General features: G+C 45.5%; 2 protein-coding genes across 2 annotated transcripts; both read left to right on the top strand.

The window, feature by feature from the left end:
* The first annotated feature begins 43,367 nt into the window (after positions 1 to 43,367).
* Positions 43,368 to 54,259, top strand: GDF10 (growth differentiation factor 10). Its single transcript, XM_024561113.3, has 3 exons — positions 43,368 to 43,901; positions 50,408 to 51,333; positions 53,302 to 54,259. Exons 1-3 carry the CDS (start codon positions 43,586 to 43,588, stop codon positions 53,491 to 53,493), a joined length of 1,434 nt encoding a protein of 477 aa, XP_024416881.1. The 5' UTR covers positions 43,368 to 43,585; the 3' UTR covers positions 53,494 to 54,259.
* Positions 54,260 to 64,334: 10,075 nt separating this feature from the next.
* Positions 64,335 to 70,785, top strand: GDF2 (growth differentiation factor 2). Its single transcript, XM_024561080.3, has 2 exons — positions 64,335 to 64,811; positions 68,155 to 70,785. The coding sequence occupies exons 1-2, from the start codon at positions 64,466 to 64,468 to the stop codon at positions 69,099 to 69,101; spliced, it is 1,293 nt and encodes a 430-aa protein (XP_024416848.1). The 5' UTR covers positions 64,335 to 64,465; the 3' UTR covers positions 69,102 to 70,785.
* Positions 70,786 to 71,925: the final 1,140 nt, after the last annotated feature.

Raw genomic sequence — 71,925 nt, 5'->3', positions numbered from 1 at the left:
CAACTTACGCCATACACAAAAATAAACTCAAGGTGGATAAAAGACTTAAATATAAGTCGTAACACCATAAAAGTCCTTGAGGAAAAGATTGGCAGGAAAATCTCAGACATTCCACACACCAACATCTGCACAGACATGTCCCCTAAAGCAAGGGACATAAAGGAAAGAATAAACAAATGGGACCTCATCAGAATAAAAAGCTTCTGCATCCTAAAGAAAACAGCATTAAAATAAAAAGAGAACCAAATTCATGGGAAAACACATTTGCTAATGATACCTCAGAAAATGGGCCTGATCTCCAAAATATATAAAGAGCACACATGACTCCACTCCAGGAAGACAAACAACCCAATTAAAAAATGGGCAAAGGACTTCAACAGAGACTTCTCCAAGGAAGACATACAGAGGGCCCAGGGAAATATAAAAAGATGCTCAGCATCACTAGCCATCAGAGAGATGCAAATTAAAACCACAATGAGGTATCATCTCACACCAGTCAGTTTCTTCAACATAAACAAATCCCAAAGAAATGTTGGAGAAGATGCGGAGAAAAGGGAACCCTAGTTCAATGTTGGTGGGAATGGAGACTGGTGAGGCCACTGTGCAAAACAGTATGGAATTTCCTCAGAAAACTAAAAATAGAACTCCTCTTTGACCCAGCAATTGTGCTGCTTTAATTATACCCTAAGAACCCTGAAACACCAATCCATAAGAACCTGTGCACCCCAGTGTTCATAGTAGCACAATTTACAATAGCCAAGTGTTGAAAGCAACCTAAGTGCCCATCAGCAAATGAGTGGATCTAAAAACTATAGTATATATTTTTTAATGTTGAATTAATCTTTTTTAATATATTTATTGATTATGCTATTACAGTTGTCCCATTTCCCACCCCCCTCACTCCACTCCATCCTGCCCACCTCCTCCCTCCCATATTCCCCCCCTATAGTTCATGTCCATGGATCATACTTATAAGTTCTTTGGCTTCTACATTTCCTACACTATTCTTACCCTCCCCCTGTCTATTTTCAACCTATCATCTATGCTACTTATTCTCTGTGCCTTTCCTCCCCTCTCCCCCTTCCACTCCCCTATTGACAACCCTGCATGTGATCTCCATCTCTATGGTTCTGTTCCTGTTCTAGTTGTTTGCCTAGTTTGCTCTTGTTTTTGTTTTAGGTGTGGTCGTTAATAACTGTGAGTTTGCTGTCATTTTTACTGTTCCTATTTTTTATCTCCTTTTTCTTAGGTAACTCCCTTTAACATTTCATATAATAAGGGCTTGGTGATAATGAACTCCTTTAACATGACCTTATCTGAGAAGCACTTTATCTTCCCTTCCATTCTAAGTGATAGCTTTGCTGGATACAGTAATCTTGGATGTAGGTCCTTGCCTTTCATGACTTGGAATACTTCTTGCCAGCCCCTTCTTGCCTGTAAGGTCCCTTTGGAGAAATCAGCTGACAGTCTTATGGGAACCCCTTTGTAGGTAACTGTCTCCTTTTCTCTTGCTGCTTCTAAGATTCTCTCCTGTTTACTCTTAGGTAATGTAATTATGTTGTGCCTTGGTGTGTTCCTCCTTGGGTCCAGCTTCTTTGGGACTCTCTGAGCTTCCTCGACTTCCTGGAAGCCTATTTCCTTTGCCAGACTGGGGAAGTTCTCCTTCATTATTTGTTCAAATAAGTTTTCAATTGTTTGTTCTTCCTCTTCTCCTTCTGGCACCCCTATAATTCGGATGTTGGAACGTTTCAAGATGTCCTGGAGGCTCCTATGCCTCTCCTCATTTTCCGAATTCTTGTTTCTTCATTCTTTTCTGGTTGGATGTTTCTTTCTTCCTTGTGGTCCACACCATTGATTTGAGTCCCAGTTTCCTTCGCCTCACTATTGGTTCCCTGTACATTTTCCTTTGTTTCTCTTAGCATAGGCTTCATTTTTTCATCTGGTTTTCTAATACATTCAACCAATTCTGTGAGCGTCTTGATAACCAGTGTTTTGAACTGTGCATCTGATAGGTTGGCTATCTCTTCCTCACTTATCTGTATTTTTTCTGGAGCTTTGAAGTGTTCTGTCATTTAGGCCTTTTTTTTTTGGTCCTGTCGTGTCTGTTACTTAAAGGGGCAGAGCCTTAGGTGTTCACAGGGGCGGGGTAACACTGGTCATGGTGCTGTGATGCTGTACGTGGGGGAGGGGCCGAGATGGAGCAATGGCGCCCGCTCCACTCTCCACCGGACCTCAATCTTTCACTCTGCTACCCACAATCAAACTGGTCCCCCTACCCAGTGCTGGTTCCCGAGTGGGTGGGCTTGTGCAAGCTCCAGGCCCCTGTGGGTCTCTCCAATGACCTCTCCTGTGAGGCCTGGAGTCTCTCCTGCTGCCGCCCCAACCCCTACGTGCGTTTTCAATCAGAGGTTTGAGGCTTTATTTTCCCAGCGCTGGAGCCCTGGGTTGTGTGGTCTGCTTTCTCCCCGCCCTTTATCCGGTTTATCTGTGCGCGAATATGGGGCCACCAGGTGCTACCTGCTGCTCTGCCTGCCCCGTTCTCTGCCACTCTGAGTCTGGCCGTCTCGGCCTATCTGCGTGAATGTCGGGCCGCAGGGTCTGCCAGTGGTCAGACTGCCTGCCCTGTTTGTCCCACACTCCTCCAGTCTCTGACCCACCAAGGCAACGCGAGTGCTCTCCACCCCAGATGACTGTCTCCGCCCCTCCTACTGATCTGGATGAATGTTTATTTTTTATTTCCTTGGTGTCGCACTTCCTTGCCATTCAATTTTCTGTCAGTTCTGGTTGTGCATGGAGGCGCAGTGTGTCTACCTATGCCGCCATCTTGGTTGTCCTCAAAACTATGGTATATTTACACAATGGAATTCTAAGCAGCAGAGAGAAAGAAGGAGCTTATACTATTTGCAACAGCATGGATGGAACTGGAGAGCATTATGTTAAGTGAAATAAGCCAGACAGTGAGGGACAATTGCCATGTGATCTCACCTTTAACTGGAACATAATAAATAGAAGAAAAAAGGAAACAAACTATAACCAGAGACACTGAAGTAAACAACAATCTAACAATGGTCAGGGGAGAGTGGGGAGGGGACAGTGAGGAGAGGGGATTACAGGACCTACTATAAACGACACATGGACCAAATCAAGGAGGAGGGTGGAAGTGTGGGAGGGAGGGGGGTTCAGCTGGGGTGGGGTGGAGGGATGGGGAGAAAGGCACACAACTGTAATTGAATAACAAAAAAAAATTTTTTAAACAGAAAAAAAGTTCTAATTAAAAAAAAAGATAAGTGAACTAATGATCCATGGGTACAATTTGGATAAACCTCATAAACATTATTCTAAGTGAAAGAAACCAGACATAAAATGTCACAAATTGTATGTTTCTGTTTATATGGTATATCCAGAATAGGCAAATCCTTAGGGACAGAAAACAGATTAGAGTTTACCAGGGGCTGGGAAGGGGAGAGAATAGAGTGATCACTTAGTGAGTATGGGAGGTTTCATGAGGTGATAAAAGTATTTTGAGGCCAGAGAAAGCTGATGGTAGCATAGCACTGTAAATACATGAAACACCACTGAATTGTACACTTTAAAATAGTTAATAGCATATTATGTGAAGTTCACCTTTCAGTGGTATGATGAGGACTACATGGAGATAGAAAGCATGAGCCAAGCCTGACAGGGACATCAAAGCTCACATCTCCCAACTGTTCCCTTCTTTGCAGGTAGACTCAGGCTGCAGGTAAGAAAGGTCACGGAAGGACCTGGTCACTTCTCTGGGGTAAGGTGGTGAACGAAATCTCAAATCTGTGCCATGGCACCCTCTACCCATCAACTGCTACCCAATCACCATGGTGACCAAATTCAGCTCTGACTGTGCTGTAGCCCCAGGTCAAGAGGTGTGCGGAAGAGTATCAAGAAAAAGAGAGCAAGGGAATACACAGAAGAAAGAGCAAGGCTGCATTTCTTACACTTCCTTCAGTTAAAACATTTGTTGCCTCCTTTCCCAAGATTAAACATATTCTCCTAATTAACATTGTTCATTCCACTAAAAATCATCTTATATACCCCTGACATTGGAGAAGCAAAAGTCCTTCTAAGCTCATCTCATTCCAACAATGAGGGAAGTGAGGGCCCAAAAGGAGAAATAAGTTAGTAACAAAAACAAGATTAGAACTATGTATTTTGTCATCCAGGCCATTTCATAGTTATTGGCATACAGGTCATTGCTTCAAAGCCAGGAGAAAAAAAGAATGCTGGAGGAAGGGACAAGCTTTTAGGATGGTGCAGTGACAGAGAGGAACCACGTCAGGAAAATTTTTACACTAGCAGGAAAAAGAAATTATGATATACGTATTTCTGCTTATCTTATCCATATACTGAATCAGGCCTTTGAGGGGAAGCAGGGAGGGTAAGTGCATAATTAAGCAATCAGGGCACTTGAGTGCAAGCTCTAAGTCTCTAAGTTACCACCAGTGTTATCTCAGATAAGCTGCTCTACTCATTTCAGCCTCTGATTCTCCTCAATCACCTAGGAAGAAGTAGGCCAGCAGCACAGGCCACATTAGGGTTAGAGAGTGACCTGGAAGGCTTTGCAGGCCTTACCCTAATTATCACTGAGGCTGGGAGCAAGTTAATAGGATGGAGGAAGAGGCAAAGGAGCCATCGCTGTGGCCATTTTCTGGTCCCCTCCATCCTGGTCCCACTGGGATCACAGTGTGGCTGACTCCTCTCCACGCCATGGCATGATGCATAGAATCAACCACCCTGCATACACCCATACCTCCCAGGTCTGACTGGGAGCAGCCAGCTGGCCAAAGGCATGTTTCCCCTGGCCCGGTGGTGACTCACAATTGGCAGGCCTCTGGCCCCTGAGTTATTGTGAAATCCGGCTCTGTGATGGGCTGATGTGACAGCTTTGTTCTCTCAGGCCCCTTTGATTTGTGAATCTGCCTTTGTGCTGGTGGGAGATGCTCAAGCCCTGCTGTTTCTGGGCTCCAGCATTCCCTTGGCTGGACAGGCTGGCTGCAGCAGGGGTGGCAGACAGAAGGCGGGAGTAGCAGAACCAAGGGCTGAGCAGCCTGTGGCTTGGGGTAGCCCAGACTTCACTTCCAGGCAGCATGGAGCTGACTGGGTGGTCGTGGAAGAATGATAAGTGCCTGCTGAGAGCCAGTTATGAATGGACAGATCACAAACTGCATGACTGGACCAGGGCTGTCCTGCTGTGCTTGGACCTGGGCCCAGAGCTCTCTATAGTGTCTGTGAGGCTCAGGGTAAACCCAAGAGAAACTGCCCAGGATTCAGGGCAGCCAGCCCTTGGGAAAGATTATTTGGGGCCTAGGAGGACTCCTCTAGCCAGAAAAGACTCCAGGCCACTCAGGCAGGTGTGTGGGACCCGGTTTATGGCATAACTTCAAGGCAGGCACTGTCTTTGAGCCAAGGACAGCTGGTTTCAAATCTCATCTTGGCTCCTGGCTAATCCTAAGACCCTGGGACAGTTATTTAATCTTTAACCTCTAATCTCTGAGTTGTGAAAAGTTTAACAGGACTCTAACACATATAGATGTTCACTGCACTGTATTTGCTTGGAAAATGTAGTCACACACACACATACACACCATCCATGACCATCACTTTCTGCTTCTTTCTTTGATCCATGGGGTAGAGATGGCTAGTTCTCAGTTGTTACCTGGCCAGGTGTCTCCTCCATCCTCACAGTTCCATGAAGGCTTCCTGAGATTGATGGCCAGGTCAATGAGTGCCAGTTTCCACTGGAGTGGAGGCAGCTGAATTTAGTACACACATTGTCATTGCTGACTCCCAACACTGATTGAGCAGACACTTACATCAACAAGGCCTTGTTTAGCTGCTGAAAATTTCACGAGCACAGGTGTTTCTTCTAGCTAGGCAGTCAGCTACCACTGGGCAAAGCCTCCCACACAGGAGGGAAATGCAGCCCCCCGTGCAAGGCTTGCTGAATGAAAAGAAGAGAAGGTGGAACCTGAGGAGCTCCACAGATCCAACAAGATGTGGCTTGCCCTGGACTTCTGGGTCTCAGCTCCAAGGGCTCTGCCCCCTGAAGGGGATGGCAGGAGAGTCTCTTCTTATGATGCAAAAGTCTGGGTTTGAAGAAGTCTTATGTGTCACCCTGCTCAAGCCCCATGAGGTGATGGGCATCCACAGTGGTAGCTGGATAGCTGCTCACTTCCCTTTGGGCTGCTGAATTATCAACAAGACCTCTAAATACTAATTCTGCCCCCTGTAGCTTATAGCAATTAAACCTTATTCCATTGCCTAGGGCCATAAAACACAGATCCTCAAGACAAGCTGATGATATTCAAAAGCTTCCATTAATCTCCTCCTCCTCAGAACAATAAGCCATTGACCCATTTTTCTTTGCAGAAAATGATTCCAAGGATCCCATTTTTTTTTTCCTGCTGTCCCTGACAAAGAACAAATGCATCAGCTTTATCCTGGACTAAGAGGGTTCTGAGGATGCTTCCAGGAACAAGTGCTGATAATCCTTCTCTGGGCCCTCTCTTCTTGAGGACCTCTCTAAAGGAGAGAGTCACCTCCTGTTGGGGGTGGGTGCCCTCTTTGGTTCTGCACAGGGCTGGGGACTGGCCTTATCTTCACCCCCAACTGTGGCAATTTTGATCCTGTAACTCTCTGCTTTTCCATCAGAATTCAGAGAGCAATAATAGTAACTGCTTGTAAAGTGCTTGGAGCTCAGAGGAGAAAAGGTGTCAGACAAGTGTGAAATGTTATTACTGGCACAGGCCAGAGAATGGAATGGAAAATCACCAGCAGAAAGTGGGAACTCAGAGGAAGCCAATTGTCAGCTCTTCTGGACAAATGGATACAGGAAAAGGGGTCTCCCTTCCTGCTCTTACCCCGCAGACAGACATACCTCAGGTCACCTTGAGTGGCCTGAAGAGAGGCAGGTGAACACAAAGTGTCTGTTTTGTTTTCTGACATCAACAGTACAAAACTCTGTAGTAGCCATGGCTCTTCACCACATACCCAAGGGGAGGCTGCCAGCAGCCCAAGGTACCCAGAGTCCCCACACAGCCATTTCAATTAGAGAAGCTTTTCAGAGAAAAGGGCCACATACCTACCATCTGGAAGAACCAACCCAGTTCCCAAAAAAGAATGCACTAGGCTGCTCAAGCAAGTCAGCATGTGCAACACGGACTGAAAGGGCAGACAATAGAATAGACTCCTATGGATATACAGACAACCCAATGAACAAAAGGATATTTAAAAACTCTAATTAGTACTCTCAGAAATTCAGAAGATTGTACATTCATAAAATATATTCTCCTTAGACATTACAAATATTATTCACCATTCTTTGTTCCCAAAATAATCATCAGTAAATAAACTCAAAGAGAAAGTCAGGGAAATCTACCAGAACATAGAGAAATACAATGAAAGGAACTCAAGATTAAAATCACCCTATTATGATAAATTTAAAAAATGCCATTTAACATATAAGATACAAAGGATAAAGAGAAAATTTTAAACACAGAGAGAAAAACGGGTCACCTGTCAAAGAATAAGAATCAGACTTACTTTTTAGTAATAAAAATTGTAGGAAATAGGATATTTTAACACATACCATATTTCAAGATGGGAAGACTTAATTTTATAGGGATATCAAATCTTCCCAAATTAACCCCAAATTCAGAGTATTTTCCCTGACTCCTGACAGCTAACACTTGTGAATGGACAATAAGAAATTCTCACTGCAGACTGAATCTTCAAGTACAAAGGATCAGGGAAGAGTTCTGAATTCTCTCCAGTGGTGGTGATAAAGATGATGGTGGTTGGTGGGAGCAGCCAGTACCCAGGGTCTAGTGCAGACAACGGCAGTAAAGTAAAGAAAACAGCCTCTTGGCAGCAGGCATCCAGGGGCAATGGCACCAGACTGTCCCCATGGTATGGTTTTGTTGTGCTCTTTGTTCTCTGGCCTCACTCTAACCTCACTTTTTTTCCAAAATTTGTTTCCAAACACCCCATCCTTTCACTAAGATATCCAGTATTCTTCCAACAAATCGCTTTTCTGCCTAAGTTAAATAAAGATGGTTTCTACTGCTTGCAGCTAAGAACACAGATTGAGACAAAGTGTTTTCTAATCTTGAGTAAAGGACAGGATTTTGTGAGCAAAACATGAAGCCAGAAATATTATTTAAAAAATAAAGACTGACTAATTGAACCAAAAACGTTAAACAATCCAACAGAAAAAGAGTAAAGTCCAAGTTAGTAGGTAGCACAGCATATCAGGAAAAAGAGGAAAGGCTGATAAACATATGAAAAGATGCTCAATTTCCCTAGTAATTAAGTAACTGCAGGATAAAACAACAAAATACCTCTTTTGCCCTTCAGGTTAGCAACAAATATAAAGGATACATAATACTCAATGTGTAACAAGGAGAAAAGGGGGCTGTTTTGTAAAGAATTATGGAAAACAAGTATGATTTTGACTGGAAAGTATTATCTCCCAATATACAAAGTGGGAATTTCTCCTACTCAGAAAGGTTATTTGTAACTATTTATCCTTTAAAAATACTCACACAGAACACAAAGATATTAATATCTTGGTCATTTAGAAGAATCAAAAGTTGTAGACAACCTAAACACCACCAATAGGGGATTGATTAAACAAGATATGGAAAACACAGAAGGAATTTAAAATGAGCTAAGTTTATCTCTGCTGACCTAAAAGACTCCTTGGTTTATTGTTTAGTGAAAAGAAAAGGCAATTGTAAAACACTGTATGGTATGATTCAATTTCTCTTTAAATTATTTTAATTGTAAGGAGGTGGCTATGATCATGTTCATATTAAACACTTCTGTAACAAGTAATATTGTACTTACTGGGTCAAATAAATATTGTCATTTCTGTACATGTACATGCAGCACATTCTGGTGGAATATTACTACGGTGCTGCTTCTATCTTGCCATTTTTAAGCAAAACTTAAAGTAGAATGGAATTGGAGATGGCAGGAATTTCCTTTTAGGAATAAATCACCATTGTTGTGTGTTACAGTAAACCCATTGGGGGTACTAGGCTGGGTGTGAGCTGGACCTGCAGCTGTGTCCTGGTCAGTACAGAAGGCCTAGAGGAGGCTGAAGGGTGCTGGTTTTATCCTACAGTCTCAGAAAATTCTTTTGGAGCCTAGGTCAATCTCATGAGGGAAACATTAAACATGGTAATAGTTGCCTTGCTTAAGAACTTCACAGTTCCTAAATGTTCCATCAGAGGAAAGATATTAACTGGAAGGAAAGCTCCCATGCAATAAATGAATGTGGACAAATGAAAGATGTTTATTTGACCCGGTAAGTACAATATACTGTGCCCACAACATATCCTGATAGAATATTACTGGGGGGCTGCCTGTACTTTGTGGCCTGACTTCTCTTTGTTTTATGGAGCCAAAGTAAATGACAGGCAGGGCCAATAAAAATTCTTAGCAATTCAGCTTTATTTTCCATTCCATTCTGTAGAGAAGGTGAAAAGACGGGCACACTTACAGTAGAACTGAGTGAAACTCGTGAACCACAAACAGGGCATTTGTGTGTCTGTGCCAGGGGGATTTCTGTGATCAGAAGAGGACTTCAGAGCTCCATTGGGGTGGCCTGAACTAGATGAACATTTAAATTTTTGGAGGACACAATTCAACCCATACTTGTTATGTTATATGATGGGGGACCCCCCCAAAAAAACATGGAATTATCTTCTGGAGAGCGGCCTCTTCTAATACAGGCTAGAGTGTTCCTAGAACACTCACCTTATCTGTATCAGTGCACCAGCTGGCACTGATAAGAGTCTGTGTTGTAAGAGTCTGAATTTGATTTCAGTGATTTTTTTTGAAGACTCTTTCAATGCATTTGCCCATTTCAAGATGGGTGATTTATGAGTGCACCTGCCCACACTGCGCTGAGTGTTCAGCAGTTTTTGACCCAAACCAGCATGACCCCCATGTCCCACCCTCTCTATTCACCTGATCTCACCTCAAGTGACATTTTTTTGTTTACCCGATGAAAAACTCAAAGGGAAATGTTTTGCTGCTATGAAAGAGGTGAAAGAAAAAACAGCGGAAACACTAAAAGACATCAAAAGCAATGAGTTCAAAAACTGTTTTGAGCAGTGGAAAAAAAAAGTCTTGCATCAAATGGAGAGCACTTTGAAGGTGACTGAGGTTTAAACATGTAAGAATAAATACACAATGTTTTATAGATAAGTTTTGTTTTTTTGAGGGGTCCCCACCCATATGTGAAATTACTCTCAGTTCATAGTTCTTTAATAAATAGAATTTTTATTGTCTCTAAAGACCCTCTTGCTAGCATCTAGGTTTAAAGAAGCAGTTAAGATGGACAAAAACCTCACTTGCCCGAGGCAGCAGTTCCAGATCTTCAGATGCCAACCCCACTCTGCTCTTGCCCTACCCACATCCCTTTCAATGAGGCCATCTTGGTGTTCTGCCTCCTTGGCTGGTGCAGCATCTTCCCTCAGCACCAGGGACACCTGTCTGCTGTTATGTGCTGACAAACCAATGCCTTGCTAACACATGTTCTGATTCAGGAGCAGGTCTACCTCTCCTCTCGTCCTGTCACCATGCTGTGATTGCTGAGAGCAAGATTCTGCAACCTGGTAGCTGTGGACCTCCAACCTAGCCAGGGTCTGCCAGGGAGAAGTCTGGAGTGAGAGTCTGAAAGATTCAAGAATGAAGGACTAGCAGTTTCAATAACAAGGAAAAACCTGTTCAAATGTCTACTCCCCTGGCATCCCTCACTAGAAGCTCAATTATCACATGCAAAGTGATCTTGTCCATCTGGGCATATAGAAGCCCATGGACCAAGCCCACCAAGCACTTGGCACAGATGATGGTCTGAAACCTGTTGAAGTTTCTCTCTCTCTCTCTTTTCCTGTTCAAAAAAACCCACAAAGATAAGAGTATGAAGAACAGGGACCATGCTAACTTTGATTTCCCTGGGAAATAGCAATATATCATCAGCTACTCTTCACAAAGCAGAACATAGGAGAGAGCCCTGGGTTCAGAAGGCTGAGTTTAAGCCCTGGCTCCTGCTCTATCTACCCATATGACTGCCAACCTGTCAATAAACCTCAGAGTTTCAGGTCTGAATCTAAAACATTGGGTTAAGGATACCTGCTGAAGCTATAAGGACTAAGGAAAATAAAGATGATAGTGATTTGTAAAGATCTGGGTTTGAATCAAAAGTCTTTCCTTTTGGGGGGCATTTTTGCAACATGCAGGATTCATAATATATACCCAGAGAAATTTCCAAGTTGTCCTCAAAGGTAACCCCAAGGACACATTTCATCACTGAACACTGAGACATTTTTTCACCTGCCTTTTATTCAGTGATGTTACGAACTGAATATGTCTTTCAAAATCTATATGTTGAAGCCCTGACTCTCCAGTATGATGGTATTTGGGGATGGGATAGTGCCTTTGAGAAATAATTAGGGTTAGGTGAGGTTATGAGGGTGGGACCCTCATGGTGGGATTAGTCCCCTGATAAGAAGAGACTGTGAAGAGTTCACTATTTCTGCTATATGAGGACACAGAGAGAAGGTAACTATCAGCCAGGAAGAAGGCTCTCATGGGAACCTGACCATTCTGGCACCTTAATCTCAGATTTCTAGCCTCCAGAACTGTGAGAAAATAAACGTTTAAGCCACCCACTCTATAGTATCTTGTTATGGCAGGTTAAATTGATTAATACAAGTTAGAAATGGTCTCAGTTCACCTTGTTAGGAATTTACTGACTCTTTTTTTTTTAAATAACATTCAAATGTATTTCAAAGCATTAAGGAAAATGTAATTCTCTTTAAAGAATGGCTAAGAGAAAAAACAGCTATTTTTATATGTAATAGCTGAGCTGCCTACTATGATGTCACTAGCCACATAAGGTTATTGAGCACTTGAATGTGGCTAGTCCAAATGGAAATGTGTTAAGTGTAAATCACACAATGGATTTCAAAGACTTACTACAAAAAGGAATGTAAAAGTAATAAGTCTGATATTGATTACATGTTGAAATAATAATAATTTGAATTCATTGAATTAAATAAAACATATTACTGGGATTAATGTCACTTGCCTTTCCCTTGTTTAATGTGGCTATGAGAAAATATAAAATTACATATTTGCTTTGTATTTGTGGCTCACATTCTATTTTTATTGGACAACGCTGATCTAGAGTCTGGAGCATAGACAAAGCATGGGCTTTTGAGTCAACAGCTCTCCACTCTGATCCATATTCTGTCATTACCAGCTTTATAAACATGGGCAAATGATTGAACCTCTGTCATCCTTGGTCACCCTACATTGAAATGGAGATAAGACTGTATCTCACAGTGTTGTGGTGAAGACTTGCTGGAAGAAGCTAAATGAATGCCTAGCATGAGTTTACCTAGTAGAAACCCTATAAGTGTTCGTTTCCAACCCCTAATTAGTAGGAAGAGAAAACCATGCTGTCAATGCCCAATCAGAACCAGCTGCAGGGCTGGTGGCTTTGCAAAGATAGGCTTCTGAGCGAGCACGAGTAAGCTAGAGTATACTTACACAGAAAACATCCTCAGTGTTACAGTGTGTGGAAAGTTTAAAGGTGTGTTTTCTGGGGGTAGTGGGGTCTTTATTTGAATTTATCTACTTGTATTTCTTTAAAACTTGTACACATAATGGAATTTGTTTTTGTAAGTAGAGAACTGATGGATCAATATCGATGCTGTGTGTTAAAACAAAGTCACCACTACACAGAGCATCCTGCCCCTGCCCTCCCATCCTACGCACACCTCTGAAGCTCTGTGGAGGTCCTCTGTCTCCCTGTTCGTAGCCATCACTGCACAGCAGCAGCTCCAGGAACTACACAGCATGACACAAAGAGAGTTGTTGGAGAGAAGCAGTCTCGTAGAACCAGTCTTTTCAATACAATTGAGATGAAATGCAATTGAGAGAAACTGGGTATCTGTTATGGAAAGAAAGGTCTTATCTTGGTTTAGTTTCTCAGACATTCATAATAAAGGCCTTGGGGGTTTTATTGACTGCAAGCTGGGCCTAAGACTGTGGAGGGCTGTGACTGTCCGCACTGCTCAGTGTAGCAGCTGGAGTCTGGCGGGACAATGTATCCAAACAAGGGTACCAATAACTCCCATGTTTGTGGCTTTGTCTGAAGAATTTAGTGCTTCACACAACCCTCTAATAAGGAAATTGAAAAGTGGAGCTTGTCCTAAGGAACATAAGCAGGTAGAACACAGGCCAGATGGACATTGGAGGAACATTATCTAAAAAGAGGAGACTTGGAAAGTCTTCAAACTTTGGAATCACTATATGTAAAGAAAGTTCCAGCCTAACTTTGCTGGCTTCTTTGGGTAGGAGAGTGGCCAGTGGGTGAACTATCTCGGAGGTAGATGATTTGCTTCCATGAGAAAGAGTGTTTATTTACCTATGCCTGCCCTTATTCTTACAAAGACTTCAAATGAATAAAAAGAACATGGTGATTCCCCAAGGCAACAACCTATTTTTTTAGTCTGTGGGCTCTGTGTCCCTTGAGACATTCTAGTAGTTGTCATGTGTGCTTCAGAGTAGAGGCCTTTGTTGAGTGAGAACCTCCAGCCTGGGGTTTAAATGTGCAGACACCACTCCTGACAGCAGTTCGGGTCAGAGGGCCCACTCCTCCGTGTCATCTGCGCTGGGGCCTACCTCAGTTATACATGCATGTTTGTGAAGTTGAAAAGTTGGTTTGGAACCTTCTTCTCTCCTTTAGTAAAGTTCACTCTACCTGTCTCTTCCCAGGCCCCAGTGACCTCTGGTTCCTTCCCTACCATCAGGCTAAAAGGGACTCCCAAACCAACCTTCTCTCTAGTGCACAAATACAGAGGAAAATTAAGCTGAGTGGAAAATTCAGAACCTGGCATGAGTGGAGGAAGGGTAAAGTGGGTTGGAAGAAGATTGTCTGTTGCTCCAAGTGGCCCTGGGCAGGGAAGGAGACCCTGAGCTGGGGCAACAGCATGTGCCTTTTCTGGCTTGGACACTGGTTAGGCTAGCTCTGCCTGAACTTTGGATGTAGTAAGCTCCAGGGATGGGCTTCTGTTTGGGCAGGGTGGGAAGTGCTCTCAGTGTTTTTACATTGCTCTTGCCTTTGGGGAATGGGAAAAAAAATGGTTCAGCAACAGTTCTTTGAACTGGGACCCCTGGCCTGAACTTTGAGGAGACAGGAAGGTGCTCTGGTTAGTCATTCTGTTTCTGTGAGACCATACTGGAGAGCAAAGCCTGCTCATCTATGTTGGCACTCCAGGCCTTTCATAGGTGAGTAACAGCACGCTCAACTTTCAGTGGAATTGTCCAAGGTCAGCAAAACACCCTAGCCCAGAATGCTCTTCAAGGAGTCCAAAGACAACAGCTCTAGAGACAAGAAAGGAGAGTGGAAGGAAATGAGAGATGGGAAGAGGGTCACAGAGTAACTCGTGGTCAGACTCAGGCCAATCTGCTGGTCTAGGGCAACTGGACAAGGGTACTGCCAGCAAAGGATTCTCACTGTTCCCTCTGGGCACATGGAAGGTGGAATCTTAAGGTTGTCCTTTCCCTTGAAAGAAGATCAAGGACCTAAAAATGTTCACACCCTTTGAAATAACAGTTACATTCTGGGAACTGACCCTAAAGAATTGATACCAGTTTTATTAAATAAACCACCAAAAGATGGTCATTGTATTACTATTTGTAACAGCCAAAGTTAAAGTGGACTAATTAACCAACAATAGGGGGTTGGTTAATTAACCTACTGCCATGTCCTCAGGTACTACTTGTGATATTTAGGAAAAATTTATAATCACATAGGAATGTGTTTATGTTTCTCAGTAAAAAAAATATAAAATTATGATATGAAAGTGTACAAATGAATAAGCTTGCACTGTAGCTGTGTACAAGGCCAAAAATATGCACAGGAAAAATCAAGAAAGCAAAGTGACAAAATTGTAGTTAACACTGTGTGACAAGAATGAGGATTAGGTGTGGATTTTGGGAAGATGGTGGTGAGACAGGTGGGAGTGGAGTCCACTTCCCCTCGGCACTAGTGAAACACCAAGCCGATCTGAGGAACAGAGGGAACAGCCAACGGTATTCCAGCATATATGAAGATCAGAGACAAAAGATAGAGGACATTGAAAGATCAGATGGTAAGAATAGTGCTTAAGGACAATAACGTCCCTGGGACCAGTCCAGGGACCAGGGCGGCTGAAGCCACCGACCGGGGTGCAGGGTCTGCTGTAGGATTCTTGGGAGAGAGCCAGGCTGGGCTGTGTGAGAGGCCAGGTGCTTGTTTGGATCAGGGGGGCTTGAATAGGAGGAATTTCTCGAAAAGAAAAGGAGAAAATAGAAGCACTCAGAGGCTATTTAGAGAACTCTTCACAGCAGACGTGGCCTCTTGCGCCCCTACTCCCTCATCCCCTGGACTGTGAAGGACGAATAAGCAGCACCAGCACACAGCTGAAGCCCGGATGGCACGCACCCGAACCAGTGGCCTGGGCACCCACAACGGAAACCCTGGTGGGGGCACACACTCTGATCAGGGGCCCGGCTGCCTAGGCCCAGAGGCCCAAAGTGCCAGGGTGGTGCGCACCCCAATCAGTGGCCTGGGGCCCACACCTGAAACCCTGGGTGGGCGCACACATCGATCATCCGCCTGGAAGCCCACAACTGAAACCCCGGGTGAGTGCACACCTTGATCAGCGACCCAGCTGCATGGGCTCACAGGCCCAAAGCACCTGGGTGGGCACGCACCTGGATCAGCTGCCTGGGCACCCACACTTGAAACCCCAAGTAGGCGCCGACACCTGAAACCTCAGGTGGGTGCATACCGGATCAGCTGCCCCTGGGTGACCACACCTGAAGCACAGGTTCTGAACAACTCCCACCTAGCTCCTGCACACAGAGCCCTGCGGGGCCTACTCGCTCTCTAGGAGGAAGGCAGAACACCTAGCAGAGGGGAGCTTCAGGGCTAGGGGAGACTGCAATCCCCAGAAAGACTTGACCCAGTAGGGGGCTGAACTACCTGAGGAACCACCAGAGAGGCCTTAGCATGTACAACAGCAAAGAGCAAGAAGGGGGAGTGTGAGTTGCCCCTAATTGGTGCACCTCAAAGACAGCACAACTGGTGAACTAAAGGCCTAGGGGGGAGCAGAAGGACCCTGAGGAACTGGACTGGAGGCTGGACAACAGTGAAGAGTGTGGCTCACAAAGGGAGAAAAATGAAACCAATCCCTCCAAACATCGCCTCCACTTTCACAGACACGAAGACCAGCAGAACTAACCTGACCAGTTTAAAGCCAGCAGAAGATATTTTTTCTCCTCCTTTCCCCCTAAATTCCTTCTTCCTTTCTGTCTTTCTTTCCTCTTTTATACCTTCTTCCTTCCATCCTTTACTTTTTTATTCCTTCTTCCTGCCTTCTTTTATTTATTTTTTTATTTTAATTTTTGTCAAAATTCCTTCTTCTAATCATTCCTCCAATCTTTTCTTATTCCTTTTCCTTCATTCCTTCCATTGCTTTTCTATAACTTTTACCTTCCTTCCCTTCTCCTTTTTTTTTCTTCTTTCTCCTTTTCCAACAGGAGAGACAATAAAACATGGAGCTCTGAAAAGACCAGAGTTAGACCCTGTTAGACCCATAAACATCAGCTCAAGACCAGTGAGCTCAGGAGATTAAGGAGACTGCGCCACTGAATCCCATGGGCATTCTATCATAGAATTTCAAACCATAAACTCAGGGAGTTAGAACAGATCAATTTAAGAAGCAGAGGCTAACAAGAGCAGTCTCACAAACAATGGGAATACAAAGAAACAATCCCCAACTAAAAGGAAAGGAGGGAACCTCAAAAAAAATGCTAAATGCAAAGAGGCAAGTCAACTATCAGATACTAAGTTCAAAGCAATGGTTATCAGGAAGCTCCCTGAGCTCACACAGAACTACCAGAAACTACAGGGAAACTACAATGAATTAACTACAAACTATATCAACATGAAAAAGGAAATAGAAACCATCAACAGGGGCCAAGAGGAAATGAACAATACAATTTATAAACTGAAGAACACAGTAGAAGGAATGAAAAGAAGCCTTGATGAAACAGAGGATGGGATCAGCAAGCTGGAGGACAAAGTAGAAAAAACTACCCAGAAAGAGCAAGAAAAGGAAAAGAGGCTCAGAAAGAATGAAGAGGGATTAATGGAAGTGCAGGACAAAATGAAACATAATAATATCCATATAATAAGGATACAGAAGGAGAAGAAGAACAAGGGATAGAAAACCTGATTGAAAAAGTAATGATGGAAAATTTCCCTAATCTGATTAAAGAAAAAGTCACAAATCCAGGAAACACAGAAAGTCTCAATCAAGAGGAACCCAAAGAGGCCCACTGCAAGACAAATCATAATTAAATGGCAAAATTCCAAGACAAAGAGAGGATCTTAAAGGCAGCAAGGGAGAAACAGGAAGTAACATACAAGGGAGCCACAAGAAGGTTAGCAGCTGACTTCAAGTTGGAAGCGTTCCAAGCCAGAAGAGAACGGCAAAAAACATTCCAATGAGAACCAGAGGCCTGCAACCAAGGATACTTTACCCAGCAAGGCTCTCAATCAAGATAGAAGGCCAAATAAAGACCTTCACAGACAAAAGAAGTCTAAAAGAATACACCTCCACCAAACCAGCTCTGCAAGACATGCTCATGCACTGCTTTAAGGAAAGGAAAGAAAAGAGAAAGAGAGAGGAACACAGGTATGAGAAAATGGCAATGAATAACTACCTATCCATAATAACCTTAAACAAAAATGGATTAAATGCTCCAATCAAAACACATAGAATAGCTGACTGGATAAGAAAACATGACCCACACATATGCTGCCTATAGGAGAACCACATAAGGACAAAAGACCTACACAGACTGAAAGTGAAGTGCTGGAAACTAATTTTCCAGGAAAACAGACAGGAAAAGAAACAGAGGTATCAATACTCATTTCAGACAAAATAGACTTCAAAACAAGGGCCATATAAGAGACCCAGAAGGTCACTTCATAATACTCAAAGGAAGAATCCACCAAGAAGACATAAACATTGTAAATATATATGCACCCAACATAGGAGCACCCAAATACATAAATAAAATCTTGGAGGACTTCAAGAAAGATATTGACAGCAACACAATTAAAGTAGGGGAGTTTAATAGCCCACTCTCAAAAATGGACAGGTCTTCCAACAAAATATCAAAAAGGATATTGTGTCACTTAACAATACCCTAGAGGAAATGGACTTAACTAATATATACAGAGCTTTTCATCCCAAAGAAGCAAAATACACAATCTTTTCAAGTGTACATGGAACATTTTCACAGATAGACCACGTGATAAGACACAGAGCAAGCCTCAACAAATTCAATAAATTGGAACCATATCAAGCATTTTCTCCAACCACAAGGGACTGAAACTAGAAACCAACCCGAAAAGAAAAAACGCAAAATACTCAAAATCATGGAGACTGAATAGCATGCTAGTAAACAATGAATGGGTCAAGAATGAGATTAGGAAAGAAATCAAAAACTCTCTGGAAACAAAAGAAAATGAACTCAAAACAACCGAAAACCTAAAGGACACAGCAAAGGCAGTCCTGAGAGAGAAGTTCATAGCAATACAGGCCTACCTTAAAAAGTTAGAAACATTTCAAACAAACAACCTAACCCTACACCTACAAGAACTGGAGGAATAACAACAAAGACAGCCCAGAGCAAGCAGAAGGAAGGAAATAACCAAGATCAGAGCAGAACTAAATGACATAGAGACTAAAAGCACAATTCTAAGGATCAATGAATCCAGGAGCTGGTTCTTTGAAAAGATTAACAAAATCGACAAGCTTTTAAGTAGGCTCATCAAGAAGAAAGGAGAGAGGATCCAAATAAACACAATTAGAAATGAAAGAGTAGAGATTACAAGTGATACCATAGAAATACAAAGGATTGTAAGAAATTACTATGAAGAACTGTATGCCAACAAATTTGTAAACCTAGGTGAAATGGACACATTTCTAGAGAAATATAATCGTCCAAAACTGAAGAAGCAGAAAACCTGAACAGACCAATAACAGCAGAGGAAATTGAAGCAGTCATCAAAAAACTTCCAACACACAAAATCCCTGGACCAGATGGTTTCACAAGAGAGTTCTACAAAGCATTTAAGGAAGAGCTAACCGCTATCCTTCACAGACTATTCAAAAAAATCCAAAATGATGGAAGACTCCCAAACTCTTTTTGTGAAGCCAGCATCATCCTAATTCCAAAACCAGATAAAGACATAAGGAAGAAAGAAAACTTCACGCCAATATCACTGATGAACATAGATGCTAAAATTCTCAACAAAATATTGGCAAACCGCATCCAGCAATACATTAAAAAGAACATACTCCTAGACCAAGTGGGATTCATCGCAGGGATGCAAAGATGGTACAATATGCACAATCAATAAACATAATACATCACATCAACAACAGCAAACACAAAAATCACATGATCTTATCAATAGATGTAGAAAAAGCATTTGATAAGATACAGTACCCATTTCTGATAAAAACACTCAGCAAAGTGGGAATAAAGGGAGCATTCCTCAACATAATAAAGGCCATATTTGAGAGACCTATAGCCAACATCATACTCAATGGTCAAAAACTTAAAGCTTTCCCACTAAGATCAGGAACAAGACAAGGATGCCCTCTCTCACCACTCCTATTCAACATAGTATTGGAAGTCCTAGCCACAGCAATCAGACAAGAAAAAGAAATAAAAGGCATTCAAATTGGAGAGAAAGAAACGAAACTGTCACTGTTTGCAGACAACATGATAGTGTACATGGAAAATCCTGTAGACTTCACCAAAAAACTACTCGACCTAATAAATGAAATTGGTAAAACAGCTGGATACAAAGTCAATACTCAGAAATCAAAGGCCTTCCTGTATACCAACAACGAAACTGCAGAAACAGAAATCGGGAAAAAAAAAAACCCATTTGATATAGCAACAAGAAAAATAAAGTACCTAGGAATAAACCTAACCAAGGAGGTAAAAGACCTGTACTCAGAAAACTACACAACACTGAACAAAGAAATTTAGAGGCATACAACTGTAATTGAATAACAATAAAAAATAAATTAAAAAAAAAAGAAATTAAGGAGGACACAAACAAATGGAAGCATGTACCATGCTCATGGATTGGAAGAATTAACATCATCAAAATGGCCATACTACCCAAAGCAATTTATAGATTCAATGCAATCCCTATCAGAGTACCCATGACATATTTCACAGATATAGAACAAACATTTCAGAAATTTATAGGGAACAATAAACTACCCAAAATAGCTGCAGCAATTTTGAGAAAGAAGAAGAAAGCAGGAGGGATCACAATACCTGATATCACACAGTATTACAAGGACATTGTAATCAAAACAGCCTTGTAGTGGCATAGAAACAGGCACATCGACCAATGGCACAGAACAGAGAGCCCAGAAATAAACCCAAGTCTTTTTGGTCAATTAATATTTGACAAAGGAGGCAGGAGCATAAATGGAGCAAAAGCAGCCTCTTCAACAAATGGTGTGGGAGATCTGGACACTTACGTGCAAAGAAATGAAACTCGATCGTCAACTTATGCCATACACAAAAATAAATTTAAGATGGATAAGAGACTTAAATATAAGTCGTAACACCATAAAAGTCCTAGAGGAAAAGATTGGCTGAAAATCTCAGACATTCCACGCAGCAACATCCTCATAGACACATCCTCTAAAGCAAGGGACATAAAGGAAACAATAAACAAATGGGACCTCATCAAAATAAAAAGCCTCTGTAGGGCTAAAGAAAATAGCATTAAAATAAAAAGAGAACCAACTTCGTGGCAAAACTTATTTGCCAATGATACCTCTGACCAGGGCCTGATCTCCAAAATATAAAAAGAACTCACATGACTCCACTCCAGGAAGACAAACAACCCAATTAAAAAATGGGCAAAGGACTTGAACAGACACTTCTCCAAGGAAGACATACAGAGGGCCCAGAGACATATAAAAAGATGCTCAGCATCACTAGCCATCAGAGAGATGCAAGTTAAAACCACAATGAGGTACCATCTCACACCAGTCAGAGTGGCCAACATAAACAAATCCACAAACAAATGTTGGAGAGGATGCGGAGAAAAGGGAACCCTAGTGCACTGTTGGTGGCAATGCAGACTGGTGAGGCCACTGTGGAAAACAGTATGGAATTTCCTCAGAAAACTAAAAATGGAACTGCCCTTTGACCCAGCAATTCCGCTGCTGGGGTTATACCCTAAGAACCCTGAAACACCAATCCAAAAGAACCTATGCACCCCAATGTTCATATCAGCACAATTTACAATACCTAAGTACTGGAAGCAACCTAAGTTCCCATCAGCAAATGAGTGAATCAAAAAACTGGTATATTTACACAATGGAATTCTACGCAGCAGAGAGAAAGAAGGAGCTTATACCCTTTGCAACAGCATGGATGGAAGTGGAGAGCATTATGCTAAGTGAAATAAGCCAGGCGGGGAGGGACAAATACCATATGATCTCACCTTTAACTGGAACATAATCAACAGACGAAAAAAGCAAACAAAATATAACCAGAGACTTTGAAGTTAAGAACAATCTAACAATGGTCAGGGGGTAGTGGGGAGGGGATAGTGGGGAGAAGGGATTACAGGAAGCTCTATAAAGGACACAAGGACAAAATCAAGGGGGAGGGTGGAAGTGGGGGAAGGAGGACGGTTGGGCTGGGGTGGGGTGGAGGGAGGGAGAGAAAATGCAGGCAACTGTAATTGAATAACAATAAAAATTTACTAAAAAGAATGAGGATTATATTCCTTTTCTTTCTGGTATTTTTCAAACTGCCTTTGATGAATGGATTTGTTTGATTATTATTTTGATGTTTTACAAATTAACTTCAGGTTTAAAACAAATAGCAGCTCTTCCATGTCTCTGAAGTAGCCCAAGCCTGATACCAGAAAAGAAGCTTTCAGTGCAGGAGGTTTCCCTGTTGATTGGACTCCATAGAATTTGCAGACTTAAAACTCATGGAAAGTTGCCTGAGGATGAAGGTGCAGGTTCCACAATGTAGCCACTGGTCAGAGTTCCACCCTGTCCTCCCTGTCAGGAGTCCCTACAAGCCCCCAGAGAAATCTGACCATCCCCCAGAGGGTAGGCTCAGTCCCCCATTGAGCTGCAGGGGAGGGGAAGTTTATTCTCTTGGGTGCCCACTGACAGGACCCATGGATTGATGAGCCCAGGGCATGGACTGACCATACACTGTTAATCTCCTGACTCTTAACTCTGTCTCCTCTTCTTACATTGGTTGTCAAAAAATGAAAGATTTCCTCATACTTCCTGTGTGTCTGGCTCCAGCAAAGAGACACAATTACCACATATGTCCCATTTACTGTCCCCAGAGACCCTCTGCACTGACCTTCACCGTGCCACATGAGTGATGAGATGACTCATGCATAGCAGGACTTGCCACACATCTTGGCATTTCTTCCTCACCACCGCTTTCCTGTTATCCCCACCAAAGCCGGATGTTTTTGTCTTGGAGTTGGGTGTGCTCACAAACCCTAGAGGCTTGTGCAAAAATAGTATCATGGTCCCCAAAGAGCATCTGTCACTTCAGAGATTAAGAACCATCAGCAAAATGATAAGCTACAAACATCTCATACTGAGCCACAAGAAGATTCAAGTGTTTCTGAACAGGCTGTCATAGTTTTTATAAGCTGAAGACTTTGACCACCTGGGCCAACAGTCATTAAAGCTCTGTAGATGAGGAGTCTATGTGCTGTGCATTTGCTCCTTTTACTGGTAGGAAACTGAGGCTGGATGAGAGAGAAAGTGACTGGCCCAAAGTATTGGCAGAACCAGGACAAGGTCTACGATACATTCTGCCATTGGTATCTTGGTGACCTAAGAACTGTTACTTCCACGAAAGTAGTTAAGTATGAAAATGACCCAGGGAATACAGGTGTTTAGAATATCATGTATCATTTCTTTGGGTTGGTAGAGTCAGACTAATGGGTTTCCTGTATGGAAAGAAGCCCACCTTCTGCCTGAAATCTCCTGATGGCCCCAGAAATTAGACCTTGTGTCTGGAATCTGCCTCTGCCCCTGAGCAAGGGGCTGGAACAGCTGAGAGAGACCCTGCGTAGCTGAGACCTCAGCAAACTCTGCCCCACTGTGGATGCTCAGCTGGATCACAGTGCTGTGACTGAGCCATATAAGAAACCTCCTTACAATGGTGCTGAGAATCCCAGGTTAAATGTTCCTGAGGGAAGGAAAGCAGCAGAGTGTGAGGACAATGCCACATGCCCAGCGCATTGGGAAGCAGTAATGTGAACATCTCCATTTTACTACAGGGAAACTGAGGCTCAGAAACATTGAACTTGTTCCAACTTACGTAGTCAGCATATGGTAGTCCAGGATCCAAAATGGGAGGATTTACCTTCAGGTCCCATCTGGCCTCCTCCAGAGAGCTGCTGTCGGGAGCTCATTTAACCATGGTCCCATTTTTCCTACATTAGAGAAACAATTGAGGCCTGGAGAGATGGTGAGAGTCAACTTTAATCAAAGTTGGTATTAGTGGTATTGTGTCCACTTATTCCCTCAAATTCCAGGAAAATGACCAAAAAGAATTAAAGTCATAAACCTTTAAGGGAAAAAATAAAAATAGATGGCAACAGATTAGAGAAGTTAGTAGAATTTGGGAAAATTAGAAACGTGAAAGTTAAGCTTACAGTAAGGAAGACAGTAAGAAGTTAGCTGACTTATCCCAATAAAACACTGGAAAGGCTCTGGAATTGGAGGTCTCAGGAATTACAAAGCAGGGATGAGCATTGGCTGAACATAGAGGTTTTATGAAAACTCTGAATAAGGAAGGTTATATTCTCCCATCCTCTCCCCACCTGCCAGAGCCAGATACAGTTCCCCCCTCCCCTCAGAACCCTCAGAACACAGTTTCCTTTCTGGGGAAGCTGAAGAGAAGAGGCTCTGAATTCAGGGACAGCAGTTACTGCTAAGGACTCAAGTGAGGTGCTTTGTTGAAAAGAGGGGTATGGTAAACTTCAGGAGGTGAACCTTCATATCCTCAGTCCCATGACCCCCTCTATTTCATCAGCCTTGGCAGCCACAATTACCCTTCCCCAGAGAGAAAATGGGAGGCTTCCTGATCTGTCCATGAGAAAATGAACTGACATTTTGGGTTCCCCACTGGAACAGCCAGAACCCCACATGATCACCCTGCTTAGAAGTTCCTGAACTGACCAGTACCAGCCTTCACCCCCACACAGACCTTGCTCCCAGAATTTTTAATTAGTTTTGAACCTCAGTCTGGATTTTAATTTTATGTATATTTTTTACTTTAGAAAGTCAAATTTGAGTCCTCGCTGGTGTGACTCAGTGGATTGGGTGCAGGCCTGTGAACCAAAAGGTTGCCGGTTCGATTCCCAGTCTGGGAACATACCTGGGTTGCAGGCCAGGTCTCCAGTATGGGGAACGCGAGAAGCAACCACACATCGATGCTTCTCTCCCTGTCTTTCTCTTTCCCTTCCCCTCTCTCTAAAAATAAATAAATAAAATCTTTTAAAAAAAGACAAATTTGAGTTAATCACATGCCTCAGTTTGAGGACATTGACACCATTGGTCCCTGTAAACTCCTCTTAGTGTTAGCCTGTTTTGCCTTCTGTCCTCAATCCACAGTTTGACTTCTCTAGAAGCAGCCATTCTGAGGTATTAGTAAGCTTAATCTGGTTTCATTGGCTCTCTCCTCCATAGAAAGAATCCTGACCACTCTGCCATTGTCACACTCTCCTGCCTTCCTGGAGCCCACCCCGCTGGAAACACAACCTCATGGGAGAACTCTGCTCCCCTCAGTTACCAGGGCCTAGAACAGGCACTGGTAGGCACTGGAGGAACCTGGTTGAATGGACCACTGACACCCTCCTGCTCTGGGATGGTTGGGACTCTAAAGCTCCCATCAACCCCAGATACCCAGAAGGCTACTGTCTGGGTGCCCAAGAGATGCAACAAGAGGATACCCAATCAGGGTCCTGTCCAACCCATGTCTTCCACCCCCTCAGCCTGCCTCAGCCCAGCCCTTTTAGAAACAAATGGAAACTAGCATCTCAGGAAGGGAAAGTCTGGTCCTTCTGTTCTGTAGCTGAACCTGGGAATGCAGTCCATAGGGTGGGCCTGCTGGGATGGTCTAGTGGCTTATGCTGTTAGGAAAGGCCCAGCCAGGTGCATACTGCATGCTAGTAGCTGTCTGCAAGTCTTGCCAGGCACAGATCTGCCTGGCCGCACCATAAAATCCTAACTAGGCATGTAAAAGCTGCCTGCCAGCCCACAGATACCTCTGCTGACTCCAGAGAGGTACTGACAGGCCCCCAAGACAAATAGATGGTGAAAGTTTGGGATGCAGTGGCACCCAGATGTCTGGCACTTAGGCACAGAGAAGAGCTGCTGCAAGGCTATGGTGGCTGGCTTGAAGGACCACCTGGCTGCCCTGTCACTTTCAGGCAGAAGAGACCTGGCATCATGAGAGGTATACAAAGAATGACTTTTACCTTTCAGAATGTAGTGGTGATGCTCATAGTACCCCATATGCAGACAATGTGCTTGGGGAGTTGAAGGTTGTCCAAGGTCACACAGTCTAGAAGACAGAGGCTAGTCCTTCACCACTTGCTGTCCATGGGAGACAAGCACTTTTCCTGCCTGACCCATGAACTAGGCTTCTGAGAACCCCTTTCCCAGTCAGAACAGAGAGTTGTTTACAGAATCTCAGTTCCTGCTAAGGCAGCGGGCTCTGAGAGGAGGCTGGACAGCAAGACCAGACCCAAGTCCTACTTCATGCATTGCTGGGTTCACTGTCCTGCCTGTAGAGAGGACCAGCGCCCTATGCCTCTGCCCACAAATGGTCCTTGGGTTCTTCTTAGCTGCCCTGCAATGCTACATCTCTGTTTCAGTAGATGCCACACACCTCTTCCTTCTCTTTCAATGGCCAAACTCATTGGTCCTGGTGACTGTGATTGTTTGAATGGTCTACAAGGTCCAGGATTATCCTTGCCTCCCACTTTACCCAGCCACTTGCACTTCCTGGGAAGAAAATACCTATTCCTCTCTCTTAGTCTCTCTGTATATAGTCTGAGTCCTTGGCCTGCAATGCCTTTCCTTCTTCTTTCCCTATGCAGCTTTCTTCTTGGCTCAGTTGCTATCTTCTCTAGGAAGCCCTCCTGGACCCCTCCACGTAGGCTCAGTTAGGGTCTCCCAGTGAGATTTCTGCCATAACCGCTTGCTCCCACCTCCATCTCTATCCTCATCTTGTTCCCCGCAACACACACACCTTGTTCTTATTTTCTGGAAGTTGTCACAGTCCTCATCACCTTGGGCACTCTTGCTCTTTGTTTCTGCATCCCCAAAACTACCTGCCCTAATGTTCTCAGCTCATTGCATGCCCTCTGGAAATATTTTCAAATAGATGTTGAAGAGGAAAGTTTTCCAAATCCCACTGGGTGCAGGATTCCCAAGGGTGCTGTGAGGCAGGTAGGAAAGGACATGGCAGAACCTGCTTGAGCTGCTCATGAGGAGTGTCCTGACATCTGCTCTAAACTCCCATCATCTGCAGGTAGGAGTAGAGTTCTCGTCCTTCCCACCAGATCCTACTCTGGCAGAGTGGCTGCCCAGGATGAGGGGTAAAGTAATCTGGCTGGGACCTGTGTGTGCCCCAGAATTAAGCCAGGGTGCAGGGATACAGAGAAGACAGCTGAACCACACAGCAAGGAGGCTTCCTTGGCCACACAGATATGTGGCTGTCCCTTCCAAACACAGTACTGCTAGAGGGCTCCATGGGACATCACAGCATCTCATACTTCCTTACAACCTTGGAAAGAAGCCACACTGCTTCACCAGGAAGAACTGATTGACAGGTTTGGTGGAGGAACCATGGCTGAGGAGGTGAGGTTGTTCCTGCCTCAGGTAAGTGATAAGCTGGGAATCAGAGCCCATGCACCTCACCTCACAAATGGGCCAAAGAAAACCCACCCAGACCAAACAGGCAGGCATAACAATGTATGATAACGAAAATGAACTAAAATAAACATTACAGGAAGAAATGGTAATTGAATAGTTAACGTATAGAGGGGGGATGTGACAAGGTTTATAAGTACCAATGGTACCAGAAAAATCAGACTTGATTTTAATAAAAAAGTAATACTGATACATTAAAAATATAAACTTAGAAAAGTCACTTTTTAAAATAGTTTTACATATGCACAAAATGCCTGTCAATGTTAATAAAAATCATTTCTTCTGAAAATAATAACAACTTTATTATTATATAGCAAATGATTTGCCAAAGCCACAGTAATTCTCAATATAGAAACTTATTTATTGCACAAGATATTCTTGTTGGTATTGCTTATAATAGGAACAATTAAAATAATCAGTAAGGGTACATTGGTTCACTAAACTATGCTGAAGCTATCCAATGAAATATACAGCTAATTAAAATATGCTTTTGAAAAGTGTTTTGTGATATGAAGAAACATCTATGTTCCAATGTTTAGTGACAACAGGAAAGTCCAAATATGTGAACACAGAATGATCTCAACTATGTGAAAATGAAAGACATTCAGAGTAAGAATGGAAGATCAAAGAACAACCTATTGAGAATGAGTTTGGATGGCACAAATATAGGCAATTCTTTTATTTCTTATTTTCACATTTTCCATATATTCTTCAATGACTTTTAGTATTGTTATACTAGGTTATAATAAATAAGCAAGTAACTTTTTCCAGCAAAGCTAAAATGATTCTGCCTCTGTCAGTATTGCTTTAGGGTCTGATGATGGGCCGACTTGGGGGCTATGGGAACTAAGTACAGCCATAGGCTCAGGGTCCCTGGTCAAAGAGGGTGCCCGCATGAGCAGGGACAGACACCAAAATCAAGCACATAGGTGGCCAAAAGAAACAATAAGCCGTGCAAAGGAACACATATGGAGAAGCACTACATCTGATTATTTTTACCCAAAGTAGGCAAATTTAATAAATACTAGAATTTTAAGTTGGGTAAAAACAAGTGCTCATAAAGCAGAGAATCGGGCAAAACTCCTAATAGATTATCAACTATCTCATATAGGGTGATCCTATCCCACATAAAATATTAATTTGATGAATTTGAATTTGAGGCAAGGGTACCACTGGACAAACTGACACTAAAATGAACTGTGAATCTAGTTTGCTTTGAGAGGAGTTGGCTAATATAACTCTGTCAATCAACTCAGTCCTGGCCAGGGAAAGTGGCAGAGGCTGAGGGCCTTGCATCCTGGTGTCATGTACTACACCCACAGCCCTCAGCAGGCACCATGGACATAAGAGGACAGAAAGCCTACAGACTGAGTCTTTCCTGAGAAGCACCTGGTGGTGAACAGGGACAGTTCCTTGTTACTCTCCTTCTGAAGCCCCCAAGCTCGATCACCCCCCAGTCAGCCCTCCAAACCCTTCTTGATACAGCCCCTCCCTGGTGATAAGGCTCCCCTAGACTTGCAGTCAAGTGTTCTTCTCCTCACCTCTTTCTGTCCTGTCTCACTCAGTGTTCCCCATGTCCAGCCCACCAAACGGTTCACTCTCCTCTGAAAATAGCTTGATTGGTCATGGTACCTTCCTGTGGGTTGAAGGTTTAAATAGCCCATGCTGAACTCTAAGCTGAGACTAGATGACAATGGAAGCTGAAGAAAGAAAGGCACTCAGCCAGACCAAACAAGCAGGCTTGAGAGGAAATTTCAGATAGGTGGGCTGAGCCCAGAGGTGAGCCAGACATGGGGACCTGGGTAGCCAGATAAGGAGATAGGGGACAGGGTCTCTTCCAGGGTATTTAAGGTATGAAGGGTTTCAGCTATCAGGCTGAATCCATGTACTGCTTGCCTGGGCCAGGATAGACCCCAGGTCTGTGATGGGCTGTGCTGGATCCACAGGTAGGGATGAGTGGGGGCTTTACTATCAGGGTTAGAGGCAGGAAGGTCATGCCCAGGTTTGTCCATAACAGGAACTGACTGGACAGGAATCTTCCAGTTCTAACCTATTTAAGGCAGGAAGCCAGATGAAGAAAGGCCAAGAGGAAAAGGGAAAGTGTCAGCAAGAAACAAAGTGGGTTCCAGGAGGCCAATATTGTGAGTCCCTCTGGACTAAGGAATACCAACTGGGAGACACACTATAGGGGAGAGTGCATTTACAAAGGTGGCAAGGGGATCAGGAACTGACTAAACTCCAGGTAGAAAAGAATAGACCATGGGACACAATAAGTAAAAATAAATATTTTTAAAAATTATGTTATAGTAATAATTAACACTACTGGACATTGATCATTTTATATGCCCCAAAGAGTATGCCCTTTATCTGAGAAATGACATATCTCTCTACCACTAGAAATGAGTCAGATAGCCCTCCCTCAAGACTGACCCAGAGTATGGTATCTGCATTGAGCTAGGCCAATCAAAGTCCTCCACTGGGAGTCTCAATATGGATCTGGAGGAAGTCATGCCTTCCCTCACTGGCTATTAGCTATGGAGGAGAGAGCCAGAGCTGTTGGACCCCCACCCCTCCACTCCATTCCTGTCACTGTTCTGACACAGGAGGGTGTGAAGTTGATACCTGAGGCAGAAAGAAAATGTTCAACTGGAAGCTGACAAACTGCAGCCTATGGGCCAAACCCAGCTCAATTCCTATTTTTGTAAATAAAGTTTTCTTGGTATACGGCCATGCCCATTCAGCTACATATTGTCTATAGTTGCTCTCACAAGCAGAATAGAAATCATATGGCCCACAAAGCCTAAAATATTTACTATCTGGCCCTTCATAGAAAAAAAATGCCTACTTTTGGTCCAGATGGTAAACAAAATATGAATAGGGTCACCTTATATGTTGTTCTCATTTTTTATAATAGCCAAAGAGCAACTATATAATCAGTTGCCATTAAAGTTGTTTTCATTTTGAGGAGGAAGATAAGAAAGAAAGGGGGAAAGAGGAGGGGGAGAAAGAGAGTAAGGAGAGGGGCACTATCAATGCTGAGGTTTCTAGGTGGAGTTTTTCCAAACACTGACTGCACCCGCCCTCTGGGTAGTTTGGTTATCTGAGCCAGTCAATCCCTCCTTCTCAGTTGTGCTATCTTAACTTGAGTTTGTGTCAAAGATTCCTGAGTAAATCAGGGAGCATTAGCAAATTCTTCAGGGACCAGAGGAAACGACCAAGGTGCTCAGAGCTGGCCATTTCTGGCCTGTTAACTTACCTCCCTCTTGCTTCATGATCAAGGGCTCAGAGGGGAAGTGAAAGGAAAGGAGTGGGGGCTGAGGGGCACAAAGAGCTACAAGTGATTGGGGAAGCATCAGCTCCACACATTAGGGTCCTCTTCTCCACTCCCTTGGTCCTGGAGCAGGTCTCCTTTGCAGTCTGGGCTTCTCCATGGGACACTCATCAGCCACGGTGTCCTAGGAACTGCCAGTGTATGGGGTAGAGCACAGACAGGAACGCCTCTACACAGGGCCATCTGGAGCAAGTCTCATTACTAGAGTGAAAAAAGGGCGCTTCTGGGCAAGATGGAGGTTGACCTTGAAACTTAAAAGTGAGAATTTAAAGAGTTAGACAGGTGGTTCTGGGGTAGGAGGACATTTCAGGCTGAGAGAAAAGCTGAGAAGAAGTCTATGCTTGGGAGAATGAAGAGCATGGTCATCAAAACTGAGGAGCCAATAGGAGAGGGTGAAGAGGAAAGGGGCATGGGGTTGGGCAAGGCTGAATTGTGAGGACCTTACAGGATATCATGCCAAGAGCAAAGGAAGTCAATGTGTTATCTTCAGGAGGGTGACAGGATCAACTCTGGCATTAGAAGATCACTCTTTTGTCCATGAGGAGAGAGGAGTGAAAGAGTAAGACCCAGATGGGGACTAGTAGCAAAGGCAGACAAAGGCATGGATAAGAAGTTGTTCATGTGCATGGGCAGGGGCAGATGAGATATATCTAGGAGACAAGCTTTACAGGACTGGTAACCGTGTAGGCATGTGATTAGAGGGGAGAGCCAGCAGAGAACATGAAGCTTCAAATCTGAATACCTGGTCCCATTCATCACAGGAAGAGGTAAGGGAAATGCATAAGATCCAGGAAAATGTTTGCTTTCTAGGAGTCAGTGGAAAAGCCAGGCCTGTGATGAAGACGTAGGTCTGGGTGAAGATGCTGGTCTCGGGAGTTGGATGGAAACATCCAGGAAGAGAAGTAGAGGAATAAGTGCAGAGACCTGAGCTTAGAATAGAGCCATAAATGGAGGCCTGAGGCCCAACAGCCCATGAGAAACTAAAACCTGCCAATAATCTCATGAGGCATTTGGGAAGCACATTCTGCTCTAGATGAAACTTGAGATGACTGTGGTCCCACTCAACACCTTGACTGCAGCTTCGAGAAAGACACTGAACTAAGCCACATACATTCAAATTACTGACCCATAGAAACTATGAGATAGGCATGTATTGTCTTAAGCCACTGTAAGTTTGGGGGTAATTTGTTACACAGCGATAGATAAATAATTTATGCCTTCCTTCCCCTTCCCTCATGTCTTCATCCTGTGCTTTCCTCCCTACCAGCTGCCTCAGGTCCCTTCTATCATAGATAAGTCTGTCTGTGTTACCTAGCAGCCGCAGGTCTGGCCTTATGTCATTCCACTTGAGCAATCCAGAGAATGGGGCTTTTCCCACCAACTCTACTAAGAAAACTCCTATAGAACTGTAACTGATGAGTTTGGGATTCATTCCTCCCTGGGATGCACTGTAACCAGGACAAGGGTTAGGACTGGCTAGATTAAGAACCCAACCCACTGATAATGCAGGTAATTCCACTGAGCTACATGTGTGGTTTGGGGGCAGCCCTCCTTCACAGGAAGAAGAGTCCTGCTTCAAAAAGGGAAGAAGCCATGCTGAGCAGACAAAGCAACAGATGTCCACTGCAGGGGCCTTAGTTTCTTTGGGAGTGTAGATGCCGTGTTGCCTACCAAGGAAAGGGCAGCTGAGCAAATATAGAGTTAGAGGCTGGAAGAGAAGGTGTGAGAGACCAGCTGAGAGAAGCAGAGAGATGTTGGGGTGGGGCTGGTGGAATCAAAGAGCCAGTAGCCTGGGTCCAGAGTAGGAGTCTGGAAACACAGGGCCAGGACTGGCAGGTGGCCTGGGGAAGGGTTAGAGGTGGGCTAGCATGGTAGAGGGTGGGCTGGAGAGGCCAGGCCTTTCCAGGAGCTGAGGTTGGAGGTGTAAGATGAAGGACTAGCTGGACAGTGAGCTGGAGGCACTCTGTCCTGGGGCTAGAGGATCCATGAGAGAAGTAGAAGATCTACTCCGCTGCCAGCTCAGATCTTGTGAGGAGGCAGGTAGGGGTTGGCGGGGATCAACTGGCAGCCACAGTCAGAAAAGAAAGACCAGACTGTCATGTTTTTCAGGGAATGACCCAGTTATGGAGCGGGTATACTGGCCAGCACCCCATAGTGCAGCTGAGATTCCTCCTTCCTAAAAGATTGAGAGCAAAGATCTGCTCGGGCCTGCTCCTCATCTGCACCATGAGAAGTAAGGGGGTAATTCACAGATTCTGCAGATGCTAACTTTCCTTCTGCACTCACCCCATTCCCCCTGGTGGGAAAGCCTCACCTCTGAGGACAGACTAGAAGTTGGTGAGCACAGACTCACCCAGCTTGGTCACTCACTCAATCTCAGTAACTCAGATTACTGAAGTTGCTGTGAGGGTTTGCTATTGCTGCATGAGAAAGTTCCACAGATTAGTAGCTTAACATAACAAACGTTTATTATCACACACCTTCTATGGGTCAGAATCCAGTGTGACTTAATTGGATCCTCCAATCAGGGTCTCAGTGGCAGCCACATAGATGTTGGCCAGGCTGCCATCCATTCTGGAGTTTGAGGTCCTCTTTCCCTCCTTCTGGTTGGAGGACGGAGGGCCTTGCTCTCTTTCTGGATTCCATCAGGGGTAGCTCCTCACTCCCAGATGCCCTGTGGTTCCCTCCCAAGCCCTCTCACAACATGGCTGCTTACTTCTTCAAGGCCAGCAAGAGGCACTCTCTTCACAAAGGGCCAAGCCTTCTTTTAACGACTTTCACCCAAGTCAGTCCTACTCAGGATAATCTCCATTTTGAGTATTTCAAAATCAACTGATTTGGGGTCTTCATTACACAAGCAAAGATAAATAAATAAATAAAGGGTCGCCTTTGCCATACAGTGTAAGCTAGTTACAGGAATGGCATGCATCATATTCCAAGGTCCCACTTTCGCTCAAGGCTGGGATTATATAGACATGCACACTAAGAGTGGGGTTCTGGATGCCATCTCAGACTTATTAGCTATGCTGGGTGCTAGAGTTATAACAGAGAGTAAGAGAAAGACCCAGCACTTAAAGCCCCCACTGGCCAGTTACAGAATCATACCTGGAGACAGACCACTGTACACAGTGAGGCATGTTTTATAAGAAGGATTGACCACCTCTGCTTAAGGCAGGGCTGAGAGTGTCACAAAAAATGAAGTTGCGGGCCTATTCTTGAAGGGTGCTTTTTAACCTGATACAGAGAGGGTCCCTCCATACAGAAGAAACCACAGGGGTAGATGTGTGGCCTGTAACCATCCTTCACCTAACTACCTTCATAGGTCCTGCCATAGCTATCATTTACTCATTATTACTTTTTCTTTAAACCAGCTCACTCTTTTTTTACTTAAATTTATTTTAAGTAGAACCTTTATAACTCAAGTAAAAATGGAAATTCAGCATTCCTTGTTATAAATAGAAGTTAACCATAAAATAAATAAAAGCAACTTGAGCTTATAAATTCCCAAATCTGTACGTGTGGCCTGCTTTTCTGGGTTAAAGAGAAGATGTAGTAAGTATGAGAGAGATGTTAAAGAAATAGCGTAAAAAATGATATTATGCTTGGACAGGCTAAAACAGAATTAAAAGTGAACAGCTGTCCCCATGGATTCCTAAGGGTTGCTGTCTCATGTTCAGCTGCCCAGGAACCAGGCTCAGAGATGGAGATTTGAGTGCAGCAGGTTTGAGGGGGAGGCACACGGGAACATCACCTGTGAATGATGAAAAGGCAGGCTGGACTAAGGGAGCTGAATTGGAAGTGGTTACAGTGGAGACTGTTACTGCTCCCACTGGGGCCTCTGAAGCTGGAATGGCCCCTTGAAGTGGTCCAAGTGAAGACAAGGGAGCCCAGACCTTTGTACCACCACAGAGATCAGACATAGGACACAGGTGGTGCTGGGGAAAAGGACACATGACCATGGCCAGGGCAGCTCTCCAAGAAGCTGAGAGCAATTCTTGGGGAGGAGTTCAGTGGTGAGCTATCAACAGAAAAATAGGGGTTGGGTCCTGAAGGCAGTGTTGGGTCCTAAAGGGGAAGCTGGGCAGCCCACAGCACCCACTATAGTCTGCCTCCTCTGCAGCTTGGTCCATTTGCTTCCTATCACAATCTCACCCTATTTTGGAATAGCTTCCCCAGGTTTTTGCTTGATCTCCTCTCCTGGAAAAACTTACAAGATGAAGGTGAAAGAAATGAATACAACTCCCACTGGACAGCAGGGCTCAGGACCACTGATACTCATCATCTCTGTCCCCTATTGTGCATTCTAGATTCTCCTCCATATTGGTTAAAACCTCTGCTAGTCCAGAGGGACTGCCTGGTGAGGTAACCCAGATTCTCACTTGTGGAGGCCACCATGCCCTTCTCCAGCTGTGCCCCTGATAGTGATCATGTCTATGTGCCATCAAAATCAGGCAAGAAGTACCAGGAGATGTTCCAGCGGACTACCTAGATGTGAAACACAGCCTCCCTGCCCCAGTGTGTGACTGCATAAGGCAAATTATCCATGTAGGATGGTGACTACTGCCTTTCCCTGCTGATTTCTAGGAAGCACCTGTTGCTGAACATGGAAAAGGAATTCTGCTATGTGGCCGGGTGGAAGGTCCTCTGGGTACCAGGAACACTAGACCCACAGTGCCTAGAGTCATGGCTTAATGGTGTGCAGTTTTTCCTAGTGGGCCACAGAGAGCAATGTTAAGTACAGCCACTCCTAATTCTATACCTTGGTTCCTAAACCCACATATTATACCAGTTGAGGGCACAGCATCATGTATTGGTCATTGAATTAGAGTGTGTATTAAGTTTGGGAGGATGGCACCTAATCCTCTCAGAGTATCATCTTAAGATGGTTTTTGGCTGCACTTTCTAGTGCTCTCTGAGTTAATGAGATGTGATAGGACCAAAGGTGAGGCCAGCAGTTGATGAGATGTGATAGGACCAAAGGATCCCATTGGCCCATGTCCACCGCAGTGCCCCTTTTGCTATAAAGTGTATCACTCAGTCCAATGCTCTGTAAGTTTGATGATTCTGGCTGCGGTTCTGAAGGCAAGAAAGGCAAACCATAGCCAAATATGTGTAGACTTTAGTCAAGATGAATCATTGCTCCTTCCAGGGTAGAAAGAGTCCAATTAAATTATCCTTCCACCAAATAACTCCTGCTCAGATAAGGATGATGCCATATCAGGGAGATAGCACTGGTCTCCCTTGTTGATAGGCAGGATGCTGTGAGAAACAGGAGCTACATTAGCTGTGGTTTGCATGTGCTCATGCTGTTGTGTTATGCATAGCTTCCATTCCTGCATGGCTGCTCCATTCAGGAGCAGTTGCCAGAGCTGGACTGGCTGATGACAGGAGCTGGCTGACATCAAGCCATAATACTTCTTTGGTTGTTTAGTGCCTCTTCCATAGTGAGTGCTCTCTGGTGGACACTGACATGCAATAGGAGATTCTTCTCCCTCCCTGCCCACGCCTGTACATCCAGCCATCTGCCTTGTCCTCAGACCTCTTTATCTTTGATATATCCATCTTTTTTCTCTAGGTCCCCAGTGGACCAACCCAGCCATTTGCCACTGCCCATGTGTCTACCTATATTCTCACCTCAGATCTCTTTTCTTTCATCGCAGAGTGAATGACCATGTGTGTCCCCCAAAACTCTGCCCATAGTAGGATTCCCTCTCATTATATTCTCTCAGGGCCACCCCTCAGTGAGGGTCCAATGCAGCAGAAGTCCATTTTCACTTTGTACCCACATACTGAGCCTATCCATCCACAAAACAAGCTCGTATATTTCCTTTCTCTATCAGTTAATCATAAGGGCCCCCTCCACATGTGACCATAGGTGTAAACTATAAGACAGGCATAGGTGCCACAGTGATGGATAGCATGGATGTCTGAGCCACCTACTCATGCAGCTTCATTGGATCCCTGCACTATTCAGGCCCAATCTTGAATGGGCCACTTCCATCTTTGAAGAATTGCTGCTGCACCTGACCAAACTCATAACTTGGTGGATTTAAGAGACCACAGCTCACGATGGGTTATTTTGGTTGCATGATCACCTGACATCCCATGTTAGGCTTTGTACCCCTATCATACCCAGCAGCACTTCAGGAGCTGCTTTTCCAAGGGCATATCCTTCTTTGCTGCAGATGGCTAGGCCTTGCTCCAAAATCTTGCTCCTATTGGCCTTGCCATAAATTCCACATGAAGTACAGGAACTACTATAAAGGACACATGGACAAAACCAAGGGGGAGGGTGGAGGTGGGGGAGGGAGGTGGGTTCAGCTGGGGTGGGGTGGATTGATGGGGAGAAAAGGCACACAACTGTAATTGAATAACAATAAATTTTTTTTAAAAAAATCCACATGAAGTCTTTCCTTCTCAGATGCCACAGGGTCTGACAGGTCATCTAGTGCAAGTAGCAGGTCTGCAGAGTCCTTTCCTGCTCTGTGTCTAATTCAAGGATGGAAGCTTTCCGTGTACCTCTGAGTTAGTAGTATTCCCAACAGTGGAATTTGTAGTATCCAAAACCCAAAAAGCCTACCGGGAGTTGTGCTTACTTTCCAGAGATAGGATGTGCAAGACATAATAGTGTCTTGTTTGCTTTGAAGGGGGTGTCCCAATGTTCTCAAACCACTAGTCCCCTAACAGTCTCATTAATACAGCAGACTGATTAAAATTCATGGGCTTTGTCTCCCACCCTCTGGAGCACATGTGTCTTACCCAGGTCTCCAAAGTACTTACTTCATCCTCAAGCAAGGTGGGGGATGGCAGCATGGGCCCTTCCTGAGGCCTAGAGCATTTAAGAAGGTGTCAAGTTTTAAGGTCTCAAGTGCATCAACCAAGATGCTCCCATCCCAAGTCTTAGGGTCATACTCTTACCCAACTAGGACCCTGACTTTGGCATAGCAGAATTCCTGGGTTTGAGAAATTCAACCATCATTGGAACCCTGCAGCCTTCATATCTAAGTCCTGGGCCCAACTGCACCTTCTGTAAGAGATGAGGGTTTGTTTATGTGCTGCCAAGAAAGCTATCTGATCTGTGCACTTTGCTTTAAAATTAGTAATTAATCATCCTCAGCCTTACATTAGCTATTTCCCATGAATCCAGCTCACTCTGCAAGAGCCAACCAATTCCATTGTCTTTCTAATAATCACTTCCCTTGAACATTTAAAATATGAGATATTAAACTCTCCGCTTAACCACTGCACAGGCTCCAGCTACACCAGTAATAGAGTTCTCTTTGCCATTGGGCAGTAGATGTCTCAGCTCCCAGGTCCCACATTAGCACCCACTTTCTCACATCACTTTTGAGGTCTTAGGTCAGGTGTCCTGCGAAACATATACTGGGATAAAAAATGTGTTTTTGGGGATTTTGAGAGAGTGCTTGTGGGGCCCATATTGGTCATAGGGAGAAGGTGAATATGAAGCAGCTGCAACAAAGGTCACGGTAGAGCCCATGGGGAGTCTTGGAGCTGGATAGCCCTGCAGAGCTGTGCTGCCTTGGGGAAGGGGGCCAGGCCTTTGCACCCTTCAGGGCATAATCACTGCATTTAGTCTGTCCCAATGGAGGGGGCAGCTTTGGTTCCCCTTTGAGGCAATTCTTGGGGAGGGATGCAGCTATGAGCCATCCACAGACAACTGTCCTGGCAGCTGAAGAATGAGGGCCTGGGTCCTGGAAGAAATGTTGCACCCCAGGATGTCTATAGGAAATCATGGCAGGAGGGGGCTGGGATGTGTACTGGGAGAATGTGGGCTCTACTGAATTCTGGGACATGAGAGAACTAGCAGGAAGAGACTGAAGAGAGCCTCTCCAAGGACAGACAGATTGAAACAGACAGACCCAATAACAAGGTCTTAAATGCCAGGACAAAGATATAAGGCTTTGTCTCTCCTGCAAAAGTTTTGAGGCAGATTATTTTGGGGTTGTAAGGAGACTGAGTGGCCCCTAATAAGGGTTCCTAATTCCTAAAGTGTCCCTTTGGCTGCTTCCTCCGCAGACGTATCCTAATAATTGCCTTGCTCTGGCCAACTCACGCACACCACTGACCCCCTCCCCCAAATCGGCTCCCTTCAAATTGTCACTCCCCACAGTGCAGCATTCATGCCTCAGTTCTAAATAGTTTCACTGTTCAGCTTTAACGAGAAGTAATACCAATTCCCATGTTTGCTCAGAGAGCACCATATTTCATCAAACCAGAGCCCATGCCAGCTCAGATTACTGCCTGAGACAATGTTCTGTAATCCTGGTTTATTCACATGTCACGGGTATTTTAGCAAAACAGAAATGAATGGCCTGAGCCACCCTAGGAAGTAACGGGAGAGTTGGGTTCCCGCCCGGGGGAAGTCATGTTTTCTCTTGCCACAGTTCTCCAAGGAGCTGACTTTGATTCTCAAAGTTTTCCCAACTTTAAGAAAGACAATATGGGCTGAGGAGGAGTCACAGAGTGGGTAGTTATTTCCCTATAAAACAGTAACTCCACAGATGGATATTGCCAGAGCAAAAATAAAATCTGTCATTGATTATGAAGTCTTTTATACTTATTTCACAGATTTATTACACTTGGGTCCAGAGGCCTGGGGAAGCCCTGAAACTCTTGTCTCTCTCCCCCCAGGCAAACCCTTCAGCTACTCTTTCACAGCTTATGCCCCAAATGGGAACAGGGACTCTGGCATTTCTTTTGTCCTTAGGGCCATGACTTTTGAGAAAACTAGACTAAGAGCTATATGAGGCATCCTTGTAATTGACAAGGGCCCACAGATATCAATAATAATGGATCATTGGTAGAACTCTCTGACTCCCTAATTAAGGAAAATTTCTCTCCTTTTCCTTTTTTTTCATTTCCAGCTTTTGGCACTGTATGTTAAGAAATGCATTTCATCTGCAGAGCAAGGAATGGCCAGGCTGATCCTCTCATCAAATCTCTTAGAATTTGGCCTTGGCTGGTGAGGCTCAGTGGATTGAGTGCCAAACTATGAACCAAAGGGTCACTGGTTTGATTCCCAGTCAGGGTACTTGTCTGGGTTGTGGGCCAGGTCCCCAGTTGGGGGTTTATAAAAGGCAACCACGCCATTGATGTTTGTTTCCCTCTCTTTCTCCCTCTATTCCCCTCTCTCTAAAAATAAATAAATAAATATTTTAAAAATCTCTTAAATTTGGGTTCACTTTAAATAGGCTAAAACCCCTTTTGAACACAAGGGAAATAAAAAAGAGCAGGAACAAGAATCAGTGCTATTTAGTACCATCTCATGTTAAAAACCTTATCAATGATCCTCATAATATGGTGCTCATGTACTCATTTTAGAGTTGAAGAAACTGAGGTCCAGAGAAGTCAAGTAACTTGCTTGAGGCCACACAGCTAGATATGTGGGTGAAAAGAGGGACATAGACCTAGTTTCAGTTGACTCCAAAGAATCATGTAGACACTCTCACTTCAAGAACGGGTTGACACGAGGCCACAGACCCAGGCACAGAGTATGGGAGCTGAAACAGAGTTTGGGGAGCAGTCATTTTATTTAAAAAAGAGGCTGCTGGGTCTCCAAAGAGGCGATGGGGCTGATCCAGGGTGACAGAGCTAATGAGAGCCACAAACTGACTTTGTGTCCCACACATTAGCTGCACAGTAGCATAAAACTATTGTTCAGGAACATTTCATGTGGTGTTACCTGGGGAGAGGTTCCAGATGAAACCAAATGAGAGTTTTCAGAACTGTCCAGAGTTTGCATTCTTCTTTACCCAGGTGGAGAGCTTCATAACTATTGGGTCTCTGCACTCCTTCCTCAGGGTTTTCTGAGGTGAAGGAACCCTTGCTAACCCAGAGTGTGCAGCAGAGAAGCATGGAGAACCGAGCCCCTCCCCAACACTTCTCACCTTCCTGAAGAGAGCACTCTCCACCACAACTGGCAACTTCAACAAAGACCTCAAGATCCCTGGTAAGACTAGTGTCTGATACTCTCAGGACTAAGTTAATTTTAGTAGGAAGCTGTCCAAAATCATAGCCCTCAGGACTTGAATCCATAGCCTTCAATCTTGATTTTTATTTAGAGCTGCAGCCTGAGCTATTAAAAACAAAACATTCTCATTGGCAAACTCCACAATTAGCCTCATTTCCACGAGCTGTTCTGCATGAGCTGCAACTGCACAGTGATTGCCTCTGTCTTAGCAATGCTGTTTGCAGGCTGTGCTGGAAGCCAGCAAGGATATGACCCAGTGGTAATCTGAATTGCTTCACCAAACACATTTTTATCCCATCATCTCGCCTACATGAAAAGGGGGCATAGTGCTCCAAGTGTTCAAGACTTTACAGTCCCGCTGTTCAGCAATAAAACAAGGCAAGAAATATTAGCTGTCCCTGGCTGATGCCTTAATTCTTTCCCAACAATGTCAGAGAATCTGTACACTACAGGTTTTAGTGCCGGCTAAAGCCTGACCTTCTCTCTGGCTGGCTTGAATGGAGTGGGAATGAGTTAAGGAGAGCAAGAAGGCTTTTAATGGACACAGATCGAGAATAGCCCAGCTTGTCCCAGCCTCCTGCAGACTCACTTTCCTTTTCACAGGCCTCTGATTATGTACGGCCTCAGCTGAGACAAAACTACCCATGAGTAGAGGTTACCCCCAGCCGGTACAGGTCAGAGGCATTCTGGGGGAGAAAAGGAGGGGGGACAGAGGGGAAGTGAGGGGCACATGGAGAATGAGGAAAATGGGGTTTGGGTGGGGGAGGGAGCAGTAAAAGATGGTGTGGATCACTTATAAGGCGAGATCCATCAAGTCCAAGACTGGGATTTTATCATCTCCCTCCAACAAACTTTTTTTGAAAACTGTTTCATAGAACAAAGGGGAGCTATAGGAATGGGAAGTTGAATGTGATGTGTGCTAATTATCAAAATAAATAAAATGCTTCTCTATAGTTTTCCAAAATCTACAGGCTTAAGGTTCAGAGGCTCTTAATAGGATGACCTCTAATTTGACACTGGAAAGTTTTTAAAAATGACAAATGGGCTGTGTTTTACATACGAACAGAAGCTTTCTCCAGCAAATTTTCAATTATTGCATTGTGAGCCCTCCAAGAAAAGTAACTATGTTGGCTCAGGAAGCCCAAAGTACCAAGTAAAGGGAACAGCATGTTCACAAGTTTGCAAATAGTCCTTGGAAATGTAGCATGGGCAGCACCCTGGATCTACAGGAAGAACATGGCTTTAAAGAAGTCCTTTCCTTCTCTCAGAAGAATTCATAAACTTTTTTTGTGGGCCTTGGACTCCTTTTTCAATCTGAAAAAAAGTGTGTAGACTTCCTAAAAAATGTTTTTAATATGCTAGGTTATCAAGATTTTTTAAAAACAACTCTGCAACATAGTAATATATGTACTTTTAAAAATAATTCATTATCCCTGGCTGGTATAGCACAGTGGATTCAGAGTGGATTTCAAACCAAAGGGTCACTGGTTCAATTCCCAGTCAGGGCACATGCCTTGGTTGCCAGCCAGGTCCCCAGTGGGGGCTGTGTGAAAGTCAACCACATGTTGATGTTTTTCTCCTTCTCTTTCTCCCTCCCTTCCCCTCTCTCTAAAAATAAATAAATAAAATCTTTAAAAAAATAATTCATTAATAACTAGCAGAGGGCTTAACTTTATTGTCACTTTATTTTAAGAAAAGTGACAAGCCAAAAAGATATTTTGAGAAATGTGGAACAACTCTTGTATAATATGAAAATACCTGTGAGTAGTGGCAATTGGTTGCAAAGTCACAAGTATGGTTAATATCACTGGTGATATCGGTGGTGGTTGGCTGCCTGCCTCTCTTTAAGGAAATGCTAAGGTTCAATTACAGGTTAGTGAAAATGAAGATGTACTTTTTTTCTCCATCCGAATTCCCAGACCCACTGATATTCTACATGTAGACAAGAAACCCCGCTAAAGGCAAAATGAAGTTCAGGACCTTCTGCCCAGGTCTGAGCTAAGGGGCAGTGGGCCCAGAGAATCATGACACCATCACTTCATCCTCAAGCCTTCTACAGAAAGCCACTGCTTTCTTGTCTGTCTCCTAACCAGACACCTTCGAAACGTTTTCTGAAGCCATCTGAAACCATGTCCTTCTACAGGACAACCCTGATGATCACAAGTCCAAAGATTATTCGCAAGGCCCTTTGATGTGTTCCTTCAACAACTGGAATAATTGTCTCCAAATCCAGGGTCAGTTAACCGACTAATTCTGAACTTTAATCGGGATCTTCTTCCAGTTGCCCTGGTTGGTTGAGCTTTGGGAGTAGGGTTTTTTTTTTTTTATTTTCAAAGGCTGCCCAGGGAGGGGAGGGTCCACCTTCCCCGCATCCTTGCATTTGGGACACACACTGGTTCAGAGGCACACACACACACACCATCTCCTTGCCTGTCCTCACAGGGGAGCTGTCATCTTGCAACCACATAGTCATCGCATACCATTGCAGGGACAACCCGGCAGGCGAGCACCCCTCCAAAGCTTCCCCCCCCCCTGGTTCCCAGCCCCCTCGTAGCCCCTGCCAAGCTGCGGCGCCAACACACGGCAGCCGCCTGGGTTGTCCTCAGGTTCCAAGCAGGGGCGCGGGGAGTGTGCTCGCCCACACCCATGCCCCCTACACTGGAGCCCCACACTCAAGCGCATACCCCTGCGCGCGCACCGCCGCACGCTGGCGCACGCACCCGTAGCGGGCCAAGCACTGCCGTATCTACTGCTGTCTCAGGGGTCCAGGACACGCAACCGGGTTTCCCTCGAAGGCTCTGCTGGCCGCCCCGCCCCGCCCCGCCCCGCCCCGCCTCTCGAACACTCCCATCCGCCACTCAGTGTGCTGCAAAGTTCCCCGCCACCAGATCGGCTCGGCTCCACTCCACGCCCCTCTGGACAGCGTTGACCTGGATCTCTGGCAGCGAGGACCGACCATCGCTAGGTTGGCCGCCTCGCTCTTCCCTGAGCCGGCTGTCCTCCTCCGGCTGCCCCGGCTGCCCGTGTGCCCTCTATCCACTGGGTCGTTCTGCAGCCTCCGGTGCGCCCGTGCTCTCCCTCCTTGCTGGGTCCAGACCTTCCCCGCTGCCACTCACAATGGCCCGTGGCCCGTTTCAGACCAGCACAGGACCAGGGTCCCAACTGCTGCCACTGCTGCCATTGCTTCTTGTGCTGCTCAGGGACGCGGGCGGCAGTCACACATCCCCCCCCCAGTCCACAGGGCCCTTGGCCACCGACGGACTGGCCAGGGGCAAGGACCCCCAGAAGTCCCTAGGGGACAAGGCTGCCGCTTTAGGTCCTGGTGCCCAGGACATGGTCGCTGTCCACATGCTTCGTCTTTATGAGAAATACAGCCGAAGGGGCGCGCGTCCTGGAGGGGGCAACACGGTCCGCAGCTTTAGGCCTCGGCTGGGTAAGTAAAGGGCATCCCCCGCCCCTTCTTTTCATTCTCACCTTTCCTCACTTGTTCATCCTTCTACCCCTGCATCTCTGCTTTTTCTCTTCCTCTTATTCATTGTCTCATTCATTCATTCTTTCATTAACTATTCACCAAATGCTTTATGCCGGGCCCTGAGCCTCCAGTGGGGACACTGAAGTAGCACAAAGTGACACAGTGTTCCTGACCCTAGGGTACTGCCAAACCTGAAAGGGTGTCACACTTGCTGGACACAGACCACCCCATACACAAGGCTTTAAGCACAAAATGGAGATGTGAATGGGCTGGGGAAGCTCCTAGGTGGGGGGAACCATGCCATAGGGATCAGTTGTATTGGCTTTTGACAGAAGAGGAGGACATTTCAGGTGGGCATAAGCCAGCTGTGCTAGAAGTTCCAAGCACTGGCCTCAGACAGAGTGTGTGACCCTCTAGTTAGTGGATCTGGTGGCTGGGGCAGCAGAGTGGACTGAGAAGGCCGTTTGGTGCTTAGCTTTGGGTGCACAAGATTGAGACCTGCTGGGCACTGGCATGAAGTGTTCAGACTACAGTGGTTTGAGGAAGGGTCCAGAAGTTTGGGCAGGGGCACCTCACCCACCTGGGCAGATCCTTTCCCCTCTCCCTACACCTTGACTGGATCTGGGCAGAGAATACTTGCACATCTCTCCCTGTCCTGCTCAGAGAGCACCACCCACTGTCTGTCCTCATGGGCTGAGCTGCCTCTATAGTCCCCAGTGGTGCAGCCTGGTGGGAGGGGTGGGAAGACCCTGGCTGTCATAGTGACTACTCATGGTCACAGAATGCCATTCTAGAAAATGTGGGTAGGGGTCCTCTGTGGCGTTCATGGGGGAGAAGGCCATTCATTAGGAGAAAGACCATCAGGAACAAACTCAGCATTGGAGCCAGACATGGCTATCATTGGCTGTGTGACTCAAGGTAACATCTGTGGCCTCAGAGCCAGGTATGGGAAGCTCAGTCTCACATAATCATAGACTGGGAGCACCAGGATGGGCTCCGTTTCCCCATCCTGTTCTGAGCAGACTTAGGTGGGCTCCAGTCAACCAGCTTTAACTTCAGCCCTTGGTACCTTTTTGTCACCACCTGTGGTCCATTTCTGAAGAATCATTAAATTACGCCACTCAGAAATCATCTAGCATGGATGTGACCTTGGGCAAATCATTAAAGCTCTGTGGACTTGAATGTACTCATCTATGAAATGGGAAGTTCATGCCAGTATCTTCCCTGTGAGGCGTGCAGTGAAGATGAGATGAGGTAATATATATTAGCCCAAGCTCAGCCCCAGCCAGATTAGGAGGTCATGCCTGTTGTTCCCCTGGGAGTACAAAGCATTTGTGTTCACAAATGTGTAGATTTTAACCTTGCATCCATTAAGTCAGCCCTCAAACCTTGCAGCTAAGGAAAGCAAGGCTGGCAAGAGCATTGCTGCAACCAGGGCTGAGCATCCCCATTGAGCTCACCTACTTGCTGCAGCCTAGGCATAGAGATGCACAGTTTATCTCTCTGTTTTCACAGAATGAGGGGTAGTATAAGTAAGAGTGAAGCACAGGATTCTTAGCCTTAAGAAAGACCTTGAGACATTCCTTCAGATCTAGCTCTTCTATTTTACAAAAAAGGAAACTAAGGTAGGGGATAGGGCTGTTCACAGTGACAATACTTGGCACCTTCCATCTGCTAGGCCAATGCTCTTTTAATTGTTATCTCTCCCCCCGCCAGTTCCATCAGAACTATCAGGGTTTGGAAGACTGAGGGTGGAACAGACAATCTGGGAGATTATTCTGAACCAGTCTGGAACTGTCTGACCAACCTAACATTATTGTTTGGAACCAGTGGACAGCCAGTTTCTGGCTGTGTGCTGTGGTGCACATCACTCTACTCCTCGGAGCATTGTTTTCTTGTGTATACAGTGGGGTGTGAAAATTACATGGGATAAGATAGGGTTTGTGCCTGACATAGAGCAGGACCCAGCAACTTAGTTTCTCATCCCCTCCCTTGATTCATTCAAGTTGTTTCTTACCCAGCCCCTCACCAGCCCTCAGAGGTGCCTGCTTCCTGACCCAACTGTGAGGAAGTGTGAGCTTGGGCAGGTACCTCTCATCTTATGGATGAGGCAAAACAGTGGGGTCTTCAGCTCTGGAACTGGAACAAGTTTGATCTATGATGGTGGCCTCAGCTGCCTCAGTGGGGCTCCTCCTCTTAATAACAGATGTATCAGTCCCTGCAGCTCTTATTGCAGCAGAACTGTTTCTTGTTTGCCACCAGGCAGCAGAGCTCAGGTTCCCAGCAAAGTCTGTGAGCTGTCTGGCAGGGTCCAAATCTTCAGTCTGATCTGGACAAGGAACTGAACTTCCCCATAACTCAGCTTTTTTCACTTCTAAAATGGGTCTAATAATTCTCCCTTTCTTGTAAGGTTTTTAAAAATGATCTGAAATATGTCAAATGCTTACAACAATGCCTGACACATCTAATGTCAAAAATTTATTACCTCCTATTATTATTACTCCAGCCATCCTTCCCTCACTTTCATTGCTCCCTGAAGTACATTTTGTTCCCTATTAAGCATCAGTGCAGAGAGCCTCTGTACCTAATCCTAAGGGTTAAGATTAGACACCCCCACTTCAAATGACCTATATTTAAATTTAAGCTTTCCACCTACTTGTGTAATACTGGGAAAGTTACTTAAGCTCTCTCAGCTTGATTTCTTCATTTCTAAAAGGCATGTAATAATACATACCTATCTGTCAACAATGCCAAAAGTCACATTCATTTCATTTCCCCACATCTTTCCTAAACACCTCAGTAGGTAGCAGGTGCTGTAAGCTCAGATGACACAAAAATGCACAGACTGTTGGCCCTGTCCAGAAAGCCCAGGAGCTGATGCAGAAGGTAGGAGTGAGCAGAAAACTATGGGCTATGGGACAGGTGGTCTGATGGAGTGACAAAGGGCTGGGGGTATTCTTTGGGAGCCCTAAGGGACAGCAGGGAAGAGGCCCTGGATAGGGGCCAGTGAAGCCTTCAAAGAGCAGATGAGACCCCAGACAAATTCTGAAAGGGAAGGTGGTATTTAGGCAGTTGCGGAAGTGAAGCAGTCTACTGTGTGCTTGGAACTGTGAGGACTTTGGTTTCATAAAGGAAATAAGGTGAGGAGAGAGGCAGGAGATGGAGGTGGACTGGTGGGCCAAATCAGGTCATCAAAACCTTGAGTTTCCTATGGGAAGGTGGGGAGTATACAGTATATATACAGTGTGAGAAGAAAGGAGAAAGGGGAAGAGAGAGAGAGGGAGAGGTGGGAGAGGGAGGGAGGGAGAGAAAGAGGAGAGAGTGGGGAGGGGAATGAGAAAGGAAGGAGAGACTTAAGGGGCAGAGACAGGAAAGAGAAAAGAAAGGTTATAAAAGAGGTTCTTACTTACTTGAGAAAATCTAGAAATCATAGAAAATCATAGTAAAGAAGTCATCCCTAATCACACACCCAGATGTAACAGAGTATATATATATATATTTGTAATATTTTCTTCAGAATTATATTTTCAACATACAGGTACAATTTGTTATATCCATATTTGAAGTTACCTTTTTTTTCTTATTACTGGTCACCCTGGACTTTATGCTTATTTGCTATTTGCATTTTTTGGTGTGGAAATTGCTTCTTGTTATTGGGATTCTTGTCTTTTTCTTACTGATTTATAGAGGTTCTTTTTGTACTAAGCACATTAACACTTCATCTGTAATGGATGATTTCCTTGTGAAACATGAGTGTGATCTGAGGGCTGATGGTGCTCCGGGGTCACAGTGGCAGTCAAGGCCATGCCCTGGATGAAGCAGTGGTGGAGGGATGCAGAGTTCAGAATGGCTGTGGACAAACAGGGTGCAAAGCCAAGAGGAACTGGAAGTGTTTAGATGCGGGAGGGGGAAGAGACCCTGCAAATCCTCAGGCTCCTGTTGGGCAGGGAGTGGATGGGTAGTGATGCCTTTCATGGGGCATGAGGCAGGGAACAAGGGCATGGTACTCTGAATGCAGCAGTAGCTCCTGATGCCACATAGCCAGTATGTTCTGAGCATGTGCTATGTGCTAGGCACCCTGTCAAGCTCCAGAGATGATCTTACAACTTTAGGTGGTGCGTACAATTATTCTGCCTGATTTACAGGTGTAGAAACTGAGGCACAGAGACATTTCATGACTTGCTTGAGGCCCAGAGCTAGTAAGTGATGAAAGCAGGATTTAAACCCTGACTCTGGGGCCTGCCTGAAAAAAAGACCCTCAGTTCATATTCTTAGCCCCTCTCTGCCACAGCCCTGATGGACCCACCGCTTTCTTCCTCCAGCTAATGTTGGTGCTTGTGTCTTCAGCAGGGGTTCTCACTCTGCTCATCCTGATGGCTTTTTGAGAGGCAATGGATGACAGAACAAATCTCCAGGTGGCTTGGGTTCTGTTTCTATAGTGTAGAGCCTTTTGCTAACTGAAATAGACAGACCTAGCAGAGACTCTACTCTTCCTCCATCATTCATTGTGTGTTTCTGAGCTCTGACTGTCACTGGGGCCTTGCATTGTTATCTAGGGATATAGCAGTGAGCAAAGCTGGAAAATTCCCTACTCTCTTGGGGTTTGTGTTCTGGGGGAAAGAGAAACGCTAACAAAGAAATATATATCAGGATGTTGGGAAGTGACATGAAGACAAATGAAGCAGGGTGCCATGGAGGTGCTTCACATTGGACGGAGAGAGCTGTATTGTTGGTGAACTTTCACCTCACCCACAGGTCAATCCAGATGTAGCAGATACACAGCCACTACCCACCAGAGCTTCCCAAACTTTTCTGATGGTTAAAATACCCTGGGATGCTAGTTAAAACACGAATTCCTGGGCCCCATTATTCCAGACTTTCTGAATCATGTCCAGGAGAGGAAGGCAGTGATCAGGGAAATTTGGGAAATGCAGGACTCCAGACCACAAGACTCAAGGCTGCAGTGTTCGGGGAAGCCAAGTTTAAATGTGCATTAAGAACAGCCATGAACTGTTCCTTATCTGTGGCGCAGGCCGCCCCTTCCTGGGGGTGCACGGGCTGCCTTAACTCTGAGTTTGCTCTGAGCACTACATAAGGTAGGGTCTTTAGACTGTCACCTAAGCCTTGACTGACTTAGGATCTCCATAGATGTATTTTTTTTTCTTCCTTCCTCTCTCTCATAGTCCCTTAAGAACACTCAAAAATCCTCAGTTGAATTTTGCCTCCTTCACAATATATACAAAGTAACCTTAATCTGAAGATTTTAGTTAAAAAAAAAAAATCCCAGCTGATCCTGTGGGCACCCCTGTCAGAGAATCTGTGGCCCCAGCACATACCTGTTGTAGAGCCCAGCATCACTGCACATGCTCGCATTTTACGCTGTGGAACTTGGTTCCTCTCTCAGCTCTGCCCAGCAGACTGACACTGGCAGCAGGAGGGAGGCAGCCTGTCTGGCCACTCTGGTCTCCTGCTAGTCTGCAGCACCTCGTGGAGGCCTCGGAACAACTCCTCTCTTCCATTTGAACTTGGCCATCTGGAGAACTCATGGTGCCAGGCTAGATAGCTTCCTGGGGCCGCAGACCAAGGGTCTTGGCCCTGGGACCCTAGGAGTACACTTGGTAGGACCACGAGAGCAGGAAAAAAAGGTGACTGACAGCCCAGGATGCAGGGGCCAGAGTGTTCTACAGCTTCAAATGTGCAGTTTGCGGAATCCCAGTCCCTATCACAGTTTGGGCCTCTGGAGCAACCTGGATATTGGAAATATTGTTGAGTGATCTTGTGCAACCCTGATTTCTTTCTTTGTAAAATTGTTTTTTGTAAAACAAACTTAAAAAACCTTGGGTTGAACAAATATAGACACCCAAATGACTGTGCTTTTCAGCCATTTCCTTCAGAAGTCACTCAGAATGCAGGGAAACTATGAGGCTATCTACTTATTTCACTTCATTTGGAAGAAAGGCTGCACTTAATATCTGTAAAATAGAGGGATGTGAAAATACAGGAGGGGCTGCTGTCAGCAGTGCTTGAACCTGACCTACACCATCCAGAACACCTGATCACCTGGTCCCCTGATCCCCTTATCTCATTAATGAAGGTGTTCATTTGTTCATTGAGAGGTATTGGAGTGTATGTTTTAGGGTGGGGGAGATCTGACAGGAGTTTTAGGGTCCCGCAGCTCTAAGCACCTACCTTGTCTGCTGCTGCATTTACTTTTTTGCAATGGGATATTGACAATCCCCTACCTCTGACCTTAATTTCTCATCCATTCATTGAGGATAACACAGGGCATCCCCTCAGATTAATTTGAGAATTACATGAGGTAAGGACAGCCGGGTTGGCCTGGGAGTGCTCCCTAAATGGGTGTTCCTCTTCCATCCCAGCCCTAGTATCACCTAGAAGACCCTATGGCACATGGGGGCCTAAACAGGAGAGAACCTAACAGGCTGTGGTCTGTCCTTCCCTCGCAGAAGTGGTCAACCAGAAGGCCCTGTATCTCTTCAACTTGACTTCCATGCAGGACTCGGAAATGATCCTCACAGCCACATTCCACTTCTACTCTGAGCCCCGGTGGCCCTGGGCTCATGAGGTACCATGCAAGCAGCAGGCCAAGAATGTGTCCTGCCGCCTGCTGCCCCTAGGTCTGCCTGCACGCCAGCACCTGCTCTTCCGCAGCCTCTCACAGAACACAGCCACGCAGGGGCTATTCCGGGGGAACATGGCCCTAGTGCCCCCACCACGGGCCCTGTGGCAGACCAAGGACATCTCCCCCATAGTCAAGGCGGCCCGTCAAGATGGTGAATTGCTTCTCTCTGCCCAGCTAGATTCTGGGGGAAAGGACCCTGGGGTGCCTAGGCTCAGCCCCCATGCACCGTACATTCTCATCTATGCCAATGACCTGGCCATCTCCGAGCCCAATAGTGTGGCAGTGACACTGCAGAGATATGACCCCTTCCAGGCTGGAGACAGGGAACCTGGCGCAGCCCCCAACAGCTCCACAGATCCCCGTGTCCGACGGGCCACACAGGCAACTGGGCCTCTCCAGGACAATGAACTTCCAGGGCTGGACGAGAGGCCAGCACAAATTCCCCGCACCCAACACTACCACAAGCACGAACTGTGGCCCAGCCCCTTCCGGACACTGAAGCCCCGGCCAGGGCGCAAGGACCGCAGAAAAAAGAGCCAGGATGTGTTTGTGGCTTCATCCCAGGTGCTGCACTTCGATGAAAAGACAATGCAGAAAGCCCGGAGGAAGCAGTGGGATGAGCCAAGGGTCTGTTCCCGCAGGTACCTGAAGGTGGACTTTGCAGACATTGGATGGAATGAATGGATCATCTCACCCAAATCCTTTGATGCCTACTACTGTGCAGGAGCGTGTGAGTTCCCCATGCCCAAGGTAGGGCGTGTTCCATTGCACCCATTGTCTAATTGTAACTCTTATACTACCCATACTAGCAAGTCCCTCTGCCTCGTGACCTCTGTTATCTGTCTATAAAATAGGGATAATAACCCCTCCCATCTATTGGAGGCCTTGAAGACCTGGAATAGGTAGGTAGACAGAGTTTTACCTCTGTGGTAGCCTGTTGGGTGGTTTCAGCCCACAGATGGATATGGTTGGCTGTGCCTTTGAAAATGATGACTTGGTTGAATATAAATTTTAAATTGGAACATTTCTTCTTTTGGAAAGGGGAGAATGCATCTCCTTATGTGTGTGTGTTCCCACAAAACAACAATCTACAGAGGTTGAGTAGATGCTGCCCCCTGTAGACAGGACAGGTCTGCAAAGCACCCTCCTCACCAAGGCTCTTGTTTTTGTTCCTGGACTGGACCTCAGAGCATTGGTGTCTGTGACCAGCACAGAGCTGGTTTCAGTGGCTTCTCAGTGAGGACTCCCTTCTCCCTTCCTCCCACTCAGGTCTGTGACCATAAGGCAACTAACTCCCACTGTGCAACCCAGTATGCAGAACGTACAGCAGGGGGTTGTTTACCCATTGTGCTGGAAATGTTTTCAGGTTCTCACCTTCCCTCCAAGATGGTCATGGTTCTGTCTCTCTGTCTCTCACTGCTGGAGCTGTGGTGAGCCATTAGCCAGCTGATGTAGATTTGCCACAGGGTACACTCTCCTCCAGCTTAGCTCCTCTGCTGAGTTCCATGTCATGCCTTCCATCCAAGAAAGGAAGTCAGTACATAAATTCAGTTCGAAACTAAGTAAATCAGCCATGTGGGAAATCCTAGACCCAGAAGTAGAGCAGCATTACCCTGTTTGGGAATTAAGGGGCTTCTTCTCAAAGCTGTGCATGAGCAAGAGAGAGAAAGGGAGGTACCCTGCCAACAGGCGTCTGCTGGTGGGGTCTCACAGATTCAGGAGGAGCACTCAGCAGGCTCCAGCTGGCTGAACCGGCACTTATCTTGTCAGCCTGGCTGGCTGCCTTCCCACCATCCCTGACACCAGCCTCAATCCCACAAATCAGATGTCTCCAAGTCCCTCTCCTCCTGCTTCCCACGCAGGAGGCCTTTCTCTTCAACACATGATATATAAAACTCTTTGGTTGGCAGTGAGCTGAAGCACATGGGGCTTGGTCCTGCTCATCTTGTCAGAGGTGCTTAAGGAAGAGCATTCTCTGTTTTTGCTGCTGTGACCCAGAGCCTTCTGGATGGGAGAGGCTGCCTGGGGAGGGAAAGAGAGCCAGTGTAGCCCTGGTGAGCATGGTGTCCAAGCCTGTCTATGGTATCTTAGGGGTATTGGTCAAGTTTGTTAGTCATTTGAAGCCTCAGCTTCTTCACCAGTAAAATTTAGGTAATGCCTACCCCATGAGACTAATGTGATGACAAAAATGGAATGATGTGGGTGAATCAGCATCTAACACTGCAGTTAGACCTTCCCAGGAAATGTCATTTTCCAGCCCCATCGTACTGTTGCACATATGTGCAGGCCTTTCCCTTCATGCTAGGAACAGGATCACATGGAAGCACGTCTGTACACCTCAGACTGAGAAGCCTGGGCAGCTGTGGCCCCAGGCCAAACTGGCTAAGCATCTCCTTAGGCCTTCCCTCTAACCACCTCTGCTCTGTTCCAGGTGCTTCTCTGGGATGTGCAATGAGCAGGTGCCCCCAAGTGGCCAGTGCCTTGTAGGTGATGTCATTCCTCACAGAGGCTGGAGGGGCAGGAAGGCCTCAGGCTCTTGCAAACCTCCCAGGGACTCAGTCTGGGGATGACTTTGGAGGAAAGGGGCAACAGCCCTGGAATCTCACCTTTTATTCTTGGTCCATGTCTTTACAAGGGCTGAGTGGAGAACTTGCAGATGGCACAGTGGGTGGGTGGGGCAGAGTGCAGAGGTAATCTTGCTCCTTTCCCACCTTGCAGATTGTGAGCCCATCCAATCATGCCACCATCCAGAGCATTGTCAGGGCTGTTGGCATCATCCCAGGCATCCCAGAGCCCTGCTGCGTTCCTGACAAGATGAACTCCCTTGGGGTCCTCTTCCTGGATGAGAATCGGAATGTGGTTTTGAAGGTGTACCCCAACATGTCTGTGGAGACCTGTGCCTGCCGGTAAGACAAGTGCTCCAGAGTGGAAGGAAACCTCCACCCCATGGTCTGCAGGGTAATGTCCCTGGAGCCCCGGAGTGAGAGCTTGACTAGGGGTACAGGTGCAAAGGCAGAACAGAGCTCACAAACAACCTTGCTGCATCCCGGGAGGATCTGTCCCCCGGGCCATCATTCTGGGATTTTTATTGCTGGTGACTGAGCTGTTAAAATTCCAGCCTGAACCCTCTGAAGGAATCTGAAAATCAGCCCTGGCATGAAGGCTGTCCATCCCCTCTGCCCTGTAGGCCTGCAAACCAAATGTGTCTACACTGCTGGCTTTTGTGGTGATCATCTGATGACCTTCAAAGAAGACTGCACACCTGACAACACTTGCTTCTTTCATGTGGAAATAACCTCATTTAAACAATGTTTAAGACACTTTGAGCCACTTATTAATACTCGCAAACAGGGCCTAAATAATGATAAAAACGGATTTTTTTTCAAACTTCACTGCAAAGCTTTTAGATATACAATATGCACATATAACCAATTTTGGCTTCTTTTTCTTAATATATATTTTATTTTAAAACAAAAACAGGGGAGTTGTAATCATTCCCCACAGAAGTAATCTTGCTGGTTAAGTCTCCATTGTTTAAACCTGCTTATTGAAATAACATATGCAGTAATATCTTGCAATACTAAAAAGTAATCAAGATTTTTTATATTTTTATAAATTATACTTTCTATACCATAGATTGTGTATCTTATGTGTTTTTATGGAAAGCTAATAAATTAAAGGTACAGTCACATCTTGAAAACTGAATGTCACCCATTCCAAAATAATGATGTATCCCATCTATAAGCATACCACCTGGGTATCTTCTGGGGACACAACCTCCTTTAGGATCAACTGAGACCCTCCTAGGCCATCTCTACATCCTTATCCCTGCTCCAAACTCTGGAAGCCAGTCGATACTATGCCACTCAGAGTCCTACCCACCCTCTGTCTGAGTGAGCAGAACAGTTGCCTCACAGAGCTTCCTCACATTCTTAGCCTCAGAGGGGCCAGTGAATGATTGGAAAGGGTCTGAGATATCAAAAGGAGCATTTGTGGTTGCCTGGTCACACACCTTTTACTTGGGGTAGTTCAAACAGGAGATTCAACATAAATGGTCCCGGTCTTTCCTGTGTGCAAGAGCTCCTGAGGGACTGGAATGTCTGCTCTTTTCTGTGCATGTTTGTAGAAAGGCCTGTTTACTCATCATCCACCCACCCCAAATGCCCCCCCCCCCCGCTGCAGTCTCCATTGTCTCTAAGTTGCCATCAGCTTACAGCTATAGTGCCTGAAGCTGACTGACAGGCATTTTGGAAGGAGAATCTGGGTGTATAGAAGTGGTTTGGCTGGGACCTGAGATGACAAGGCCCCCGGTCTTACTTGGAGGATATTGAGAAGCTGGGAGCTCCTGGAAAGGACTTAGAAAAAAAAAAAGAAGCCCAAGGCACCTGTCTTAGGTTGGGCTCCTGAGATCTGGGTTCCTACACAGGGATGTCTAAGGAGGCTGTCCCAGGAGAAGCAGGTATGGAATAGGTACAGCAGGACTGAAGAGCAAGAAGCCAAGCATCCCAGCCTCACTTGGATCCTCTGGGGAGCTCTGGAGCTTAATTACATCTCAGGGTTAATATGGCCTTGACAAGGGAGCTAGATGTTCAGACCCTCCACAGGGTCTCAGGCTGCCTCAGAGGGACCAGGGCAGAGAGGAACAGAAACTCCCAAGGCTCTGACCCCCTGCACAGGCAGCCAAGGTAGCTCCAGAAGCCCAGGCAGCCTTTGAAGAAGGCTGAAATGGCAGCTACTGGACACAAAGTGACTGACAAGAGAGTACCCAGAGCAGATAGGTGGGGGGTTCTGAGGTACTCCAAGTGGTCCTGGAACATGTGTGTGAACAGCTTCCCTGGGCACATGACCCTGCCTCTTGGCAGAGATAAAGTGAAATGAGGGGAGTGGTCCTTATTCTTGGAGGAATTGCACGGGGACTAAATCATTCATTTCAAGTAGCTATGAAGTGCTGGTATGTCTCATATGGGTCTGCTAACTTAAAACTTGGTTTGCCATGTCTAATCCTTTTTGGAAAATGACAGGATATAAATTAGTAGAAAAATAAGTAAAAGATACTGGAGTTTGATAAGGCTCCAAATACCTTTCTTCTCAATATCAGATTCCTTATTTTTTCATCTCCCCTTCAATTTTCTGTCATTGAACTCCCTTTCCATTACTTGATGACAATGGGGTATCCTATAATAGCCCTATCCTATTCTTTCTCACATTTGCAGTTTCTGGGAGATCTTCTGAGTCACCCTAAAAGCCTAGAACTCCTATTTCATTTCTGGATTATGAGGGTGAGGGAGCAGGCTGGCCTGGCCACCCCTGGGTCTAGCCATAGGCAGGGGGATTAATGGTATTCAGTGGTGATTACTTTGGAGTTTGGTGGAAGGAGCTAGTGTCCCCAGTGACCCCTTATAGTCATAAAGCACCATGTAGTTTATATGTGATATCTCATTCAGCTTCACAACAACCTTGCAACTCACTACCCAGTTGGTGCCTCAGAAAAACAGGCTCAGCATGGGTAATATGGTCACCCATGTCTTACCAAGACCAGGAGCAATGTCAACTTTGACACCCAAGGTTGCCTGATTCTGGTGCTGCCTTAAAGCCTCCTGGCCAGTGATGACACTACCAGCCTATTAAGGTTGTCCCAATGGCACTGAATGACCTCACAGTAAAGCAAGGTTTAACAAGAAATCTATGTATGAAATAGTTTTTTCCCCTTAAAACCAAAATATCAATATCACATTGTCACAAGAGCAAGAGGTTCCAGCACACGACCCAGGTGTGCGTGTGTCCCTGAGGTCACTCAACTGGGTCTGTGTTAATCTGTAGAGAACACTGTGGTGGCCTGCCAGTGAGCCCTATTCCTGAAGTTATCCTCTGAAGCATCATTTCAGAAGCATCCTCTGAAAGGGTAAGGTCTTATTAGATTAGTCTATGTGACAAGCATAGACAGTACAACTGAGAGTTAGAAAATTTAAGGTGAGGAGAAAACATGGGAAAACTGATATAACCATTTTATTGAACAACTGGGGAAAATGAGCTGAGCCACTACCAGGTACTTTGCCTGAGTTGCCCCAGTAGGTGCTTCTCTGTGACTAATTCATTCATAAAATGTCATCAGAGCGAAAGACTATCACTAATGCTTCTTCTCTGGCCTGGGTGGAGGCAAGGCCATGCTGGGGGTGGGTTGGAAGGACAGCAGTCTGGGATGGGTTGGAAGGACATGAGGAAAGGACTCCAGGGAATGGAGATGGCTCCACCAGGATGGAAGAGCTGGACTTGTCTGATGGCATAAAGACATTGCAGGTATTGTTTGTATAAAATGCATTTGATAGCACCCATGCCAAGGAGAGCTGGGGCGAGCGGTTTGGTGGGAAGACCAGAAGGGCAGAACCAGCTCTGAGTGTAAATTGTGCACCAAAACATTGAAGTTACAGTTCAAGGCTATTTCCTTTCACCAAAGCTGGAAACATAAAATCCTTCCCTGGTAAACTGATACTTCTGAGATTTATGTTCCCTTTCTCTCTTCTCCGTGAGATAATAATGCTCTTTTAAACTTTGGTCCACTTTTCCTTCTCACTCAGGTCTAATTCAATCCCAAATTATTCCAATCTCTCCCAGCAGTCCTGGTTGTATGAGTAGGGGATGGGGGAGCAGAGGAATGGGCTTGTTTATTTATTCAATTCTTTAGTACAAACTAAGTGCCAAATACCATAGTAGGCAATATCTACTACTTTATCTCTTGGCAGGATCATACAAATTTCCTGTTTTATCAAAACCAATGTGTGTCAGAATAACCAGGTTGCTGGGCTTTGTCCCTAGAGTTTCTGACTCAGGCCAAGATTTTCATTTCTAACCAGTTCTCACATGCCGCAGTGCTGGCAGTGGTCCAGGGACCCCACCTTAAGACCCATTGTGCTAATAAATGAGCTAGCCACCTGGGAACAATCCTGAGACAGGGAGTTCACCGTGGCTGAGAACTTACCTTGTGCCAAATGGAAAGAGGATCTCAGGGAGGCTAGGCTTGAGCCTGGGAAATGACCACCCCCTGCTCTCCCTGGCTCATGCGTTCTCCTTACAGCCTCTAGGTAATGTCAGTTTTGTTTTGTTTTGTTTTTAACAATTTTAATTATTTTATTGTTGTTCAGTTTTTATTCCTCTGAGCAATGTGTGGATGAGTGTGGAACTTGAGAAGCTCACAGAGGGACTGGCGTGTTTTCATAATCAGGCCTCCTAGGACAGGAGGCGTTCCTAACCCCCTAGAGACAGCTGTATCACAGAAAGTCAGGCCGATTATGTCCCACCTCCATAAATGAAGGTTGATGTCAATGTCTGTTGCAGGGAAGAGCTTCAGCAATCCTTGAAATAAATGGATGAGGCCAATCTGCCTCTCTTAATCATTAAATTGTACTTCTCCCATAGCAATTGCACGTGATGACAGAGGTTGTGGTTAAAAATAATGACAACACAGTAATGCTTAACCATCTGGGCATCACATATAGACAGGGACAAGGCTGAACTGGCAGCCACCAGAGTCAGCTGACCAACACACCCTGTGGAACACCTTGTTTTGTATGTGTTCAAGGATACATTCAAAAATGAGCATGGAGGCCTGCCCAGAAGGAGCCTCAGTTCCACTGTGAATGCAGGGCTGTCTCAATGGGCACACCAAATTGCAAGAAGGATGTGCCAACTGAAGCCAACAGCAGGCAGCAGTCTTGTTGCCCTTTTATAGTGATTGTCAGACAAATCCAACAAATGCCATTGCTCAAAACACACAGGATGCATGGTGGAGGGGAGTACTGAGCAGAAACTGAAGGGCAGGTAGGATTAGCCTAGGTGAGGACAGGAAGGAGGAGAGTATGAGGCATCCATAACTGAGGGCAGAAGGAAAGACAGAGCAGTCCCAGTGGTGACAGAAAAGTAACCGAAAGATCTTATTTCACATTGACTAGAGCAATAAAGAGTGCTTCCAGAGAAACACCAGGTATCTGTGGACCTCTCTGGTGCCCTTCCTGGACACAGCATGCCACCAAATAAAATACCTTTGCAGAGCCCTAGCCAGCCGGGGTGAGAGGTTGCTACTGCTGTACCTTCCAGAAGGCTCAAGTCCAGACTCTGTGGTGTGGCTTATTGAAATGTGGGACTGAGTCGCGCGGGACAATAAAAAATTAAAAATAAAAATAAAAATAATTTTATTTTTCAAAAAAAAGAAAAAGAAATGTGGGGAAAAATTAGTCCTGCTCAGCTAGCCATGCAAATAAACATATTTGTGTGTATCAAATGACTAAAGACTAGAGAAGTTCTGGTGAAGGGTGGTAAGACAGGTGTTCTCAGGCTCTGGTAGCAGGAGTGATTATTAAAACAGTGGTTCTGGAAAGCGACTTTGCAATGTTTACGAAGAGGTTTGAGAACATTTACAAATACTTTACTGTAGATATTCCACTTCGGATGGACTGTCTTAAGAAAATAATATAAGCCCTGGCTGGTGTGGCTCAGGGATTGAGTGCCAGCCTGAGAACCAGAGAATCACTAGTTCAACTCCCAGTCAGGGCACATGCCTAGGTTGCAGGCCAAGTCAGGTCTCCAGCAGGGGCATGTGAGAGGCAACCACACATTGATGTTTCCCTCTCTCCTTCCCTTCCTTTCTGTCTAAAATAAATAAATAAAATCTCTTAAAAATAATATAAAGTATAGACTATAATAATATGCCTTGCAACATTATCTTAATAGATAATCCAATTGCCCTATAGTTGGAGAGTGTTGAATACATTAGGATATATCCACAAAGTTAGGTATTGTTAAGTCACTAAAAATGAAGTATATGAAAATTATTTCATGGCATGGGAACATACTTACATAGCCCTTCAGTGGTATCTCCTTCTGGTCACCAGATCTAGACCCCTCTGAGGAATCATCCCAATGAGACTCATTCCTTGCTGCCAGTGATGTTAACCCCGCCTATGCCAACCAAGGCATTGCATTTCCCTGATCCCAGTGATTGGCTGGGGTGTGAGCAGATGACCCAATGAGGAAAAGGAGCCACCATGAGAATAACTGAGATTTCCTGGAAAAGAGGCTCCCCCACCTGCTTATGACCTGCTGCAGCCTTCTTTCCAAGACATAGATGGAGCATGAAAACCACACAGTAGAAGGCAGTTCTGAGAGTGGAGAAAACATCAGTACAACTTTGTCAGTACTCTGGACCAGGCTGTGCTAAAGCCAAACCTTTGCTGAACTTTTCAGCTTTCGTTTGTTAGCCATACATAATCCATTTTTCTTAAGCCTGTTAGGATTCTTCTTCTTTGCAATCTGCAACAAGAGGGCTCTATATGGCATACTTTAATTCTTTTTAACTGTGGCAAAATATACATAACATAAAATTCACCATTTTTAAGTGTACAGTTCTATAGATTCAGATTGCTATGCAACCATCACCATCATCTATTTCCAGAACTCTTTTTTCACCTTGCAAAACCAGAACTCTGTGCCTATTAATTAATAACTACCCATTCCTCTTTCTCATAAGCCCCTGGCAACCACTATTGTATGCATTTGACTATTCAAATTACATCATATAAGTGGAATCATACAATATTTGTCCTTTTGTGACTGGTTTATTTCATTTTGCATGTTTTCAAGGTTGATCTATGTTGTGGCACATGTCAGAATTCCTTTTTTTAAATGCTGAATTATATTCCATTGTTTGTGTTTCTATTCAATTTTTTAATCCATTCATTGATCAGTGGACACTAGGGTTGTTTCTACCCTTTTGGCTATTGTAAATAATGCTGCTATGAATGTGGGTATACGAATACCTCTTCAAAATCTTGCTTTCAATTCTTTTGGGGATGTACACAGAAATGGAATTACTTAGTACACAGTTTGGGGGAAGAGAAGAGATGTGAATGATATTTTATGGTTCAAATAAGACAACTCCTCCATGAGGCCCCAGCAAAGGAAGGCTGCTGGCGGAAGAGGGATTGGTCCTTTGTATAAGGACCCCCACTTTTTCTGGGAAACACAGAACAAATACCAAACCTTGTTCCTTAAAAACCAGAGTTAAGGGGATCTGTCTGGGTGGACCAAAGCCCATCTGTACAGGAAGGTATCAAGGTCTCTGAAACCACACTACCTTGAGGAAAGTGAACTGGTGACCCAGGCTCCCCATGAGAACCTAGAGTTTTGTGATGAGAAGGTAGAATGGGATCAGGGTGTGACCACAGCTGGACTCTTCTCTCCACCCAGCCACCTGCCACAAGGACATGCCTTCTGGAGAATGGTAAACTTGGGAGTGTGCCTAAGAAAGCTGTTACCTTGGTGCACAAAGGGGATATCACAGAGTCCTGGGCAGAAGGATGGACCAGCCAGGACATCCCAGCAGCTTGTCATGAGCGTTTGTTCATGATGTAGTCTTTCCTACTAGTCAGTCAGGCAACTGCTTGGCTAGCTGCCTGTTGAGCAGCCTGGCACCAAGGAATAGACAAGAGTCACACAAGGTAACTATGCTATTCACTCAGCTTTTATTGAATTCAGGTTCACTCAAAGTAGAACATCAACATAGATTAATATCCTACTCACACTCTTAGTCTATGAGAAATATAACACACACACACAGCAATCAATGGGAGATAATGAACTTGAGTCCCAGAGTCTCAGTCTGCAGATTTGGGAGATAGCACGGTGGGCAAGGGAGTTGTCAGTATCTTGCAAGGAAGGGTCTCTGGAGCCAGGCAGGCAGTGGGCAGACGAAGTCCTTAGTCCAGCAGGGCAGAGCCTCCAACGGTCAATGCCAAGGGAGATCATCAAGGTGTGGAGCAGCATCTTGGTATGTAGAGTTCAGCTGTCTCAGCAGTGGTCTAGAGCATGCCTCAGTTATACCTTTGAAGTGATGCACTCCACCCTTCTGGGTCTCTTGATAAGTGTCTTAGAACCTCTGATGGCAAGTAGGGAATTTCTCCAAGAGCCTATCTATGGGTGGTCCCACTGTGCAGACTCGGCTGTTCTGGTCATGTGTGCAGATATCTTAGGTGTGTCTCCTTGCCAGATGTGTCTGCTTTGACTTAGGTAGTTTCCCTCTTGAACCAAAGTGTCACGGCTGACTGGCAGCCATCTTGGTTGACACAAGTGACTCCATTCCATTTTATACACCAGCCCAGTGCCATTTTATTGGTCCTTCTCTCCACACAGCTGTGCACAAATGGCTGTGAGATGTGTTCAACCCATCCCCAATAGCAAAACCAGGGGTCATGGGGAAGCAACAGCAGGTGGGACCTGCTCACCTCTTCCAGCATTAAGAAGCTGGACTGGTACCATCTCACCTCCATCTCCTTTGGACTAAATAAACCTACAGTACACTTGGACAATTCAGAAAACAGACACTCTTAAAAGGGAAAAACTTGACTTCCCCATAATAGGGATCATAAAGCCTCACACAGTTATTTAAAAACAATATGAGATGTGGACATACTGATACTCTGAATTTGCAAGGCAGATAATTCCAGAAATTCACAGGCTTGTTGGATTGCACAATGCTGGGGGCACCATCCACATCACAGTCTCTGTGACTGGCGACTCTGAGCTTTGTTGATGTGTGGCCTCTGCAGCTGTATGACTCCACATGTAAACAAGTCCACCATCCCTTATCTGAGATCCTCAAACCTGAAACTATCAGAAAACCTAAACTTTATTTTAATTCTTTTCATGGCCAAACTTGACTTGAACGGATATGTGTTTTTATTTGTTTCACTGCAGAAATATTAATGTGTTTGATTATGGGACACTATCCCCAACACCATTGGAGCTATTACAGTATATATGCCATGCCAAATTCTCCAGATCTGAAGTTTTCTGAATCAGAAAACACTCCTGGCCACAACGGTTTTAAATAGGAGACCATGGAGCTGTATGTATCTCAAAACGTTAACTGTGGGCATCACTAGACGAGATTGCAATTCATTTTTATTTTCTTCTTTATAATATTTAGCATTTTCCCAAAGATTGCACTGTATGCTACTGTTATAATCAGAAGAGAAAAATCTGTCATGTTCTAAAGAAAACATCAGGCAATAGACCCTTGAGCTTCCCTGATCACATTCAGGGTCCCCCACGCATCCCTTGGCTCCTCCTCCAGTGTGACAGATTTCTGGGCTGCCACCAGGGCCTGGGGCTTAGCAGCAGGGTCCTGCCTCCAGCTTCTCCCAGCCCACTCCACTTCCCTGGATTTGCACTCCTCCATCAGTGGAGGAGTTGTGCCTTGAGCCAACTCAGTGCCCAGGATGCTTCCTACCCCTTTTCCAACCCATATGTCTGAAGCTATACCCTTCCCATCCATCATACAAAAAGGTTAAGCAGTGTCCGAAAAGGATAGGGACAGTAAATTCTGTCCAGACCTGGGCACTCAGGGGCTCCTGGTTTTCCCCTGCGCCCACCAGGGGTGAGAGAAAAGTTGGGTGTGCCCTGGGATCTCTGACCCTAGGTTATCATGGCCACTCCTACATCTCCCTAGAACTGCTCAACACATTGCTATTCTCCCCTGGAGCACCACCGGCTTGGAAAAACTTCACTTTCAAATCTTCCTCAGAGTAGAACCCCAGAGTATTTTAACTATGCTCATTCTTTGCTTTGCTTAAACCCACGCGTGATAAAAGGGACAGAGCTTAAGTGTGGGCATGATGCTCTAAAAATAACACAGACCCTGGGACCTTGCCAAAGCTGTTGAGCTGTGGCTTGTTAGCTTCCTCAGGCCAGGGTTACAAACTCAGAGCTCCACTCCCCTTCCCTTGTCTCCCCAGAGTGGTTCTCCTGACTGAGGAGTGTGGTCCAGGCAGCCACCCTTCTGACATGAGCAAAGACTCCCCCCACGAGACCAGTGAGAAACCTTTTCTGGGGTCCCTGATGGCAGGCTCAGTGCATATATGGTGTCCCTAAAGAGCAGGCTGGGAAGCGCAGGGTTTCCTTCTCAACTCCTATTACAGTCAGATGTGGGGTGGAGAAGTAACAGGCAGAAAGCAGCCACATCACTGATCAGGGTTTGCAGTGACTATCCTGACACTTAGCACAGTGACTGCCATGACATTTAGTACTCACTCATCTAAATCCTTACAGCTCTCTTCTGAACTGGAGGCTAAAAACTGTGAAGTCACTTGTTCCATGTCCCACCAGTGGGGATAAATGAGGGAACTGGGATTTGAACCCTCATCTTGTCTGACTCCAAAGTCGTCATCACCTCACTGAATTATGTGTGCCACATTCACATGTGATCTCTAGTGCTCAGGAACTGGCTTGACAGATGAGAAACCCAGGCACGGAGTGGTTGAGCCACACATGAAGATTGTGAGGCCACAGGACTCCTGGTATGGTCTGTACACCACCACCCACTCCAGCCTGAAATCCCCAGGGACTTCTGGGAGTTCTATGTTGTTTCTATATTTGGAGCACTTTTTGGTCTTGTTTGTTTCTTGGATTCTTTGTTTCTGTGGCCTGAAGATGGAGCATATATTACCCTGTCTTGAGATTCTTTTGAACAGAACTGGCAAGGAAATGAAAAAAGATACTAATTAAGGAGTGATAAGCCCAGGAGAAATTTGGGTTCTTTGCAGCAGGCCGTGCTCTTTCCACAAGCCCAGTGTGTTTGTCAGATGTTTATAGAGTCTTCATTAACAGAGAGCTCCCTTAGATAAGAAGTTGGAGCACAGCATCGAGGGCCAGATAAGAACAAGTGGAGGACACTCTGGGACGGTGGGTTGGAGCCTGGGAACTAGCCAGGGTGCTTGGTGCAGAGCGGTCAGCAGTACAATGCAGGCCTGCTCCTCCTGGGATCCTCCCCACACCCGCTAACACAAGGTGGCCTCTGGCAGTCTCCTGTGCAGCGGGAGTGTGCTATCCCAAGATGTGCCACGGGGTCCTGTGGGTGGCCCTGCCTGTGCTGTCCCTGATGGTCTGCTCTGGTCAGGGGAAGCCTCTGGAGAGCCGGGTCCGGACATTGACCAGGGCGGACGCCCACCGACTGCTAGGGGGGGCTGGAGGTGAGCAGGTGGGAGACACCTTTGACCTGAGGATGTTTCTGGAGAACCTGAAGGTGGATTTCCTGCGCAGCCTCAACTTGAGTGGGGTCCCTTCCCAGGACAAAACCCAAGCGGAGCCACCGCAGTACATGATCGACCTGTACAACAGATACACCACTGATAAGTCGTCCATCCCTGCATCCAACATCGTGCGCAGCTTCAGCGTGGAAGGTAGAGTCAGCTCCACCAGGGTGCCTGAGGGTTGGGAGGTTGAGGGTTGGGAGAGTGGGACTCTGTGGTCCACAGCTGCACTGCCCACTATGGTAACCACTGGCCACATGAGGCTCTTCAATTTTCAATTTAAATTACTTACAATGAAATAAAATTACTAACTTAGTTATTTAGTTTCACTAGCTTCAATTTGCCTGACAGTCACGTGTGGCTAATGGCTACTCTATAGCCAGATAATAGAATTTCCATCATTTCAGAGGGTACTATTGGACAGCTATGCTCCAGAAGACTCTCTCCTTCCCCAGGCCCAGTGCCACATTTACCTCAGTGAGAGCTCGGGAATGCCAGCTCCCTCTCCTCCATATCTTCCCTTTCTCCCTCTTTCCTTACTGTCCCCTTCCCACTTTAAGACAGACAGCTGATTTAGCTTCTAACCACTGGTATATTTTTAAACTTTGAGAGAATGCCTCTCTCATGAAAAGGTGTCAAAAATTCAGATAAATTCCTCTGAGAAATAAACATTGGAGGACTACTTAATTATTTTCTAAATATAAGATAATTTCCCTGATTTAGGAGGACTAGAAAATTGCCAATGCCAATTTAGGGCTTATGTTCACTAGTTCACACAGTGTAAGTAAAATAATTACATGAGCAGGGAAACCCTGCTCACAGATGCTGAGGGAACATGCTCAGGTACCTAGTAGTTAATTAGTTAAGCAGCTAGATTCTGCCCCAGGCCCAGCTATCTGCATAGCTCAGGCATTTCCTGCTGCTGCAGTCTTCCCGACACAGCCAGTAGCACAGAGATGGAGCCCTGTGAACTCCTAAGAGGCCTTGCTCAGTGCTACAGGGGGCCAGACCTACAGAGTGTATGCCCACTCTAAAGGATGCCATGGTTTCAGTGCATACCCAATGGTGTCAGATTTTCTGGCTGCCCAAAAGCAGAAGAAAAGAATCTAGATTTTATGTGAACTTGCTTGATTTTTAAAACACTGGCTTTATTATTTTCTTAAAAAACAATCTGCCAGCATCTCACCAGGCCCACAGGCTTTAGGGCTTCTGCTTTAGGGCTTCTTTGGCTGAATTTCATTATCGAACCCTATAGTCCAGCATTTATAGTCATCTCAACAACACTTCTTCCCACGCGCTTTAGCATTGTCCATGCCCTGGATCCCAGCTCTGCCTGTAGCTAGCACTCCTGTGGAGGCCAGGGATGCTTCCCTTCACAGACTTCACAGATAATTTGAATGTGGTTCCAGGAGGGAGGGTGTTTGCTTTCAAGATGTCTGACTGCAGTCCCACAGCCATTATCAAGGCATGCCAGAGTAAGAGCACGTTAGGTGACTAATGCACTGCTCATAGATTTCTCGTTACTTAGATATGCCAGGGAATCTTAGCACCTTCAGCAGGGACTGGAATAGCTGTGAGAGGACCACAGAGAACTGTGTGAAAGGCTTTGGGGGCAGGGTATGCACTGGTGGGGAGGAGGATCTGGAGAGGGCACAGAAATATTAATTAAGCATCTAGTATGAACCAGCAACAATGTTGGGTAAGTTACATGCACCATCTTGTTGAAGTCTCATATCAGTCCTGAGAGGCAAGAAACATGAACCCCATTCTACAGATAAGGAAACTAAGGCACAGAGAGACTCAGGACTTCTCCAAAGCCATTAAGCCTAGGAAGGGACACAGTCAGGATTGGCACTTTGGTCTGTCAGACACCAAATCCTGCTGGTTTTCATAACAGCACACAGATTCCCTTCAGCTGGCACGTAGTAAGTGCTCACAAAATGCAACTTTCCTTCTCTCTCTGTGACTGAGCCATGGTATAATATGAGGAGAGACCCAGAAAAACCTGGAATTATCTTCTGGAAGGCGGCTTTCCCTGCTAGATGAGTGTTCTAGGAACCTATCGGTATCAGTGTACCAGCTGGCATTGTGAGAGGCTGTGTTCAGTTTTAGTGAATTGTTTTGAAGACTCTTTTAATGCATTTGCCCATTTCATGATGGGTGATTTATGAGCACACCTGCCCACACTGTGCTGAGTGTTCAGCAATTTTTGCCAAAAATGGCATGACCCCCATTCCGAATCCTCCCTGTTCACCCGGTCTGACACCGAGCAACTCTTTTTCCCCCCCTGGATGAAAAACGTCCACAAAGGGAAATGTTTTGCTGATGTGGAAGAGGTGAAACAAAAAACAGCAGAAGCACTAAAAGACATCAAAATGGATGAGTTCAAACACTGTTTTGAGCAGTGGAAAAAAGTCTCGACAGATGTATTGTATCAAATGGAGAGTACTTTGAAGGTGACTGAAATTGAACATGTAAAATACACATTTTTTTTTATAAATAAATTCCAGTTTTTTGGGTCCTCCCTAGTACAGACATGCTAATGGCCATGTATCAGGCAGGAGAAGTGGGAAGCTGAGACAACTGTGTAGCTAAAATACATGTCCCATTTTTGCCTGACATGATAAAATAGTTGAGGCTAATATTTTTTTCCTTAAGCATTAAAAATATCATTCACTTTCACTTTGCTCTAAAGTTACAATTACAAATTATTTTTACACCATTTAGATGCTGATATTTTTAATATTGTCTTAATGTTAGAATTTCACCTTCCCTCCCAGGATCTCTCCTTTAAAATCACACTCAAGATCAGCACTCAGAAGATGACAGTTTTATTGCTGTCTTATTTGGTTCTTTTTTTTTTTAACTGAGCAAATTCACAGACTATGTGTATTCTGTAAGTTTTTTTAAATATTTTATTTATTTATTTTTAGAGAGAGGGAGGGAGAAAAAGAGGGAGATAAACATCTATGTGCAAGAGAAATGTCAATCAATTGCCTCTCACATGCTCCCAACCGGGGACCAGGCACATGCCTGGACTGGGATTGAACCAGTGACCTTTAGGTTTGCAGGACAACTCCCAAACCACTGAGCCACACCAGTCAGGGCTGTACTTTGGAAGTTAAGTACCCTAAGTCCAGTCTTTACATCTGTAGAAGTGAAATTATAATTAGATCCTCCCAGGGTCAGTGTGAAGAGTCAAGTGAAATATAGTATACAAAGTCCCTAGTGCAATGCTGGGCATAAGGTAGAAGCTCAATAAATACCTGGACCTGTTCACTCCAGTGCAAGGTATCTCCTGCATCTGCTTTTCTTTGGAATAGCCTAAATGTACCTTTCAAAAAACTTCTACATTAAGGGCTTAAGTGAAACTAAATGAAGATCTGACAATGTCGTCCCAGACACCCTCTCATCTAAGCCATGAGTCTCAACTTTGCTATCATGAAACCAGCCCTCCCCAGCAGATGCCCATCACTGTGTATTTGCATTTCAGATGCCGTTTCTATGTCTGCCACAGAGGACTTCCCCTTCCAGAAACACATCTTACTTTTCAACATCTCCATTCCTAGGCATGAGCAAATTACCAGGGCAGAGCTCCAACTCTACATCTCCTGCCAAAGTCACAAGGACTCTTCTCATGAGCTGAAAGGAAACATGGTCATTTATGATGTTCTGGATGACACAGACACATGGGATGCTTCTACAGGAACTAAGACCTTTCTAGTGTCCCAGGACATTTGGGATGAGGGCTGGGAGAACTTTGAGGTCTCCAGTGCTGTAAAGCGGTGGGTCAGGGCAGACTCCACCAAGAGCAAAAATAAACTGGAAGTGACTGTGGTGAGTCACAGAAAAGGCTGTGACAAGCTAGACATCAGTGTTCCCCCAGGCTCCAAAAACCTTCCCTTCTTTGTTGTCTTCTCCAATGACCGCAGCAATGGCACCAGAGAGACCAGGCTGGAGCTCAAGGAGATGATCAGCCATGAGCAAGAGAGCGTGCTGAAGAAATTGTCCAACAATGGCCCAGAAGAGGTAGGTGAAAACAAGCATGAGGAGGAGGATGTGGAAAGTCACATGGCCACGGGGTCATCTTTAGCCAGACGGAAGAGGAGTGCTGGGACCAACAACCATTGTCAAAAGACATCCCTGAGGGTTAACTTCGAGGACATCGGCTGGGACACCTGGATCATTGCGCCCAAGGAGTATGATGCCTATGAGTGCAAAGGTGGCTGCTTCTTTCCCCTGGCTGACGACGTGACCCCGACGAAACATGCCATTGTACAGACACTGGTGCATCTCAAGTTCCCCATGAAGGTGGGCAAGGCCTGCTGTGTGCCCACCAAACTCAGCCCTATCTCCATCCTCTATAAGGATGACATGGGGGTCCCCACCCTCAAGTACCACTATGAAGGGATGAGTGTGGCAGAGTGTGGGTGCAGGTAGTGCCACCTGCTGGTGGGAGAGGCCAGATTGGGGGAGTCATATTGAGATGTCTTGCATACCCCTGGGCATGACAGGTACCAAATCAATCTTCATACCAACCTGGAGATGAAAAAAGAGCTGTCACATCTTTGAGGTAAAGGCCTGCTCTCCCTTTCATGGCCCACCCCAAGCACATTGCTGGGTTTAACTGCAGGGGAAGATGATGGCAAGGGGAGGTAAGGATCTGGAGAAGAGGGAAGCCTGGAAGGGTTATTGGCATGGAAATGGAGATGACGAAAGTGGCACAAGAGAAAAGATAATCCAGAATCAGTAGAGCACTGATCAGAAGTGAGCCAGAGGAGTATAGACAGATAAGTGATGTGTAGACATTTATAGAAATTAAAGGAATTGAAGGGGATGGGGCTTATTCCAATAAGCTCAGGGAGTGTGGGGAAAAGAAATGGGCTATGTGCTCCACACCAATCATTTGATGTATTCCTGCAACCCAGAGAGATGGCCATTAAGACCCCCAACTTATATATGCAGAACCCAAAACTCAGGCTAAGTAGCACAAGCCAATCACCTAATTCCATCTCATAGGTTTCCATGGGTCTGTCTGTCTGCATAGCCCAGTATCTTTCCAAGTGCCTCATTGCAATTTAGCAGGTCACCTTGTAGCTAAAGGTCAATTAGATGTTGGGAGGTGGGGAGTGTAGGGCACTGGAATGAGACTGGCCAGTACCCACCAACATGACTGGGCTGCCTGTTACAACCAGAGCATATTCCAATTGCTCAGTGACTGTGCTGATTCCTTGGCCAAATGCTTTCTACGATCACCCTAGAGTCACAGGAAAACTAACCCCCAAACCAACTGCAGAATGGAGAGTAAAGGACCGCAGTCTGGCATGCACTGTGCTGGAGCTACTTTGACCCTCTGGCACAGTGCTAATATGGGCAACAGTCCAGAAAGAGCCACTGGCTGCCTGTGGACTCAAACTATGTGATGGTTTGGGAGGGACAGACGCAGTTTATCCTGAGGGTTGGGGTGGCCTATGACCTGCATCTCTGCAGTTACTTACTCAGCATAACCAGCTTACCAGGATAACACACTGTGGGCTTCCATACACAGGGACTCCACAGGAGACAGGGGTCTGAGGAAAATGCAGGTCCTTATTGGCCACAGCCAGCTCTGCCTGCACCTCTGGCTTTCTTGAATAGTGTTCATCTAGGCCCTGTCCTGGGCTTGGGTCCTGGTCAGCCCTCACTGACCCCAAGAAAGGACAAAATTTCTGTTTCCTCTCAATTTCATCCTTCCCTCTGACTCTTGAGGCACACATGGAATGGGATGGAGTGAGGAAGAGTCTTAAAGTGGTGAGGATTCCACTCCATGGCCCTTCTGACAACTGGCCAGAGCAGACCCTATAGAAGTCCTAGAGAGACCTGCGGTATTCCCACTGGTGGAAGTTCCCAGTATATTAAAAAATAATAATAATAAAAAGATTTATGCTAAATGTTTACATAGACCCAATGAACGCCTTTAACATAAAAATGTGATAAAACGTCATTGTTTAATTACTGGAGTTATAGAAAATACTAATTCCTGGTACGACAAAGTTGCTTAATCATAAAGATGGGTGATGGATATCTTTTAAGTTCTGATGGTGTATTTCTATGGCTGCATCAAAGTTTTACTTGGAAATAAAATCAAATGTCTAATCTGTGGCCTTTTGTGCATGTGAGACTTGGACCTGATGGTTCCTCAGCCCCATGCCCTGCCCATCCCTCCCTATAGGCATTTCTTTCCATGGGTGGATGAGGGAGAGGGAATGGAGATGAGCTGCCACAGGGCAGCCGACATGATGGGAGTGAGTGAACATGTCTGTATAAGGCCATGGGTGTGGGTATGCAGGTGCGGGTATGAGAGTTAGTGTAGATATTTACAAGTGAACATGGAGAGTTAGTCACTGTGCCATCCCTGGCCTCCCCACATGTAAGGGGAGAGGCTCTGGTTCTTGATGAAAGACATGCCTGGCCCTATCCTGGGGCCCACACAATTCTAGCATCTGCCCTCGCTATGCCCCTGCTCAACTGCCCATCTCCAGCTAAATTCCCTCTAGGATATTCCCAGCTCTTAACCTTCAAGTGACTGCCTGAGCCATCCCACTCTTAGCTTCACATCCCAAGTCTACTTTCTGGCCCCTAGCTGTAGCATCACCCCCTGTCCCTTTCCTGACACTCTGGTTCTGATCTTTCTAGCTCTCTGGAGCACTACAGTGCCTGTTTCTCACAGTTGTCACTGGCCTGTGACAGGGACCTGATAGCCTCTTGTCTTGAGACTTTTGTGGCAGCAAGTCCCCTGGGCACAAGGCCAGAGAGCCCCTGGTCTCTGCTACTCCTGGAGGGCTGAAAAAAGCCTGTGGCTCAAGACAAACTGATGTGGACAAATGTGCTTGGAAGGAACATGCTAGGAGTGTCTCAAGCAATGTGCTCTGGCTCTCAATTCACTGCCATATTCTTCCACCCACTTCCTCCACGCTGGTTCACCCCAACCAGATATCACAAGCAACAGTGCCACCCTCTGGACACTGTTATGTAGCCAATTGGCCCTCTGCCTAATGACCTCATTTTCACTGCTGCATTTGTAATTTTTCCTAAAGCATGTTATTTTTGTCATATCGGGGCAGTAATATTATCACTATCACGTGTGTAAAGCTGAAGGGCAGCAAAGTGACTGACTAGTTGGCAAGATTTATGGCTGTCCCGTGCCCCTTGTGTGACCTACTCTCTAAGCCAGAAGCAAGGGGAGAGAGGCTTAGGGATGGAGAGCAGAAGCAACAGGCAGCAG

Source organism: Desmodus rotundus, chromosome 4 (assembly GCF_022682495.2).
Source record: "Desmodus rotundus isolate HL8 chromosome 4, HLdesRot8A.1, whole genome shotgun sequence".
NCBI classification, from domain to species: domain Eukaryota; kingdom Metazoa; phylum Chordata; class Mammalia; order Chiroptera; family Phyllostomidae; genus Desmodus; species Desmodus rotundus.
This window is presented reverse-complemented; position numbering and strand designations above follow the sequence as displayed.

Coding starts and splice junctions, on each gene's coding strand:
- GDF10 (XM_024561113.3), top strand. CDS start 43,586: ATGGCCCGTGGCCCGTTTCAGACCAGCACAGGACCAGGGTCCCAACTG. Junction 43,902..50,407: donor CAGCTTTAGGCCTCGGCTGG/GTAAGTAAAGGG, acceptor CTTCCCTCGCAG/AAGTGGTCAACCAGAAGGCC. Junction 51,334..53,301: donor GTGAGTTCCCCATGCCCAAG/GTAGGGCGTGTT, acceptor CCCACCTTGCAG/ATTGTGAGCCCATCCAATCA.
- GDF2 (XM_024561080.3), top strand. CDS start 64,466: ATGTGCCACGGGGTCCTGTGGGTGGCCCTGCCTGTGCTGTCCCTGATG. Junction 64,812..68,154: donor GCGCAGCTTCAGCGTGGAAG/GTAGAGTCAGCT, acceptor TTTGCATTTCAG/ATGCCGTTTCTATGTCTGCC.